Source organism: Micropterus salmoides, unplaced genomic scaffold, assembly GCF_014851395.1.
Source record: "Micropterus salmoides isolate LMB-PRFRI ecotype aquatic unplaced genomic scaffold, ASM1485139v1 Ms_hic_scaffold_14, whole genome shotgun sequence".
NCBI lineage: Eukaryota > Metazoa > Chordata > Actinopteri > Centrarchiformes > Centrarchidae > Micropterus > Micropterus salmoides.
This window is the reverse complement of record NW_024040485.1, coordinates 1,252,652-1,324,740: the sequence shown is the minus strand read 5'-3', so window position 1 is coordinate 1,324,740 and position 72,089 is coordinate 1,252,652. Positions and strand designations below refer to the sequence as shown.

General features: G+C 40.4%; 2 protein-coding genes and 1 long non-coding RNA gene across 3 annotated transcripts in view; 2 read left to right on the top strand and 1 right to left on the bottom strand.

Moving 5' to 3' along the window:
• The window catches only part of LOC119902939 (disks large-associated protein 1-like), a 219,384-nt gene extending 195,582 nt beyond the window's left edge, over positions 1–23,802 (top strand). The window contains exons 11-16 of the mRNA XM_038719344.1: positions 6–51; positions 3,417–3,698; positions 6,278–6,410; positions 13,261–13,352; positions 17,458–17,610; positions 20,584–23,802. Of these exons, the coding sequence (XP_038575272.1) occupies positions 6–51; positions 3,417–3,698; positions 6,278–6,410; positions 13,261–13,352; positions 17,458–17,610; positions 20,584–20,808 (931 nt within the window). The 3' untranslated portion in view covers positions 20,809–23,802. The remainder of the gene's footprint in view (positions 1–5; positions 52–3,416; positions 3,699–6,277; positions 6,411–13,260; positions 13,353–17,457; positions 17,611–20,583) is intronic.
• A 17,098-nt stretch (positions 23,803–40,900) lies between these two features.
• Positions 40,901–42,386, top strand: ptf1a (pancreas associated transcription factor 1a). Its single transcript, XM_038719414.1, has 2 exons — positions 40,901–41,602; positions 41,837–42,386. Exons 1-2 carry the CDS (start codon positions 40,996–40,998, stop codon positions 42,037–42,039), a joined length of 810 nt encoding a protein of 269 aa, XP_038575342.1. The 5' UTR covers positions 40,901–40,995; the 3' UTR covers positions 42,040–42,386.
• Positions 42,387–48,743: 6,357 nt separating this feature from the next.
• LOC119901601 lies at positions 48,744–49,198 on the bottom strand. Its single transcript, XR_005444222.1, has 2 exons — positions 49,122–49,198; positions 48,744–48,898 (listed from the first exon to the last, which is right to left on the bottom strand). It is a non-coding gene; the product is annotated as an uncharacterized LOC119901601 (long non-coding RNA).
• Positions 49,199–72,089: the final 22,891 nt, after the last annotated feature.

The following is a 72,089-nucleotide window of genomic DNA, read 5'->3' as shown; positions in this document are numbered from 1 at the left end:
CTCAGGTACCGTCGTTTTCAGCGCTCCAACAGTGTGACAACTGCTGTACAGGTAAGCTTCCACTATTACTGTGTTTTCGAGTACCTCATCTCCTTAAGTCTTCCAAGGCACATTTGTTTTTTTCCTGTCTGGTCAATGTTTAAATGTAAATGCTCTTTTACATCTGCATTCATACACTGAGCTTAAGTGCTCAAACGGAAACTAACATTCACACTCATTCATACACTGGAGGAACAGCCACCGGGGCAAATCGGGGTTCAGTATCTTGCACTTCGACACGCAACCAGGGGGAGCTAGGGATTGAACCGCCGACCTTCTGATTAACAACCAACCTGCTCTACCTCCTGAGCCACAGCCGCCCCTAACAATTTAACAATTAACAAAATATCTCAAAACATTTTTTTCAAATAAATGAAATTGTGTGGTGCTGATGGGTGGGTGCAGTGGATAAGACACATGCTGTTGGTGTGAGAGACCCAGGTTCAATCCCCACTGTGACACATCCACCAATGTGTCCCTGAGCAAGACACTTAACTAGTTTCTCCAGAGGCATGCGGCCTCTGACATATATAGCAATTGTAAGTCGCTTTGGATAAAAAGATATATATATATCTTCAGTGCTGTCCTTTAGTCCAGCCTTTAATCATGGCAGCACAAGAACAGACACTCAGTACAAGATCAATAGAGGCTGGGGTCTACCACACCAGGCAGGACCCCAGGTGCAGACTGCGCAAGGAAGCCCCTGAGACAGTACAGCACATAACAGCGGGGTGTAAGATGCAGGTAAGAAGTGCGTACATGAAATGCCATAACCAGGTATCTGGCATAGTGTACAGGAACATCTGCCATGAGTATGGGCTGGAAGTCCCAAGGTCAAAATGGAAGACACCTCCTAAGGTATTTGAGAATGACCAAGCGAAGATCCTGTGGGACTTCAAGATCCAGACTGACAAACTATTGATGACTAACCAACCAGACATCGTGTTGATCAACAAACAGCAGAAGAAGGCTGCAGTGATAGATGTGGCAATCCCAAGCGACAGCAACATCAAGAAGAAGGAACACGAGAAGCTTGAGAATTACCAAGGGCTGAAAGAGGAGCTAGAAAAGATGTGGAAAGTAAGAGCAACAGTGGTGCCAGTGGTAATCGGAGCACTGGGGGCTGTGACACCCAAACTGGGAGAGTGGCTACAGCAGACTCCAGGTAAAACATCAGAGGTCTCTGTCCAGAAGAGTGCAGTCCTAGGAACAGCTAAGATACTGCGCAGAACCCTCAAACTCCCAGGCCTCTGGTAGAGGACCCGAGCTTGAGGATGACACATGCCAGGAGGATACATACTCAAGTGCAGGACCACGCCTCTCTTACTTATTCTATCACCTGCGCTTCATTCAATTCCTCCATTCAACCACCTGTACTTCACTCATTCCATCCACCTGTGCTTCTCAAATCCAGTCACATGCACTCACGTATATAAGCTGTCTAACCCGTTTTCTCTCCCGTTTCTTGGTTCTCACATCCCTCCCACCCAAACCCTGCTTGTTCACCTCTTTTAATGGGCAGCATGGTGGCCCAATTGATGTAGTTATTAGATCAGCACTGCAGCCTCGCAGCAGAAGGTTCTGAGTTTAGACCTCGCTCAGCCCAGGCCCCGGCTTCCTCCCACCATGAAAGACATGCACGCTAAAATCCATAATTCTGCCTAGTAATTATTTCGTCTTCTTCTACAACAGGAACCACAGGGGGGTTCATAAGACCAAGCTGCTTATCGAGACAAGCCCCCACCCTGAATCTCGACCCCTCGGGTTCCTAGCTGCTACGGCCACCAAACCTTAAACAACCTCCTTGACCCCTTCATCCCTCTTCTCTCGACCCCTTCGTCCCTCCATCCTCGACTCCTTCATCCCTCCATCCTCAACCCCTTCATCCCTCTTCTGTCAACCCCTTCATCCCCCTCCCCTCTTGACCCCTCCTTTCATAACTATTCATCATAATAAACCACTATAAAATCTAACATTGGCGTGGTGAAATATATATATATAAATAGTTAAAAAAAAAATATTATATTTTTTTAAACTTATTTATTTATTTACTTATTTATTTATTTATTTATTTATCTGATTGGTTACACGCTGCAAATAATAGTTTATCAAAACCTTGTTCCAGTGAGCAGCGGACCTGTGTGCTGAAGAGAAGGCAGCCGATATTACTGAAGGTGCAATTAACATCAAAATCTGAAGATCTGTTTCTATGATGACAAGTAGCGCAGTGTGCCTGTTACACCAGTGTGAATACGCCTGAAGTCACAGCTGCTGGGTTTCACTCAATGACACTCTTGAAAGTGACAGCTTTTAAATCAGTCACTCTCCTCTTAAATACTGCACTTAAACAGAGCATGCATCTGTCTTCTCTGTCTATTTACTGCAACTCTGCATTTCAAAGTAATGTTATATATTTATTAATTTATTAAGTAACAGTGGTAGTAAAACCTTTTCTCAAACCCCCTTCTGTTTTCTCACAAATCGCACCCTGTGATGGCCTCATAAACAGATAACATGGACAAAAAGAGGATTTGTAAGTACAGCGCAGGTGGCCTGAGAGAGAGGGAGGGGAGAGAGAGGGCGGGAGAGGGAAAGAGGTGTGTGCGTAGCCATTCCCTGTGAGCTAACTATTAATAGTAACGTTTTTAATTCAGTTTTTTATTTCATGAAAAATTCCACCAAAAACTAATTGATGTAGTTATTAGATCACGATTTATATCAGCCATGGTCAAAGTTAATTAATTACTAAAAATTAATTACTTACACTATTCAGTTGGTGGAAAAAAGTATTCTTTGTAGTTTCTCTAACATGCAGATCAAAGAGAGGGCAGGTTCAAAAGTACAACCAAAATTCTTGGATGTACAATTTTGAGAGATTACGCAGTTGTTGACTTACTGATCTAACTGATGTCTATGGGGCCAATGACCAGCATCTGCATTTTTTTCTGAATTCGAAGTAGGAATTCATATGACATTCAGTTTGTCACAGTAGCCTAGCAAGTCTCTAACTGTATAATATCAACGTGATCATCTGCTTTTATGGGCAAAAAATATGTTCCTTGAATAGAGCCCTGAGGTACATCAAGGTTGGAATGATATATCTCCTGTGATGATTATGACACACCACATGATCAGAAATGCTAATTTAGTATTAGCTATGTATTATTAAAGTATAGTGTATAGTGAGTATTAAACACATTGACACACAGACCACGGCAATACAATGGAGTCCTACCCAAAACAACAATATAATTTGGAAGCAAAATTCCATGTCTGACCACTTCTATTATTCAGACATAGAATTATCAGATCTGAACCACTCAAACAACCATTTGTTCATTGACTCACTATTAAGATTTTCTCATTATTCCATCCAGGCAGATCTAGACATGCCAGACTTGCTGGACACCCCTCTTGACTACCCAGACACTGACACGGAAGTCCTGCCATCTGGTGCCATTTCTCGGCAATACTCCCGTGATGCCACCACCTCCACCGTCAGCATCCAGGGCTCAGGGAACCACTACCATGCCTGTGCCTCCGATGACTTTGAGGATGTGGGCTTTGACCCATCCATCCTCCCCCCTCCAGACCCCTGGATAGACAGTGTAACAGATGACCCACTTGATGTCAGCTTCAACAGCTCTACTATTTTAGAGGTAAAAACAGTAACTACAAATGCTGTTCTTACTCACTAATTAATTCCAGTCAGTTACTATTTTAATATCCTTTCATAATGCCACGCTGATTTTAAATCTGCACTAATTAATACTGTTATATTAAAAATGGAAGAAGCAATATGGGTAATGTGAAAAAGCTCTGATAAACCCACTGTACACTACCTACCCAGCACCACAATCTGTCAGATGTAAAGAGTAGCTGGTGAACATAATGGAACATTAGCAGCTAAAGAGCCAGATAGACATTTCTCGAGAGTTGATGGAGACTGAGCCAGAGCTAAAAGGAAAGTGAATGTTGGACTTACATTCATCAAGTGTCCTGACGCATGACACAAAATATATAGTTACTGTTTTTCTGTATTTGCTCAATGTGTAATTAAGCAACTATTTATTTATTTATTTTGTGGCTTTAAAAGTCTCAACACTAACTTGATGAAATTTGAAAAGTCTGACCCTTTTATTTGGATCTATGTACTTTTTTTTTTTTAAAACACAGGAAATAAAGAGATCAATTACAAAACAATGGCCTTACTATTTTCTCTACTAATTTTATAATAAGTCATGATTACATGTTAGTATAAAGTTAAACATATTTTAATAATTATTTACAGTTTGAATTATTTATACTTAGTCACTTCAGTTGAACTACTGAATGATCTGTGTGGGTCAGTATGTATATGATTCCATAGTTTAGTATTATGTATTCTATATCAGCTCAGAAAGAGCTAAATGATGTCAAGTAATAAAAACATAAAGAATCATAAAAAGCATCAAATTAACATCTCTGTGTGTAAGATATCACTCCAAGTTTTGTTAGTCACTTATTATATTATAATAGGGCAATATTTACTCTAAATGACTAATCAAATAATCAAGAAGGTCAAAGATAGATTAATGAATAAAAACCACAATCTTTACGCGTCTCACTTTCAGATTCAAGTATCTTATCTCTGCTCTCTAAAGCTGATGATACACGGAACAACTTTTAGAGCAATGGTGCTGGGCAATGTTCCCGTCAATGTTAATAAGTAAAGATTACTACCGTAATCTCCTTCTCCCACCATTCCGCCACTTGCCCCGCCCCGCCGCTATCTGTTCAAAACATAGTGGGACTTGCCTCCAGCAAGATTGCCTGGCAACATTGCTTAAAAAGTTCAGTTAGTCCCGTGTATCATCAGCTTAACAGTGATTAAACTATTTCAACAGAGCTTCCACTCTATGTTAATGAATTGCTTCTGCTGTGTGTACTTTTTATTTGCACCTATGCTTGTTAGAAAGCAGTTGACCCAATTTTAAGACCACTTCTTAGCACAGGGATCAGCAGCTCTGGTTGGTCCAAATGTTTCAGTAATTTATTGTTGTACAATGTCTTTCACAACACTTTTATTAATGTTCTATAATATGTGTACCAACAGTGGGTTTTTATCTGTGTCGCATTTATAGAAATTATTGTAAAATGCAGAAACATTTAAATATTACTGATGTAATTGAGTTCCCTTTTACATTTATAAAGATATTTTGTAACGTATAGAAGAAACTGAGGTAACCACAAAAAATTAATGACTACCATGACAAGATAACAAAATTATATTGATATGTGATTTAATTTGGGAATCATTCAATTAAATTAAATTGTATTTATATAGCGCCAATTCATATCAAAAGTCTCTCATTGCACTTTTCATAATAAGCAGGTCTAGACCGTACTCTTTGTGATATTCAGTCATTAAATAAAATGACCTACCAGTGGCATTGATGTTACATATTCAAAATCACATACACTTTACATCACATATGTGTTTTAGAAATTTAAATGTACTTTCTCTACTGCTCCTGGAACCCATTAGTTATGTTCATATATACTGCTTTTTGGACCTCATGTAAGAAATGGTGTGTTTTCTTATCCTAAACACCTCTACTGTGAGGTTTGCACGTCCTCAGTCAGACTCAGCAAACTTGCTTAGCTGCACAAACTTGTCATACCTTGCTTGTTTCAACATCATGAATGTTAAATGAGCAGGTAAGCATTTATCAGATTTGTGCATTTGCATAATTACTACCCACAAATTGTTATATAAGGCTACATGTTCCAGCCTGTTTTATTCTTAAAAATGTCTATAAAGGGTGCAAAGAAGAATTTCATACTGCAGAGTCATATTAAGGTATTTACGGCAATAATATAATAATAATAATAATATAATACGGTCATTAACATGTCATAAAAAGAGCGCTGTACTATGACAGAAATAAAGAGGGAATGCATGCCGGAAACAGTAGAAAAACATATCCAAACATTTAAGACTTTATATGGTGCATTTGAAAATGGTCAGCAAAAATGTATACATAGATAAACTAACTAAGTATATACTATAATAAAAGTATTATGAATGTATATTCTTTTAAAATTATATTTTATGATACTTAATTGATCAGCCCTTCCAGGAATTTTATCTTGTGAATGTAAAAATAAATATAATAAAGGAAAGGTAACAATTTTCACTCTTATATCTTGTATTGTCATGATGAGCTTTATGACAGTCTGAATGTTTGAATGGCAGGTGGTGCAGCGGTCAGTGTGTCAGAGAGATGGACGCTGGTTTCTGAAGCTGCTACAGGCAGAGACCGACCGCATGGAGGGCTGGTGTCAACAGATGGAGCTCGACCAGCGGGAGAATGACCTGCCTGAAGATAGTATGTCTATGTGTGCGTGTGTTCATAATGTATGTATGAAACTATGTTGGAAAAGCATAATTTCATTTATGCTCAAAACGTTATTAGTCGTATTAGTATGCCATGGGCCGGATTTACTAACATCTCCAATAAAGAGTACTAAATTGCGTGTGCAGTCTAAAATATTGCACTTGCAATAGTTTGTTTGCATATGATGTCATGTCACTGCGTTGCTATGGAGGGCAGGAAGTGATTTGCTACATTTAGGAAGCACTTTAACAAACTCAAAATGCCTACGCGTTGTTTATGGTTGCTCAAATTGATGAAACCGAGAAACCACGAGGAGCTTTTATCGTGTACCAAAAGTTGTTGTTCATAAGGGGAAAAATGCAAGAAATTGACTGAAAAATGCCGGAAAAAAATGGCTTGCAAACCTACGTCTGTGGTCGGGAGGAGCCGAATCGGAAAATGCTCATGTGTGCAGTGATCACTTTATCAAAGGTGAGTTAATACAATTTATGTGGCTCTGATTGTGTAACGTGCCAGTTTCCGAACTTTGTAAAGTCAAAGTAATTGTTTCTTATTTTCTCTGAGTTTTTATGTTATCCCTGTAACTAAAGACAAACACGTAACGTTAGCAAAGCCAACTACAAAGTGTTTTGAGGGTGCAGCCTTATTGCCACAAGCATTTAATTAATGTTGTTCTCTTTAGCCAGCGACCCTGTACGCAGGATAAGTGGTTGACGATGGATGGATGGATGGATGTTCTCTTTAGGCTGCCCTAGTTCTTTAAACGATGTTGAGTCTGTAGACTGGGCTCCTACAGTTAACCTTGGTTATCAGAAAGGGAACGACCAGGTACGATCAACATAGACACGCAGAAGGTGCAGAGGCCTTGCTGGATCTCCATGAGACAGAGGACAACACAGAGATGTTACATGATTGACAAGGTGAAGTAATTGTATTAATACATGTTGCCAGTATTCCAGTTGTATAAGGCAGATGTGATTCTGACAACAAATAATGCATGTAAACCTTCAATTAGGCTTGCACAATAGATTACTAAATTCTCTATGAACTACCCTGGTTAAACATCTGTATAAACATATGAATGCAAATAACTTTGGCCCTTTATAAGTATGTGGACAACTAAGCAACTAAACAATTCACATCATTAATGATTTGGAGAGTAATGTGAATAAATATTCCCTCTCCCTACTGCTATACATTGTATGCAGATGCAGGATGCTAGACGGACCTAACCATGGATGACATTGCGAGGATGGAAGATGTTCTGAAGCAAACCACAACAGAGCTGGGTGATCTCAGGACTAAAGCACTGGACACACAGTTTAGCCAAGAGTCTTTTCAGAAGAATGAAGACAAGACAAAGTTTTACACTGGACTCCCCAATGTCTTAGTTTTAATGCAGGTTTTTCAGCTGTGTGAGCCTTTTGTCTGTTTGGGCCATTTGTCTGTGCTTTCTAAATTTGAACAGGTCATTTTAGTTTTGCTGAGGTTGAGACTAAACCTTCCTCTGAAAGATTTGGCTTTCAGGTTCAATGTCTCTTGCTCCACAGTTTTTAATTGAGTGGCCAGAGTGAAATGTACTTTAAGCCATAATACCAATGGCATTCCAGCAAGAATTTGGATGTAGAGTTACTGCTTTGAAGTATTTATTGAACAACCTTCTAATTTTCTTGCTAGAGCACAAACCTGGTCAAACTATAAACATCACCACACTGGGAAGTTTCTGATCGGTGTTGATCCCCAAGGGTATGTCTCTTACATATCTCCTGGCTGGGGAGGAAGAGTTAGTGATAAGAAGATTACTGAAGAGAGTGACCTCCTAAAAAACCTTTTACCTGGAGAAATTGTTCTAGGAGACCGTGGGTTTAACATTGGGGATAGTGTAGGATTCTACTTTGCTTCACTGCAGATACCTGCATTCACAAAGGGGAAAAGACAGCTGTCAGCATACAAGGTGGAAGAAACAAATAGCTAATGTGCGTATTCATGTGGAAAGAGTTATTGGATTGGTTAGAAGGAAAATCAGATTTTGCAAAAAGTAGGGCCATGCCCATCAAACACATGGCAACAAAACCAGGCAAGTCACTGACATTGATTGATAGGTTTGGAGTTATTTGCTGTGCCTTGGTAAATTTTTCAGTCTGTGGTCCCACTGGAGTAAAAAATTACAAAAACTACCTGAACATGGCATATCAACGGGTCATTGTTGGTAAAAGTAATACTTTAACAAGTGCTTAATTTGTCATTTCAGTGTAAAAAGGAACAAAGCCAGTAGTAGAGCACACTAATGCAATAATTGACAAACTATGAAGTAAACTTCTGATCATTAGCAATGATATGACATTTTCTGTGTAACAAAACATGCTCAGCTGAGCGTTTGGCATTATTTCCTACGATATAAATAAACTGACAACTGTTAAAATGAAAACTTTGGATGTTAATGATAAATTATATATTAAATGTTGGTATACTAACAGGATAGCAGCATAACAATACATTGTGTTTTTAGTGAATTTTTCTGTGTAACCTAGGAGTTCAATCCAATCTAAAAGTACTGTGGAGTCCTGCAAAGATTCCCATGTAGAAATAACTACCAGATTAGATGCAGCTTTGTTTTTTTTTAAATTAAATTTAATAGAATTTACAAAGTGTACACTGTTTTAGGTCTTGTAAATAATACACCGTAATACCTTTCATTGTATAATTTTATCTTTTCATATAATCTTCTCAATAAACATCCGATTGTCAAAAAATATACATTTTAATCAGTGTTTTTCATTGGCAAAATGACTAACTGAAGGGCCTGAGCTGTGTGAGCAGTGGGCAGTAGCCCTTTAGTCAAATAACATGTCAAAATGTTATTTCGTAACTTGCTGTCCCAACACTTCTGGAAGGATACAGTTTCTGAAAAAATTCTCAGCTTTGGGAATCACATCATCCCAAAGTCCATATCAGGTACAATTCTTTCAACAAAAATGTCTTTAGGGTTCCACACAACAAAGTCACAATACTCAGCATCCACAATGTGAAGCTTTGCTAGGACTTGGAAGTAGGAAGCATGGCTCCTGTCCAGTGTAACATCATCCCCATATTTGATGAGGCAGAATCCCTTGTCTCCAGCACAGTACATTACCTTTATCTTCCTTGCAGTGTGGGCACTAACATTCACAGTGAAAACAACATGTAAACAACCAACATTAGTGATTTTATCTGACTATGTCATTGATTCTGAAATCAAGGCAGGTTTTTTACATGACTACAAAGCCTGCAGTCTTCATCAGATGAGTTGCTGAAGCTTCCTGTCAGCTGATTTACGTGGACATGGTCGCCCTACCTGTTACTATATAAATCAGCTAACATGAAGTTTCAGCAACATTTCTGATGAAGACTGCAGGCATTGAAGTAGGAAAATATCAGTTTATGTATATGTTTATCCATAAACAACAACATCTTATGGGCCTATTTTCCTATCCTAATTCAAGAGTAAGGTCCTTAAATTTGTGAGTGTGAGTCATTGATTTCACGTTCAGATTTTGTAATTTCTTTAGGGGCACTATGCACCTGCAACAGGGCAGAGATAATTGAATTTGTGAATTTATGATTTTACATGTCAAACATCTTTTTAGCACATTTTTAATGAACCGCCATATTAACTTTATCTTAAGCCACTGGACAAAAAAGAAATGTTACTCACTCGGGCGAAAACCAAACGACAGTCATTGTGGAGCATCTTGGCACTGAGATCGTGGACCCAACCACTTACAAAAAAGTTTAATACCTCCATACTTTTGTATGCTTTCATTTGTTGTCTTCAGTAGAAGGATGTCTGCAGGACAAGGTAGTTGCTGATAACAATCGCCTCGATGGCAGGCAAATCTTTCAATTCAGTTGAAAAATCGCTCCTCTTCAAAACGTAAGGATCACATCCAACATATGTTTGGATTTTTTGTTTATATCTTTCTCTTGTAATAGCGTCTAAAATGGTACAGTACAGACTTTCCTCCATCTTGTCCATTCCGCTCTTCACTTCCTGCCCGCCATCTGAATTTTGCACGTCATCACAATCACGTGACTGCAAGCCACCAATTGTAGTACCTGTTATCGGTGATCAGCTAAGAATTATTGCGTAGATGACAACAGGAGCAAACACAAAGGAGGTGGCCGTATTTAAATGAGGGGTTTGCATGTTTCAATGGTTTCCGCCATGGAGAGTTGGGAGGGAAAGCAGCCACTGCGTAAAAACCTTGGTTTGTTTCATTCAGTGCATCCCGAGTATGTGGAAATCGTATGTACCTGCCCATCCTGCCTGAGATTACACCAAGTACTTGGGACAGCACTCCTGAAAAACTGCTTTGGGAAACCCCAGCAGAAACAGCTACAGTATGCTGGAATGACCCAGACGTGACGAAATGCTAGCAAATCATGTTTCATCCAGCCAGAGGGAATGATCACCCACTGTGCCCGGTCGATCTGCGATCTCCTGTCCCTGGTCCTGTACACCCCAACGCCCCATTCCCTCTACGATACCTACAACTGCTTGTGTTGCTATTACCACCGGCACGCTGTGAACAGTTGGTGATCGTTCCCTCTGGCTGGATGAAGTTTACGCGTGATCCATGCACTACTGCAGCTGGGGGCTCTCCGCAGCGCCACACAACTTTCTAAATTCTTCCATCTCACGGAGAAATTTGCTTTATTGGCATGAATGTTAATACAGCAATATTGCCAAAGCTGAAGGAAAAAAAAAACACTATTCAATTCATATAGTTCATTGAATAAATAAAATAAAATAATTTTATTTCTATATATTGGATATAGAATAATGTTATCTAATATTGTTAATTTCTCTGCGTCATCTGTAGTTATGGCTGTGTCTCCTTCTCGCAAAGATAACGCAACACTTGGCGATTTGCACCTTCCTTTCAAACGTATTAAATACAGATGCTGTTGCACTCACATGAAATTGCTTGTAGGCTTGTTAGATCACATTGCGTGTAGTAACTTATTGTATTTGCATGTTACCCTCTCACTACTTTGCACAATAAAACTAAAAAGTCCCCAAACTGCATATTCATTGAGGCAAAAGTAGTAACAGTAGACAGGTGCTATCTTGCACTTTTGAAAGACGTCATTCTGCATGCACACCATTTTTTACTCACGCAAACCTTTAGTAAATCTGGCCCCATGTGTTTTGAGATAAAGTGCTCCCCCACATTGTATTGGAGTCAACTTCTATTCTGATAAAATGTTAAAAGTGAAATACTTACATACATGTGCTATACACATAGAGCACTGGTCCCCAACCTTTGTCTACCTGTGCATGTCTGTATTTTGAACACTTAAAGTGAAAAGTGTTTTTTGGAGGCCTGAAGATAGTAGATAAAAGTATACAGTACAAGCAAGAACAAGAACAAAACAAAGATTAGAGAAAAAAGTCACATCAAGAACAGAACTACAGGTACCAATATTTGGTCAGTTCTGATTTTCTATCCCAATAACTATCTCTTGACCTCTTGTGGGTGTCCTGATCCCCAGGTTGGGAACCACTGATATAGAGATTTAAAGTGCATTAAAAGAAAATTTTGCCACTTTTCATGTTGGATGTGCAATTCAATTAAACAAGAAATTCCTCAGTATGTGCTATATTGACAGAGAAAATTTAGTTTTCCTATCTGTATAACCATGCCAGCAGTTCCTACATGTACCAGGATACATTGCTTTGATGACTCAGAGCGTCTGATGCCTACGCCCACCCAGATGTTCCCAGAAATTCTGTGTCTGTTGGCATCAGAGGGTAATTTGAGCAAAGGCACCAGCAAGTGTTCTTGGCAGCTCAGGTTCTAGAGGGTCCCTACCAGGGCCATAATCCTTGTCCTCTCTCTGCTGCTTTTCTTAAAAAAAACAGTAAAATCACATCCTCTGCATATTTTGGATACCATTTTCGCTGTTTGAAACGCAGCTAGTTTGCAATACAAGCAAAAATAAGATTAAAGTAGTTGTTTTGAGGACTGTCTTTCATCAGATACATCCTAATGGTTCAGACTACTGTGAAATGCACTTGTGTGTGTGGGTGGGTGTATGTGTGTGTGCGCCTAGCATCTCTTCTATTCTATCTTAGAGGATTTATTTTTATATGAGTATGTATATATGTATATGTATGTGTGTATATACATATTTATAGGGAAGGAGAGGTGATGTTTGACTCCTTATGTGATTATTGCTGTCCTTTTGGTTTGCTGCTGATTGTTGCTGTTTGTTGTTGGTTATTGTGTAATGCTTTTATACTACATGTCTTGTTAAAGCAGAAAATCAATAAATAAATTGTTTTAAAAAATGAGGGCGCTGGTGCCGGAAGAAAAACAGATTTTGCAGCATGTGAATTCTGCTTTCTCTGTCAATATGGCACACGAGTAATAAGAACTACAGTAAGAACTTATTATATATTAAGGAGGAACATATTTTGCAAAGACTAACAACATAGTCCCAGCCATCAGAAAATTCATCTTCAGGAGCAGGTTTTTTTGTGGAAAAGGAATTAAAACCTACTGTATAGCCATATTCAGATAAAGTACCTCGGTACCTCAAAAGATTCCTGGGCACATAGAATGGCTCCTGATGGCTAAATGTGACATTTCATGACAAGCTTTTTGTCAGATGCCTAGCAGTCGTGTTGTCATGAGTTGCAACAAGAGAGTGCATAGTTCTCCAGTACATGGAGATGATGTGTCCTTGGTAAGCAGGAAAATAAATGTGTTTAGAACAGTATTTTTTACAATTTTTCAAGACCAGATGGATGTACTGTAAGTTAGTCTCTTCCTAAACACTGTGTCTATGCTTGTAGTCCTTGGGAAGATGAGGAGTGCTGTTGGAAGTGCTCAGCTTCTGATGTCCCAGAAGTTTCAACAGTTCAGGGAGCTGTGTGAGGAGAATCTGGTGAGTCTGAAACACCCTCACTCACACTAGGAACATGCAGTCAAAAATTACAATGATACAACAGTGTTTGGATTTACAAACATATTCCGTTTCTTGAAGTTACTTTTGATGTCCTTTAGCCACTAATTGTTTTGACAAATCATTTTTTTTATTTTGCTCCTTTCTCCTCAATCTTATCATGTATCTTCTTTGATTACTCAATGACCTGATCATTATTTATGTTTCGAAATCTATCTGATTTTGTGAAACAAGTTCCACTGAAAAATCAAACGCAGGGTTTAAAAATTATTTGATTTTGTTTTAAATTTTTTGGTATTCTGATGTGTTTTCCATTACAGTGTTTTGTGTCAGTTTTCTTCACGTCACTCTTCTTTCAGTGAAAGTTTCTTTTACACTGTCATTTTTTTAATTGTCACTGGTTTCCAGTTTGAACATCCTCAAAACCTTCTGCCAATGTTTTGAGAACGAGAGGACAGCTGGTTCAAGAAGAATGATGTTAACCCTCCCCTCAGACCCCTCCGCTCTTTGCCAAAACAGTGACAGAAGGTTCAAACTGAAAACCAGTGACACTGAAAAAAACTGAAAAACTGTCACTAACAAGAAGAAAAATCGGAAAATTGCCTTTGAAAAATTATTTTAATGGAACTTGTTTTACTGCCAATACAAATGTTTCAATGGTATTGTTTCCTTTTTCAATTCAGGTTTTGTTCTCAATGCCAAATGTTAAAGTCACTGTCCTGACACATAGCTACCCACAGTGGTGGGAAACCCCTGTCTTACACCTCAATAAATAACTATCTTCATTAACTGGAGACCACATACACCAGTCATTGGCTTAAATTGATTAAACCTATTTCCCAAACCCGTATAATCATTGATGGGCGAGTCCCATTTAGTTTCACTTTTGCTGCAGGACCGTATGTATCTCTTAGGATTAAACAAAGTCTGCCACTCTTATTATGGTATTACAACTTTAAATTTAAATTTTCATTACTTTCAAGCTGCTTTCAGTGCCACCCAACAACAGCTGCTCTATAACCCTCTATATATGGTGGCGCGCAAGGTGTTTTAAAAGCTCTAAAGTTATCTAAAGATGTATACATACCAGGTAGCAACGTGAACAACACTCTTCAGAATACAAGGGGGTAAATATAGTGTATAGTGTAGTAAATAGTGTAGCGCCTTTCACCAAGCAAGTTCACAAAGTGCTTTACAAGAGCAAAATTGTTAAAAATAAAACCATAACATTACAAAGAATCAAACAATAAATTATAATCAACAACAGATACAAACACTAGACAGCACGATCCGAAGCTAAGGCCAGTTTGAATAAGAGCCTTCAGCTGCTTTTTAAAGGCGCAGACCGAGACCTGAGAATCTCAGTCAATAGGAGTGTTCCAGTGTTGGAGCCACCACTTCAAAGACATGATCACCTTTTGTTTTCAGTCAAGAGCAAGGAACAAGGACAGTAAGCCCTGCTCAGACTTATGTTACCTACATGTGATATAAGGGTGGAATATGTCAGAGATGTTACCAGATGCTTGACCATGCAACATCTATATGTGATAACAAAGATCTTAAAATGTATGGGTCAATGATTTTCACATGTTGGTCAAAGTGCATGGTATCAAATACAACCCCCAAGGTTTCTAACAATGGATCATGGATTTCATCAAGAAGGCACAGCTATCTCAACAATAAGAGCAAAGAAAGAAAGACCTGGAAATTCCAAAACCTATAGTCCAGAGCGAGCAGCACTAACAAAACATGAGAATTGTCTTGGAGGAGAAAGGACAACAACCCCACAACACATGAAACAGACAACAGATGGGTGAAAAACCTGTCAGATACCCAACCAGAGAAAGATGTTCTGGCCAAAGGATTAAACTTTGCCATTACACCACAGCAGCTACCTATAGTGGACCTCAGCTCAGCCACAGAATTGGCCATTAAGAAAAACAGAAGTGGAACAGCTCAGACTAAAGGTATCTGCAGCCCTAACACAGCGGACTACCAGAACAAGGTCAACACACTACTAATGGACACAAACGCATATGAGACAGTGAAGCGGGACCCAACCAGCGGGTACAAGAAGAAGGCCATAGAATGTCTACAACAACTTCAGAAAGAAAACTCCATCACCCGGGAACAGTATCACTGTTACAGTACTACCCAAGATACACAAAGAAGGAGCCCCACTCAGGCCGATTATCAGCAGCATTAACTCGGCCACCTACAACATTGCCAAACACATTTCTACCATCCTAGCTCTCTTGGTGGGTAACACGCCAGACCACATCCAAAACTACATTGATTCTGTAAACAAAGTTTGAGGACTGAAACTGGACCCAGATGAAACCATGGTATCCTATGATGTGACTTCTTCGTTCACCTGCATCCCCACCATAGAAGCAGTAGAAACCGTAAGGAAACCGTTAACACAAGACCACACCCTGGACAACAGAACTAGCCTCAGCCCTGACCAGATCTGTAAATTACTCGACCTCTGTCTACACAACATCTATTTCCAGTACAACGGAGGATTCTACAGACAGAAGCATGGCTGTGCCATGGGTTCACCGGTATCCCCAATTGTGGCAAACATCTACATGGAAGAAGTGGAGAGCAAAGCCCTCAACTCCTACAGAAGAACAGCACCGAGCCACTGGTACAGATATGTGGGTCAAACACCTGGGTCAAAATAAAAAGCCAGGAAGTGCAAGCCTTCACAGAACACATCAACTCTGTGGACAGTAACATCAAGTTCACACGAGAAGATGTTCACAACAACACTTTGGCCTTCCTGGACTGCGCTGTACACATTGAAGAGGACAGGAGCCTGCAGATTGGTGTTTACAGAAAACCCACACACACAAACCAATAGCTACTCTTCGATTTACACCACCCACTGGAGCACAAGCTAGGGGTCATGAGAACACTGCACCACAGAGCAGAAAACATACCAACAAGCGCCCAAGCCAGAGAGAAGGAACAGAACCACCTGAAGGGGGCACTTACTGCCTGTGGAAACCCTAAATGGACCTTTGTGAAAACAGCCACAAGATCCAAGAAGAACAAAACTACAGGGGAGGAGGAAAAGAAGGTCAAACGCAACAACATTGTGATTCCATACGTGTCTGGAGTATCAGAGAAACTCAGGAGGATTTTCAACAAACACAACATCCCTGTGTTTTTTAAACCCGAGAACACGCTAAGACAGATACTGGTCCACCCCAAAGACCGCACCCCCAAATACAAGAAAAGCAATCTAGTGTATGCGGTCCAATGCAGTGAGGAATGTATTGGGGAGACTAAACAACCACTACACAAACGCATGGCTCAACACAGAAGGGCCAACTCCTCAGGTCAAGACTCTGCAGTCTACTTACATCTGAAGGACAGAGGACACTCGTTTGAGGACCACCAGGTGCACATTTTAGACAGAGAAGATGGATGGTTTGGAAGAGATGTCAAGGAAACCATCTACACCAGGGTTGAGAAGCAGTCATTAAACAGAGGAGGGGGTCTACGCCACCACTTATCCCCCACTTACAATGCTGTCCTTTGATCACTTCCCAGGAAACTCAACAAACGTGACCTATTGACCTCAGGTGAAGATAATAACGATGGTCGGTCAGTCTTGGCCACCGGTAGTCCTAACGACTGTAACGACTGTCGTTACAGCAACCAGGAACACTAATGAACCAGCAGTATCAACAATCCTGGCCAACGACCCCACTGAGGTTAAATAATTGGAATTTCCCTACCAGTCAGTCAGAACTGAAGAAGTCCCTTGGATGAGGGACGAAACGTCGTCTAGTATCTTTAACCAAGTCCAGTTGCCCTTGACTTTAACCTTCTTTGCAAGTCTTTACTCGTTGAGCTGTAAAATGTTGTTAGACATTAGTTGTTTTATTCAATCTATCTCACCATGACATACCAGTAATTAAATATATATTCATATTTAAAAAAAAAAATTATTTAATATTTTTTGCAACACATTTTGAGATGCTCTACAAACAAACTTGAAAATGACCTTAATTTTCCTCTTCCATGGCTTTCATCTTTGAAGCTATTTCTTTTCTTTTCTTTTCTCCTGTTATAGAACCCCAATGCCCATCCTCGTCCTGTGGCCTCAGACCTGGCAGGTTTTTGGGATATGCTTCAGCTGTCAATCGAGAACATAAGCCTCAAGTTTGATGAGCTTCACCAGCTCAGAGCCAACAACTGGAGACCCCTGGATCCCCCTGAGAGGAAGGTACGTACACTCTAGTACGCCACCAGACTGTAGACCGGAGATAACACCATTATCTGAATGGAGGGTTTAATGTTGTGCTAGTTCTTTCACTCCATGGCCATTATGAATGTGACTCATATGAATGTCTCATTTCATAACAAAAGACTGTCTGTGGTACCCAAATTAATATTTGATTCCCCCACTGTTACACTGTTATATCAGAGATTTTACCAAATCAAAGTTACTCTAAAACTGAACAGTCTTGTCTTTCTCCCAAATCCTTCTCAGGTACGATTCAGTTTAGGTATGGTGAACACCCAATGGTAATTCAGCAAGCTCAACTGACACCCACTGAGCCTGATCCGACTTTTAGCTAAAACTTATGGATTTTGGATGTTAGATAAAACAGGCAGCAGAATTTGCTCTGTAATAATGTTAAATGATGACAGCGATTTAAAAATGTTTAAGTGGTTTCACTTTGAGAAGTGAGAATGTGAAAGTGAATTTCATTTCATGGTCATTTGCAAAGAACTAAAATAGCTTTTATCTAGGTGAACTGATCAACTGTACATATATTATCATGACAAAAGCAAAGAAAGTCTTATGTTGAGCATTGCATTATCACTCAGCTTTTTTTTCTCATGGTCTAGAGTAAGTGCACGGTTGTCTGACTTTGTCTCTATGGTGATACAGATACCCTTCCTTTTGAATATGTTGGGTGTCTGTTAATCTTTTTCATTAGTCTTCTGCCTGGTCTCTTGCAGCAGTATCTGTTGTGGCTTGCATCATTATGAACATTTACTCTGCTGGCTTCCTCATTTGCTCTCATTGTTGTCTTTTTCTTTCTTGTGCTTTTTGTGTTGACAGTGAAGGCGCTTGCAAACAGCCACACATCAATCAGCATAACTGCAATGCCAACAACACCACAGGGCCTTGATACCACTGGGCCTTAGTAGATCCATTGTGTCTGTCTTTCCTTCCATCTGCCCATGCTTCCTTCTGCCCTTCCTTCCTTCTTTCCTTCCTTCTGATACTTACAGCCGCCTTACTATCTGTGGCTTTTTGTTGTATTCTAACTGCAGTGTCAAGACAGATGGACAGGAGAGAGTGTGGCTAATATTCTTTCACCACAAATACATTTTACAGTATGGAGCACACTGTTTACAAAGCAGTTTCAGAGGACATCCATTTAGAAAGATATGTATAAATTCCAACTCAAACACAAAAAGAACAGGGAATAAGGAAACAAATAAAACCAAATTCCAGTAAAACTACGGGTATGCTAACAAGAAACAAATGCAATATTACAAAGGATTTATTTCAAGATAGGTCTAACTTAGACTTTGTCTTTCCATATTGTGAAGGTCAGGATGGTTACCACTTGTGAGGATGTAGTCCAGTACAGCAGAGCTAATATATGCCGTACTGGACTATGAAAATGCAGCATTAGTCTTCAGGCTGGTTTGAAGATGGACACATAGATCCTGAGAGTCCATTTTAATATAAGCTCAGACTCATGTGGACAAAAGCTCAGCTAAGTTGATTGTGATTTAAAAAATTGGGAATAAATAAGTATATAAAATAAATAAGTGAATACAGAATTCAACATGGAGCTATGGTACAGAAGCAAAAATCAGAGCACCTGGGCTCTCATGAGGAACCTGCCTGCTGCGTTTTGAACTAGCTGCAATCTGCAGACACTCTACCAGTTTAAACTGGCAAACAGAAACTACAGGAACTGAGAGAGAACTTGCTCGTCAAAGCTCAGTTAACTGAAAACAACGCTGTATAGTACTCTGAGACTTTGAATTGTTTCCGGACCATTAATTATTTCATCAGACTTGTCATTATTTAAATCTTCAAATAGTTTTTAGGTCCTGTAAAACTGAGCATGCTCACCTGGTTAAAGGATATATCTGGTTTATTACAACTAAATAATAAGTCTGAAAGGTCAAAAAACATGGGACACAACTGTTTATTCAGAATATCAAAACCACATTATATGGACGTCAAGCTGATAGTGAGCACAGCTGAAACAATAAGTTCAGTAAGTACAGTGGTTAAGTTTGTAACAGGAAGTGGGTCTGTAAATTGTGGTTTTCAACAGACAGGTTCAGTAATAATTTTATAGTTCACATTTGTTTTTGCTTCTAAATAAGTTTAACAAACCTGCCTGATCGTCTGACCTGTCAGACTGCAGCAATGCATTCCCAGATCTCAGCAATTACTTTACTGACAAATGTTTGCTTACAATGTTGTCATAACTGATAGAAATGATGGCCAAAACTATGCAAGTAAGACCCAATAAGCCATTATCTTTTAAGGACATTTGTGGTCTCAGTAGAAAGATGGAGCGTTGTGTAGGAACAGTCCCTGGCCCAAGATAGACTTGCACACAATAAATTAAATCAAGGTTCAAGGTTCAGTTTTATTGTCATTTTGCAACACAGGATTGTACAATGAAATGCAGATGTAAATGTATGTATTATAATACTAAAATACCTACCTTGCATGCATATGACATACACAAACACATATTTGACAGAAGTGTACTGTAGGAACAATTTTAGCTGTCCCCACGCAGATAGTGTTGAGTGTTGTATAGCAAAAAAAGATTTATATAATAGAAGACGTGGAAACACTTCTGTTAATCAACAAATGTGTGGATCAGCACATGTAGGGAACAAGTTAAGGTTCCAAAGTAACAACATGTTAAGTAGCTGCAATGTTACTGAAACAGTGTGTGATGCATCATGTTGTGATGCAAAATGTGGAGGACGATCACAAAAGTATTATACAGAATGTCTAATTAATCTTACCTCTTCTTTACGTCATACAGGTGTACAGGCATATGTTAAACCAAAAGCCACCTGCACTGAAGGTGGCAGTTAAAATGGGCATCACAGGCACATACACACACATTTAACACACACACAAATACATGTCTTTTTCCTGAAATGTTCTCCCCTCCCCACTACCGTCCTCTCCCACCAGGAGAGGCGGCTCCCACCTCCAGTGCCAAAAAAGCCACCCAAGGGCCCCCACCACCATCCCCCTCTGGCCAGAGACCGCTCACTGGAGAGCTCAGAGAAACAGCGGCAGGAGGCCAGGAAGCGCCTGATGGCTGCCAAAAGAGCCGCATCCGTACGGCAGAACTCCGCTACGGAGAGCGCTGACAGCATTGAGATCTACATCCCTGAGGCTCAAACAAGACTATGAGGACACTACCAGGGACACACACAGGGTAGAAATGCAGTACAAACACACACCATACATAACACTAACACAAAACTGTATGGTTGTCCACACCAAAGTATAGGGGTGTAACCAAATATGAAGGCATTATTTGGATATGCACAGATCATGCACTCGGAGTAACTTCAACAATCTAAATTGTTGCAGTAATATTCTTCTGAGTCATAACTTATAAACACACAGATAATCAGATCCTGAAGATCCTGAGGATACCGAAGAGCTGTATTTAGAAAGCCTTTTTCCCCAAATAATCAAATAATAATACTAATAATTATTATTATCAAATATTATTATCAATAATAATAATTATTGTTTTTATCAAGGCTTCCTTCCATTGCATGCACAATTTCCTTTTTAAATATGCAATAAAATCAAATGCAAAAAAATGTCATTATATACACAACCTTCCACTTTTACAGAAAACCAATGCAATTCTGACTTAAGTAAGTCAATACTTGTGACTCAATATTGACTTACTTTTCTTCTTTTCCAAATACAAATCACATTTTATCATTTGATTAATTTAGGCTGGTGAGAAATGTGCTCAGTTACACCAGAATAATTATAATGAAATTAAGGCTGAAAATGAACCAGACTAGACAATTCCTAGAAACTTACGGTATACAGTACCAAGCTTACTTCTGGAATGTTCCGAATAAAGATAGAAATACAAATAGTGTTGTGACATAACCAGATAATGATACAGATAAAAACTAACTGTAATGAAAACAGAGAAGGGTGGTAGAAACGGAGGGTAGCGCAGTCTAGAACAGCTAGACATGTTTCCGTTGGCTGCTCCGATGCTCAGTTGTTGTGTATTAAAGAACAAATATCTGTAATAATTGAGTATTTATTAAAATAAAAATATCTATTGATAAGAAAAAGCACAAACCACAAGCACATTACAAATTAACATTCATTAGTCGAGCCCTCCCCAGATACAGACAGTAGATTTGCATTACACCCCTACCAAGCTGTGTGTATTTCAATTTCCAAAACCCTCACATCATAGATATTGTACCCCTCAGTGGGTAGCATCAGTTAACTATGACCTGTAAGAGCTGTCCAAACCTCTAATATATATTTTACAGTGTAGACCCATGATTTAGACACATGCAGCATACCTGTACAGTTGGAACACTGCCTTTGAATATGTGTCCAACTTCCATTAATTAAGGCCAATTATCATCATCTGTTTATTACCTGCAACTATGTTACAGTGGTTCTCAATAACATGTGTACAGAATAAATCACCCCCTAAATTAAACTGGAGGTTCAGCCATCCTAAACTGACCCTTTTAGTCCATCTGCTAAGGAAGATCACATCATATGATCGGAAGCACTGAAACAACTACTGAATGGAGGTTGAACTGAGGCTGTTTTGTCACCTACTTGGTTAATGTTAGAGAAAAAATGTGGTCATTGGTTAAAGTTAAGGCATCAGTATGATTAAAGCAAGGTGCTTGTTGGATCATCTAACAGCGCCAAAGATAAGGGATGCAGTGGGATGTACTAAGGAGGGGGCTAAGATGGCAGGCCTTTCACCCCACCTTCCAGTCTGGAACAACTTAGAAGCACATCCACTTTGGACATGGTCAGATAAGCTAGTTCATTTGAAGCATACTCAACTCTTTAGGGTTAAAAGAAACCATCTATTGGTAGGTGATAGGTCGGAGTCAGACATTTTGTACACCCAACAATCCACCTTTACATGTTCGGAGGGACATGCTGCTGAGCGGTGGCAGTGTGTTTTCAACCTTGTGGGTTTGGTCAGATCATACAGGACTTGGTTTTACTTTTGATAGATGCTGAAGGTTTTGTCTGTGGGTCTGTGTTATTACACAAAGGTACAGTATTTGTACAAAGGTGATGGACAATCTTACACAAACACACACACACACACACAAATAAACACACAATCATTAACTTGTGTCATATGAAATGACTTCACATACACACTGGTTTACACTCACAGGTAATTCTTTCAGGTCTGTATGAACAGTGCAGGCTGTTGTAATATAAAAACAGTGTCTCTTTTCCCTCTGGAGAAGAGAACGCCATGATCACTGTTTTATCTTTCATCTTCCTCTCCGTTTACATGCTACATCAGTTCTTCATTGAATTTGGGAACTTCAAGTAATGATTAATTGGTATTTTCTTCCTCTGTAGTGAACCCTCTTAAAATGAGGACAATATTTTAAAGGAAAATTCTGTTATTTTATAAATCTTGATGTATTTTCATAGTTTTGGAAATCATTCTTTTTTGTTGTGATCATTTTTTACTCACCAGTTTCACAGCTGTATTCTTGGGTCACAGTGACTGCACTGAGCACCGCAAACACAAGCCATTGGAATGTTTTTAACCAAGTTTTCTAAAACACTAAGGCCCCGATTAGACAGAGCTCAGCTTTTGCAGTAAGAGGTGTCTTTTTCAGCGTCTTTTTCAGCGTCTTTTTTGGCGCGCCACAGGATTTTGCAGGAGCACTCCTCAACACCTCAAGTTTTTATTTTTCCCTATTGTCTAATGGGATTAGATTTGTGAATCACAGTTAGGCTAAGGACAGGTCATTTGGTGGTTGTCTAGCAACATTTAAAAAACACAGCAAGCTGATCTTTTTTAAAATCCAGTCTTTAATAAAACGGGCAGTGCGCTCTGTCTGATCAGGGCATTATCAGAATAAAAATGGGGATACGTTTCAAAACGGTCTGATGGCTCGTGTGGTTGCCCTGTCTGTATTTTAGCTTTTGATGGCCAAAAACTACAAAAATAAAAGTTAGGTTGTTAATTTTATTTGAATTCTGCTTGTGTAACATAAAGCCATCAAGTGAATTATAAAGTGGTGATACTGTCACTATGTTGAGGGGGGAAAATTGCCTGATAATGTTGGGCAGTGAATTGATTTGGGTGTTTGTATGATCACCTGTGCACAGGTTACACGTTTTTCTCCCTCTTTAGATTATCTTTAGATTATCTTCACATCTTTTCGCCTTCTTGGATTTCAAGGTGTTTTGTCTTTTACAGGGTACATTTACACTTAAGCAATACTCATTGGAAATAGTGACTTTTATGGAAGTGCTCAGAGATTTATGTGTAACACAAGACCCCATAATTAATAAGATGGAATAAGACTAATATTCATTGTAGTACTAACTGAACAAAATGACAAATACTACTTTCAGAAGGACTACAGATTGTCCCAATTACCCTGGACTCACACAGTTGGCGTGTGCGCTGCGTTACGGCTGCCGGAGCTAATCTCCCAGTTAACCATGGTAGAAGCTCAAAAATCAATGACAACTGACCAAATCACCAATATCTGAACATGTCGGCAAAATCAGGCAGGGAAAACATTTATTCTGCAATGCTCCATGTAGGACATAAAACCCTGCAGCGAACAGAAAAAAACTGGTTTACCGTGAGCTGTTATCTTTAGTATTAAGCACAATAAACAAGAGGACAACAAAGGACAAATAAACAACAAGCCAACAAGTGGGGCAGGCTAAATGCTCCGATGCTGAAACACTTCCATTGAGAGCTGACGCCGAGCAAAGGACGGAATAAAACCGCGTTGCAGCCATAACGCAGTGCACACACTGCCGGTGTGTGTCCATGGGTTAGACAACACATATTAATGACAGTTAGCCTTCATACATAGCTTTTTGTCAACCAATGAGCTGTACAGAGATGAGAAAAATTTTAATCTACACTGCATCTTTGACGAATTTTGAAATCGTATTCATTATTGATGATATGATTATGTCTGAGGTGGCCTGACATTATTATGTGCTGTATATTATATCACTTTTTCTACATTGCTGTAATGGTTTAAGTTTCAGGAGGCAGTTTTGAGGATAGATTTTACTTCCAAATGTTATTGAGAGGTAGCTGACCTCTACTGACGGAGGACCTGGTCACAGCAAACATTGGCAAGGTAACATTCCTTCACATGTCATTGTGATTACAGACAGTTGCAGATTACTATGACACTAAAATTGCTTAAGATAGCAAGCTAGCTATCTAACCAAACTAAAATGCCAGCCATGAACTGCATAGGACAGGCTGAGCTAAAGAAAAAAATCATCTTTGCTGCTGGTTTACAGAGCTATATCATATATCAGAATTCAACTAAGAAAACCGTGAACAAGTATATTTTGTGGCCATGACTACATCCACTGCTCATAATAATAATAATTCAACAGATTCAACTGATAATGCCCTTCTGCTCAATCCAATTAAATTGAAAATATCAAATGTCATAAATGTTAGTGTGACCATGCTCTCTTTATATGTCCTATTTTTCCTGCTTATCCAGAGTTTTTCCTTTGCATGCTATTTAAAAGAATGGGAACTGATCCATCCAGAGATGGTATATTGACCTTCTCCAAGATGAGAGGTTTGTTATTGGAATGAATTAGCGGTTGAAAATTCTGTTTTCTTTGTGTAAAAGTGTTTGTGTGACTCTGGCTAAGTAGGAAGAATAATTAACACCACCAAAACTTTCCATGTACTGTTTAATTGTCTTGTGCATTAGAATGACATGAACAGAAATAACAATATGGCTGGATGACAAAAATACAATGTGAAATATTCTTGTTTTGTTTATAGTCAAACTATATATAATATAACTTTGTTTTTTGAGTTTTGGAGAGCGTTAAGCCGACCAGATCAGCAAATATGAAAATGCGACTTTTGAAATAACCTTAAAAATGACACTTATATTTCATATATTACTAATACAGTACATTTAGCAGCAAAATGCTCTTTGATCCCACCAATGAATTTCACTGCGTTTTGAGCAACATTTTGGACATTCACCTCCCCTCTGAAAGGAAATCACAGAAAGGAAATACATGTTCTTGAACACTGCAACCAAAGATACCACTGCTTTATATATCAATTTTAAATACTATAAAGTATGGTATTTATTAATTAATTTCCTCAACTGTGCAGATCTATAATATATGTCTCTACAGATAAACACATGATCATGATGACACACAGTCTATTTTATTGGGAATCTTTCACAAGTATTAAGTATTCATTAGCTCTCTTATATAACAGTAACCAATACAAAAAATGGTTTTGATGGTTAGATAATCAAGCCAGACAAGTTTATATTGCCATGGACAGCTTAACTAGCTTTACAAGTCTTAATGACAGAGCATTGGCTTTGTTATTATAAATCAAGCAAAATTATAAATCCTTTTCTGGATTCTGCATCTGATCTTATCGCCACACGCATGAAATGTTTTGGGTCCCACTCAGGCTGTGAAAACAGTTGTATAATGTCATCTGTGTCTGTGGAGCAACTTTGTCAATTCTCAAAACGTAACTCTGATGATGTCACAGTGATGTCATTTGGTTAGCTCAGCTTGGGCTTGGAGACTATATGTTTATAACAGAAAGCCTGTGTTAAAAACTGGAGATGCAGAGTTTGAAAGATGTGGGTGTTTAGCAGGCAGGAAGGGTTGCATAAGTTGCGTTATGGGAAATTGCCCCTCACTAAAGACTTAAAGTCAGCTGCTTTGATTCTGACCATTCTTTTGGTCAGTCTCCTGTGAGTTTCCCACCTTTATGCAAGTGCAATACTAAATTGCTACAGTACCCATTGAATGCATGAATGTTAAGTTTGGATTCATCACTTTCTGTACAAAGATATCTCCAACACTAAACACACCAACAGCATGACTGAATTTAGTCACAGATGTCACTACTACACTTTTCACTACACTCTTCTGAAGTGCCATAAGAAGACATTCAAAAAACATAAGTATTTCATGTTCCACAGCTGGACCAGACCCAGGTTTCAACAGTGAAAAAGAAAACATCTTTGGAGCCAAGACGGTTTTCATGTTTATCTGTGATAATGCCATTTATACAACTACTACTATAATGCCAACATTTATGGTGACTATACTATACTAACACTACTACTACTGCCAGTCTATTTATTTTCTTCTTTTGTAAAGATTATGTGCCTGTGTGTGTGTGTGTGTGTGTGTGTGTGTGTGTGTGTGTGTGTGTGTGTGTGGAGGGGTGGTGTAATTTTGTACAGGATCTGATTACCTCTGTCCTTAAATGATGATGACAGTGAGCCATATTCAATGTGAAATACCCTTCTTATCAAGAGGAAAGGGCCATGCAGATGCTGAACATCTTTTTCTTTTACCACTTACTGAATCATTTCTTTAGTGTTCTAGTAGCAAGCTTACTGTCTGTGTGTTTGGGAGGAGCAGTAAAGCAGGAACATCATGAAATTAATGTGAACTGGGGGAATTGGAAAGATTAGTGTTCTATATCATATCTCTGACCTTTTAATCCCATACTCGCCAGGACGTACATTGAGATCCTTGGACAGAGGTCTTTTCTCTGTTCCAGAGTCTTGACTGAAAACTAAAGGGGACAGAGCATTTGCAGTCAGGGCCCCGAAGCTCTGGAACAGCCTGCCTGAGGAAATCAGGGCGGCTGAGTCAGTCAACACTTTTAAGTCCCTTCTTAAAACATACTTTTATAGGAGAGACTTTCCAGATTTTTGTTGATTTTAATTAATTATCTATTTTTCTTTTAACTGAATTTTAATTTCATAACTTTCTTCCTGCTTTTACCATTTATCTTATTTTGTTTGCTGTGTTTTGTTTTCTTTGCTCTTGGAATAGCACTTTGTAACATTGTTTAGAAAGTGCTCTATAAATAATATTATTATTGTCTGAAGAGTCATCAAAGCCATTTAAATGAAAACCTTGATGGCTCACATTAGAACAGAGCCACTGGCTTCCCAGTTGGAGATCCAAAATGGCTACCAGACAATGGCCAACCTTTGAAACGGTGGTGTCAAAAGTGACAAATGTGAGAGATAAACAAAATGGTAGAAAACTATGGAAGATCAGGGCTGCCAATATTGAAACAAAATTTTCATCAAACTGAAATTTAATATTCTATTTGTTTGCATTTGATCTGTGACAAAGAAAAAAAATATTTTAAAATGCATACTGCCAGAATAGAAACAAAAACTCTTGTACTCCAAAGGCTAACACGACTGTAATGAAAATGAAATAAAATGTGAAATGGACTTTATATTTTTGAATTGGCAAAAACACCAACAATTGAAAATGAAATTGCTGTTAAAGGATAATTATGTATTTTTATAACTGTTCCCTATTTTCACATATTTTGATTGATAGATTCTTTTTGGAGTTAAAATTTAACACTTCTTAAACCGACCACTCTTAGTTTTTATTAACACCTTATGTAGTGTTAGACTTTAAATCTCTGAGAGGATCATTTGTTATACAAAAGCCCCATAACATTTTAAAGGTGTAAATATAGCCCTTCCATATTCCTAAAAAAACTTGGAAAATAAAGTTTGCAAAATAAATATGGTCATTTTTGGTGTTTTATAACATTTATTTTAGCACTTGCACCTCAAATAATTTGATTACATTACATTAAAAAATTTAACCAAACGAACTAGGGCTGACCTGGAATAGTAAAGATTCGATGCTTTGATCAGCGGAGCCTGATTCAACTGCTAATCTCACAGTGGAATCTTTGCGTTATGTAATGAGGCTCATAGCATTTTGGCCATATGGGGGTGCTCAATGTCTGATTTTACATAGAACTACCGTTTTTCTCCCAATAAGTTAATACACTGCCTGTTACAATTTCAGCAAATAATGCTGTAAATAAAAATATGAAAAGAAAGAAACTTTTAATAATTATTTTTAAAGAACATACATAAATCCAAAATTGTAACCCTAACACTTAAGGAAGTGGGGCTCACTGTGCATATGTGTGTGGCAGAAGTGGAAGAGAGACAGCGCACCTGCTACGCCGGTGTTGTGCCAGTTGTCCGCACCTCACGGGACATTCCTATCATTTATCACCATTGATGAACCACACAAAGAATATTATATAATTTTTTAACAGTGCTTGGAATAGACCCGCGTGGAACCACAACGTTCATGCAGTTATTGGCCACACGGCATGCATGCAAAACTCTGCACAAGACCGGTGAATGGCAGGCGAGCAGAACAGAGAGAAAAGGGTCAACAACAAACCTTACTTTAGCTGTAAATGTACAGTCTAAGTTACAGTGATTAATGCATACAAACTGCAGCTCTGCAGCTTCTCAAGATTAAAGTGGAAATGTGTAACCTCCTGGTACCAATGGAAAATTTTATTTCAATTTTACGCAATGATTTAATTTTTTTTTAATTGGCAGTACTGGACTTTCATAAAGGACAACTTTGGATATAATACTGCTAAAAACCCTTGTAATTCTAACCAGTGGTGTGCTTGGGCTGGCTCTGTGTGCTGTTACTACTCAGGAAGAGATGGGAAATGTAGTCTATAAAATCAGGGTCTCCCAGACATGTTGGTCTGTTACTCAAGTGTGTGGGTGTGAGAGTCAATGTGTTATAAAGTTTGTATGCATTTCATATGTATATATTACCATAATCGAAGATTAACTGTGTGTGTTAGGTCTCTTATAAAGTGCTTCCTGAGTCCCTTGTTTTCTATGTCAGGCCTTTCCTCAGTACGGTCTAGTAGCCTCATAGAATCATTCTGTATATTAACTCTCCACTCATACCTGCCACAAATGTCTTGTGTTTGTACAGAAAATGGTTGAGGGTGTTTCATGATGCATGCAGACACAATATCAGTACTATACTATATCTTAGTTGAAAACATGTATTTGGTTTATTTATGCTCTCATTGATTTATTTTTTAAACTATTAGATTCTGTTGAAGTGGTCTGTCATGCTCTTCTGATCTTATGTTGTATTGTAAAGAGATAATTATATAGATATGTCCAAACTATTGATGAACCCATAATAAAATTAAATAATCAACTCTCCATACATGCCTGATCTCTGTACCTCTTTGCAACATGTCACAGTCATCAAATCTTTGTTTGCATGTATACCAACAGAATATGCCAATAGCGTGGGTCAGAAAGACAGAGGTCTGATTCAGCCAGATGTTTATGAGAAGGCCTTTCTGGACATCTCTATTAGAAACATTAGTGTCAGGTCAGCTGATAAAGTTGCATTACTAAAACAATTTTAAATTAATTTCATAATGTGAAATTTGTATAGGCCTATTCTGTAAATAGCTTTTTAATTTTTATCTTAATTTTATTGTTTATTTTAATTTTTGTCCTATCTTTCTAAATTATGTTTAATTTTTTCACTGTTTCTGAAACTGCTGCAATATTCAAATATCCCCAGTGCAGGATCAGTAAAGTTCATAAACAATGTCCATCTTACCATTTACCCCCTGTTTTAGGTGCACACATTTGCATATTTATATTATATATTTATAATATATCCTTAATATAATATGAAATATTCTAAACAAGTCAAGTTTGGGCTGTCAGGTTACTTTTGAAATCGAATATTTAAAATAAAAATGTAATTTAAATTATTTTTTAAAGATAAAGGACAAAAGATGTTTGCAGTTACATATTAACAAGGTCACAGACATGTTTATTGATTAAATACAAGGGTTGTAACACAAAAAATCTACCTTGTATTGTTGTTATGCTGTCGCCTTTCTGTTTGCATGTTCTCCCCGTGTCCATGTGGGTTCTCTCCGGGTGCTCCGGCTTCCTCCCACCATCCAAAGACATGCAGGCTAGATTAATTGGTGTCTCTAAAGATTGTCCTTAGGTGTGGATGTGAGTGTGAGTGGTTGTCTGTCTATGTGTGCCCCTGCAATGGACTGGCGACCTGTCGCCTTTCGCCCAATGTCAGCTGGGATTGGCTCCAGCCCCCCGCGACCCTGTACACAGGATAAGCAGTTGACGATGGATGGATGGATGATGGAACCCAGGGATTGAAATGTACTGACTTGATGTACTGATTAAATAATGTTTTGAATACTATAGAAAGTGTGCAAGATATTTTGAGCTCCTCCACCTGCATAACACATAATGTCATTGATCATTCCCAACCAAATGGATAGATAGAACATTAAAAAACTAGTTTGGTCAGTCTGTTCTCTTGAACACAAAATCTCAACAATGTGTCTTCAGATTCGTACACAGTAATTCTCCTAGCTTTAAAAGTTGGCTGAAATGTTAGTCCACTGTTTCTGATCACAGTCATAAGTCTCAAATGTAAGGGAATTTGGACTAGTTCACTAGTGCCATCATCTGATTGCTGGTTAGTCCTGTTTTACATGTATATGCTATCTTTGGGCTTGTTTGTGTCTCTTTGAACACAAAGAAATATGAAACATGATAGATATCAGGACAGTCAACCATCAAGATAATGTTTTGTATAATTAATTGGACAGTAAAATGGAGACAGTAAAATGGTTGCAAGGCATAACCCAAAATTCAAATGAAAAAGCACAGTAGGCATTTTATTTTTTAATGCATAGTCTGCCATTGTAAAAGAAAATGCACTGCAAAATGCAATGTCCATTTCAAAATTTGATTATAAGATAATTATCTGTCAAAATGTTGGCTTTTAAAGAAAATTGGATATTTTATATGAAACAAATGGAAACAACTGAAATTTCTATTTGATAGAATAATTTCCTTTTACAGTAATATTGACAACCTTGAATTTACATACCCTCTACTGCCACCTCAGGCCAATGACCCCAACATGCTTGTCCTCTACTAAGAATGTCAATACAAAGTTTACATTTTTAGGTCTAGAAACAGCAAAATCTTGTTAGTTCCTCCAACTCTTTGGGGTGTCATGATCATTGCAGCCTCTAGGGGCTGCTGTGGGGGCTGTAGACTTTCTTAACTGCAAGGTTGACCAAAAACATTTGGTCATAACAATGATAACTGACATTTACAGTGGGGGCGGGGTTAGCTTTTGCTTGTGTCTGATTTACTTCAAATGTTACTTGTAATAACAGTTTGGTCAGAGCAGTGGGCCGAGATGCAGCCATCAGTATGTCTCCTGAATCTGAATGTGTTTTCCCTGGTAACCACATGATGGCGCTAGTAGATTGAGGATTACATAACCCACGTCTGCTGCAAGATTATACTGTCTCTAAAAAAGCAGTCTCTATTTTTATTCCCATCGGTTAGTGTGCATAAAAACATGAAACACACATATACACAACCAATACTGACATATACAGTATTTTTGCCCAGTCCATTGGTTATAAAGTCATACACACGGATTCATAATTATCATGATGTCATCTTTCTCAGCCAGATTTAATTTATAGCATTACTTTTTTGTTTTTTCACAGCAGATTACGGAGATATTGCTGGTTTCCTATTGTTCATGAAATTCCGAAACAATTAGTTTTATTGCAGAAACAATTAAAAGAGTATTAAGATATCCTACCCTAAAACCAGTGTTTGCTGTCTCAGCACACACACATTGAAGGCATCATTACCATCCATGTTACGCCTCATAGATATGAGTTTGCTATTTCAGGAGGATTTGAGTGATTAAACATTATGCTTCTCTATAACAGTGGTGGTCTTTTTTAGGGGGCTTCTAAGCAAGGGGTTTGCCTTTGAGCTAGTGATAGGTATTATTATGTGAAGGTAGCTGGATCGATCAAACACAAAGATATAGTTTAATGAGATATCCCATGAGCAGACTGAAAAGCAGTTGAATTTGGTTCCCATGAGCAGACTGAAAAGCAGTTGAATTTGGTTCACTTTTCTGTTGAATAACTCTTTTCATGTCATCTTACAGTAGGTGGCTTGAAGACAAATAATTACGTTGAATCAGTCTCTCTGTCTTTTGTCATCGCTGACCTAGAAAACCTCTTTAGTTTTATTTTTTTTAAGGACAGAAAAGAAAACTCAAATATTAGCTTGACATAAGATTAAAATATATACTGCATGTAACAATAACATCACCCAGCTGCCAAAGAGAAAATGTTATCTTTGCATTAACACTGGTGTAGTTTGCTGTTATTATTCCTTCTGTTCATACTGGCCATTAAGAGTGTTCCTAATGGAAGACACAAAATCCACAAACTTTGATGAGTAAAACTGGTCTATCTAAGTAATTATGTGTATTTGAAATCACCAATTTTAAAGCCCCCAGTGATAATATTAAAAACAAAGTGTGGCAAACATCTGAGATGAATGGACTGAAAGCAACACATGGACTGGATAATACTGCAAACAATAACTCACAGCATCAGATACAATTTGAAAGAGGCTGAAATAGACAAAGAGCAGAAGCAGAACAAAGTGTAGAAAATATTGGTCCTGATAAATCCCTATACCTGTCTGACAGGCAGAGGCGCAGATCAGGCACATCAGTTGTTCCTGCAGGAAGCTAGAATATCTCTTTTAAACACTGTCAAATCAGGGACCATCCAGAACATAGTCACAGAGCCCAATACTGGACCCTCTAGAACCTAGACAAGATCCCATATTCCAGTTCAAAAACTATAAGAACCCATTCAAGAAACCACACATCCCAGGACTCCCAGAACCCAGCAATGTAACTCCAACATATGGTCAAAGACCATAGTTCCCAGTCAATGTCACCTTCAACCCTGTCAAGGACTTTTAGATCCCCTTTGTACCCAGTCCAGGATCTAAAGAGTACTACTCTGGCAAAGACACCTAGAACTAACTAAAAGACCCCAATGGAACCTCCGAACCTTCTCACTGACTCCTGGTAGCTCTTGAAGAGCCCCACAGTTTTTCAACACTCGTTACATAATTAATGTATCACACATTTGCATAGAGGACTTATCCCAGACCCTGACCCCGTCTTGTTACTTTGACAGACAAGCAGACAAGCAGTTCCTGCAGGACGCGCAGAAGTCTCTGTTAATCTTTTACAATCCTCCCTGCAGCCATCAACAGCCCCCGGGCAGAGCTGGACTCTCTCCAGCCTCCTCACATATTAGCCTGGCTCTTAGTCATCAGATTAACGCCCAAATCAATTAGAGCCAGCAACAGATGAGTCAATTACCCCACCTCCCAACCCCAGCTAGCACCCTCATGGACTTTTGAGGATTATAGACTTCAGGGGTGTTTATGTTTCTCATCTTGTAGGGGAAAGGAAATGGGAGGGGTTTTTTGGCATCTTCATGATAGGGGTGTTTGTTCAGAGTTTAAAGAGGCAGAATAGTCACTCTGAATCACAAGATTGCCTGGGAATATCTGTGTGGGGAAGTAAGGTTAAATGAACCCCCTTCCTCCAACATCTACTGTCAAGGTGTCCTTGAGCAATGAACGTCCGACTGAGATTGCCTTTTAGCCAATACAGTTTAATTTATAACAGAACAATTATAATTGAGTTCATGATATTATTGTCTTAGTCCTCTCAGTTCGAGACTGAAATAGATTCTCAGCTAGGAAACAGTGTGTATAGAATTGTACATCATATTTATTTCCCCTACATTTGTTTTTGCCATTTTGACACCTCATCATTTGTAATCCTTTAATCGAGACAGCTGAGCACATTAATAATTATACATATTCTTGTTCTGATATGACTAAGTAAAGCAAATGTTTTTTGTTCTTTATGTATGTTTCCTTTAGCTTGTATTGTCCATTTGGCTCCAAAATTAGAAAAAAACTCTTCTAAACAATTTGCACAGAAACCGAACACGAAGGTAGGGTTCATTACTGGGTTAATGGGTTACTTTTAGCTAAATGTACCTAAAAAACTGGAACTGTGTGTGTGTGTGTGTGTGCAGTTTGTATTGTGTCTTCTACTTCTGTCTACTTGCATATGTCTTTCCAGCCCAGCCTCATTTGTTGCTATTCCTGAGTTTCGTCAACTTTTTCCCTTGATAAAGTTTTTATTTGGATTTTTTTCTAGCAGGCTTGATGTTAGTAAAGTTAACCTGGAACACCGATGTCATGCCCTTGACGTGAACGAGCACTGCCCCACTCATTATCCTCCACAGAGAGTTCTTTAATTTGTCTGTCAGTCTGCAGAGTGGGCGCCCTCCTGACGTCTGTCCATGCGCTGTCCGCGTCCAGCCTGCATGTGGTGGGATTCCCAGGCATCCCCAGCTCTAATGCAGCAGCTCACGCACTGACACCCTATGACCTGCTTTCATCAGTGTTTAGATGAGTGTGTCTCTCTTTGAGTGTGTGACAGAGACACAGAGAGAGAGAGTGGAGGTTTATGCAGTGCACTTATGTTCAGGTGTGTAAAAATGATGGTGGTTTCTGCTTCAGACAGTGTTTCATTGTTCTTTGCATTTTGCTTTTGTAGAAAAAAAAGACAAGCAGTTATGAGTTTCAAGATTAAATGCAACCCCCTTTCATTGCTATATTAGCGTTCTGAGGAAACAGAATCCATAGTAGACTGTTCTCTCGTGACAGGAGACGATCTCTGCACTTCTGATCATTGGACTCCCTTACTCTTCACTTTGTTAGAAGGCCACACTGCTTCCTTTGGTACAGTACATTGACACTGAAATTAAGTTGTGTACAGCAGATCTATACATAATGGACAGAATTCCTGAGGATTCTGAGCTGGCTGCCTAACAGGACCTCAAAGATGGGGGCAGCCAGACAAAAGATGCTAAATGATAGATGACTTGTCTTGTCATTTAGGAGGAGGACTTTATTGGGACCCAAAATGATTTACTTGTTATACTTGATACAGTCTGGTCAGGACCATTGACAGACTGATGACCGCAGTCAACAAACCCTAAAACCAAAGATTCCTACCAAGTCAAAGAACCCAGGACCTCTAGTTCCTCCTCACTGACACCTGGGATCCAGTGATAGATCGCCTTACATTCAGAACTGTTGCCGCAAATTAAAAAATACAGTTTTCCTGATTCCAATTTCCCCCTAGCACAACCCCAGCCAGCTAAAAAACTTTCAGCCAGCCACAAACCAAATGCACAACATATGAAATGATTGGCTGTGCTTATTTCAGTCCTGTGACAGCCACGTAAAAATATTTTTTTAATTTTTGTGTCAGAGCATTTGATTTATTGATTGCTATTATATTGCAAAGAAATTGACAAGATAAAGAGAATTTCGGAAAATAGAACAAAAATTGCTCCTTAAATAAATTGCCTACACCAGCTTTAACTGTTCAATGAATTGTCTGGCAAATTCAATTCAACATTATAGCTAAACCCCACATGTGCAATATATAATGGAAGAATAAAAACTCTTTAAAATACCCGGAAATATAACAGATGATCTGCCACAGATACACCTTTGATACAGCCTCAGAAAACTAAACTTTACATGTGATAGGAGAGACCGGGTATGGTTGTAACACTTTTTGCTCCAGCAATTTTAGCTAACTAATTTTAACTTTTTTAGCTAGAGTTCTCAAATTTTTATACAAAGTACCCACATTTATTTACTACAAATGGCGCCAATTCAATACTCAACAACAATATCACAGACTTTGTGAGTTGATGTCAAATACATGGTGTTCCTTTGTTACAACCTACCCCACTACCAGGGTAGGTTGTAACACATGCTGGGGTAAATTGTAAAATAAAGTAAAATAAAATAAAATAAAATACTCAAGTAAAATAAAAGAATAATGTTCTCTCTCTGTGTCTGATGACGTGTGTGTGTGTGTGTGTGTGTGTGTGTGTGTGTCTATGTCAATGTGTCTACTAGAACAAACTTACTTAACAGTATACTTAATAAACACTACTACAATGTACCTAATACCTAAAATCTTTTTACATCTTTAGGTCTAACAAAAATACGTGTATGTGTGCGTCAATGTAGGTATATTCTTAATCAGAGTTACAGTCAATGCTTGAAGTGGCCTGATATTTACCGGTAAGCAGCAGATTTTACTCTTTGGACTACTGGGACTTTTTTTGCGCACAGGCACTTCTCGTAAACTGCTACTCGTCTTCCCTCTCCACCGGTGGAAACTGACTAAGGAAAAGATCGGGTACCGTTACACTGGCCAACATGTGAACAACATGTGAATAGGAAGTGGCTTCAAGCACAGGACACAGTGCTGACAAATGAGTGCTGGTAACCCTGGAGTGCAGGCTTGGTGGGCACAGAGACTGCATAGACTGCATACAGCAACAAATGACCTCTATGATGTTTTGAGTATTAAAAGAAAGGTTTCTAAAACGCGTTAGCCCATAATCAGCTAAATGCAAGCAAAGTGGCCAGCAAGCAAAGGTTATGGTGAGTGTTGAAGATGCATCAAATTAAGTTGTTAAATTAGTGTTCAGTAAATCCCTTTAATTTTTTTTAGTCATCCAGATGGATAATCCCCCATAGCCAGAGATTACAGGGATTACCACTGAATCAGTGTGTGGGAGGATTAGCTCCAGCTCTAATTCCACACATTTGTCTCCTATAGCTCACTTTCTGGTTTTCCTCTTCGAGTCACCGACAGGCACGGTGCTCACAGGCACTGTGGCAGCACCCTCGTGGAAAACTAAAAACCCACAGGTTCAAAATAACAAACTACTCCTTAAGGTGCTGTGGATCACAATAATACTTTATTTTATGAGTCATCTTCTCATATTCACGACCTGACGTTTTAATTTCCTGAACTATGAAAATTAGTAGAAAATGAATTCCTTTTGCACAGCTGAATGACATTTCTGTATAGGCAAACAATTCAACATACACTGTATGTGAAGTTCATATGAAGTTTCAAATAATAAATTAATAATGAAGGAAGGAAATTACTATTTACTATTACTTAAAGGAAATTGTTTGGAAATTATGGACACTTACAAAAAAGTTAAAGTTTTGCCAAGAATAGTAGCAAAGCCTTCCATCTGGATATGAATAAATAAATAAGAAGTCAGGAAAGATTAAGTATTAGTGGAGTACTTCAAAAGATGAATTAATAAAATATTCTATTATTTGTATTTTTATATGATATACATATTCGTATTTCTATTTTAAGCATAGACTATTTATTCATTTATTAATGTTTTTAATAATTGTTAAAAAGTATTTCCTTTTTTGAGTGGAGGGTGACTTAAAGGCAGCACAAGATAATGTTAGGACTGCTATTTGCAATTAATTAATTTTATTCATGTATTTGTTCCTTTCATTTCATTTCTTTGAGGTACTGTTAAGAACAACAATTTAATCCCACCAGCAGGCGACTCTGTGCAAGTGTGCGTGTTGTTATTTTTTCAGCTACTAATTTATTTATTTATTTATTTATTTTTTGTGTGTGTGTGTGTGTGTGTGTGTGTGTGTGTGTGTGTGTCTACACACCAGCCACCACCTTCCCTGGCGTGCCCCGTGACCGGTGAGGCCGGTTTTAATGCACTGTCCAGCCTTCTGCATGCTGCAGACCGAGGGACTGCATGGGAACCGAAACACTTGCTCCGCTCGCGCAGGTCGGCCCGCTCAGAAGGACAGCACGTTCATCAATGAGACGGCGTGGAGCGCGCGGTCACGGTAGGTTAAAAACCTGCACGGTTCGAATTATCAACTGTTTTTCAGCAAAGGGAGGGAGGGGTGGGATACACACGTTTCTAACATGTTCGTGCAAAACGCACACGCATACACACACAGTTGCCTTAGTGATACGGCTGGAATAAAGGAGGGCCCCTAAAACAGCGAACAGACCTGCAAAGAACAAACTCTCAAATCATTGCAAATCGTTCCCAGTTTCACCACTTTGACATGTTTGGTTCCCAATACATCAGACAAAATCCAGTTTTCTATTTCCACCCATACATTTCAATGAACGGAGTTTGTGTATTTATTAACCAAAGGAACTCATTTAAAAAATAGTGAAGCCTTATATTCTGTCTGCATACAAAACTAGATGATTGAAAATCAGTATCAGAAATACTTTATTGATCCATAACATAAAGGTGTCATCAAATCCATTCTGAGATTTCACTGTAGTAACAATAGACCTAAAGGCCTACTACTTACCTTAGCCTACTACTTGGTATAGGTTCGGGGCACTGTGTTTGTAAGTAGGAGAAAAGTGTGTTCGTTCCTCAGGTATGAAAATTAATGTTTAAAAAGAAGTCTGTATGATCAATATGGTACATGTATAAACCACGCCATTATCAGAATTATTTGGCCGAGTATTTGGACACAGGCTACAAGGAATCTGACCCTTGTTTTAAGTTGCTCTCATAGTTACAGGGTTCCTAGAAGAATTTACGGGAAGAAATAAATAGACACAGGCCTACATCTACAAACAAGCACAACAAAGCAAGAGATTTCATAGGCTCAGTCAAAATAACTGCTGAACGGTGGCTGAATCGGTTCCCACACTGCCTCAGTCAGCTGAGCTAAACACGCTGCAGTGTGTGGGGCCAGCTCTCTTCGTCTGGTGAGAGATCTCTGACACTTCATTGGAATAAATGGCTCCGTGTAGGCCAGTGCTTTTCGTCAACGGACGAAGAGGTGGATGCGTGGCTGTGCTGAAGGAGGATGGGGTTTTTTTCTCATGTTGGATGCAGTGCGGGTTTTAAAGTGCAGTCTTGCGGGGTCCTGTGTTCAGCACCTGGTTGCTACCGGGGAGTGCGTGTATTGTGTGAGGCATGCCGGCTCTCAGCAGCTTCATCATGTAGACAGCAGGCCCCATTTATAACGCGACATGTTGCATTGACTGGCGATAGGGACGCAAATGGCCTTCTTCCCACGGCCACGGCCCGTGTTGCAGCTTTCTGTCACACCACCAACGCGGTGCGCGCGCAGGCAGCCTGGCAGTGTAAATGGTCCATTTCTCTGCTCAACAAAGTGAACACTTTCACTGAATTGGTTGAATAGATATGCACTTAGGCCGGTGGGCAGTCTCTTTTCGGTAGACTGGGGAGAGTTAATAACGCCAAGAGGCGCGCGCTCCGGGGACCACCACTGTGTTATTTGTCAACCAGTTCTCCCAATAAAACCCCACTGGCTGGCACAAGTCGCGCATCGACCACTCTACTGGTGCATGTATTTATAGCAGCGCTGCCCATTTACTGCGAAATAAATGAGCGAGTTAAGGGCTCGTACAGATCACCAGGTGGTGTTTCACTTCCTTCAGGCTTGAGAGGAGCCACATGTTGATAGTCTGCAGTGCTTCATGTTTGGGAATATTTCTTTCCATTTAATAATAAGCTATACAATCTGTATCTCTCTTTGCATCACTGTTTTCCTAGGCCTATTGCATGGGAAAGCTAGAGATCACAAACTGGTTGCCAGTGCAAAGGCTAAAATATTATTTAGGCTATTATGTAATTTCCTTTTAGATTAGATTCCTTACATTTTTTAGATTGGCAATATTGCAGGCTAGCTCTAAATAGCCCTATGGCCATTTAACGATAATAATAATAATCGTATCGATAATCAGCATCATCATCATCATCATCATCATCATTATCTTACGTCCACATCCCCGTGAAATTGTCGTGCTTGACCTAAAAGCGTCACTGCTGCTGGGTGGATGCACTTGTTGCACAGTACCACAGCGATGAGGGAGTCCACTGACATCACCTCGTCCTCTATCATAATATTTCCTGGCCAACATGAACGTTTGTTTTGTTAGCGACACCTGCTGCTTTAATCAGAGGAAATACGAGCTTTATTCCCATTAGACTATTATGGTCGTCTTCTGTTACGGCTATTCACCAAAATAGCCAAGCTATATAGAAATATTATCAATTAAGATAGGCCAATACAAAGCTATAGCCTTAACATGTCTTAATTTAGGCAATTTCTTGGGTAACAGACAATTGCGAGGTCACGTTGACTCGTTTTTATCTAATAGGCAAGGTCATCCGCAAATTTCTGTGAAAACCATTTTTTTTTTTTTGCAATATAGGCCTATGTGACTACATTGTATGACTATTCAGTCAAGACGCTAGTGCCATGTAGTGTAAGGAATATAGTTTAAACATTCTAGGGTATGCTAAACAACTGGATATCTAAATTGGCTGATTTGTGAATAGAGTCTGGTATAGGAGAACAGCCGGAGTCAGTGCAGAGCTCAGCTGTTTGTTCAAGTCCTGACAGTGGAGGGCAGGAGGCGTGGCGTTCTGGGGGATTATCTCGAGGTGCGCTTCACGGACCGAGCTGTGATTGGTTGGCGCTCCTGGTAAACGGCACGCGACTATGGATGTCGCTATAAAGAACACTCGCGTGCCGTTTCTTCAACTAAAACAACTGTTGACCGTGAGCAGCTAAGAAAGAGCAACAAGTTCATAAAAGGAGAAACAACGTGTCATTGTTCCCGCAACAACAGAAAGACGCAGCAGCGCAGACAAAGATGGACAGTGTGCTGGACCCTTTCTCCGGACTCGACTCTTTCTCGTCCCCTCCTTATTTCGACGATGACGACTTTTTCACCGACCAGTCCTCCAAAGACGGACACTTGGACACAGATGACTTTTTGGATGACGATGTGGACTTCCTCACCACTCATTTCCAAGACTATTACAGCAAAGACGGCGGCAGCAGAGTAGCTCCTCACGATGGAGACTACGATATGGGAAACTTGTCCTTCTCCTCCTCGTCCTCCACCTTCTCGTATGGCTGCGCCGACAGCACCCCGGACCTGTCCCCTCACGGCGGGCCCTTCCTGAAGCGCAGGAGGCGGATGAGATCTGAGATGGAGATGCAGCAACTGAGGCAGGCGGCCAACGTCAGGGAGCGGCGGAGGATGCAGTCCATCAATGACGCGTTCGAGGGGCTCCGTTCCCACATCCCGACCTTGCCCTACGAGAAAAGACTCTCCAAGGTGGACACTCTGCGGCTCGCCATAGGCTACATTAACTTCCTCGCCGAGCTCGTGCAGTCTGATCTGCCCATTAGAAACTCCAGTTGCGAGACGCACACGCAGCCGAAGAAAGTCATTATCTGTCACAGAGGAACAAGTAGGTCCATTTAAATATCATATCTCTAATCCAACTTGTTTTTTTCTTTTTCGAGACGGTGCATTAGTCATGGTGAAAAAGATGCGTAGATGTTTTCTCTCTAAACACCTGTCTTCCTCCTATCCAGAAACTTCACGCATTTGGATTTATGCGAGCCGAGTCCTAGTGTTTTGATGAAGGTGATGAAAACAAAATATCTGATAGTAATGTTCTTGTTCTACTTTCTTTTTCCAGGATCTCCGTCTCCCAGCGACCCGGACTACGGCTTGCCTCCTCTGGCAGGTCACTCTCTGTCCTGGTCGGATGAAAAGCAACTCCGGGAGCAGAACATCATCCGTACCGCCAAGATCTGGACACCAGAAGACCCCCGAAAACTGCACAACAAACCAGGCCTCACAGACATTGAAAACGAGCCTCCTTTCGGCCTTGTGACCTAAACAGAAACACCAGAGTCGTCCTGACTCGTCCTGTAAGACGCACATTATAAATGTGAAGACCGTTGAGTGGATTAAGTTAATACTCTTAATGTGCACTCGAAGGCGCATTATAAACACATGAGCACCATGTGAGTTTACTGTACACTTTCCGATATTGTATTCAATGTTGTACATAGTTTTATCACGTTGATAATTTTATTTTTGTAATTCAGTCAACTGGCAATCATGTATTTATTTTATTTTATTTTATTTTACAAGTGATAATATATGTTTTAATTTAATTGCAATGAATGTGAGGAAAAAGTATATTGTTGTACAATGATTTATATTTATTTTTACTCTGCAAATAAAAGCACTTAACAAACTATTTATTTATTATTGTTGTTGTCTGGTCAAAGATGAAAAAAGATGTTCAGCATCGACATGTCAGCAGCCTGTACGCCTCTGCCTCAGTGTGTGAATGATGTGATGTAAGAAGTAGAAGATTATACTTTATTAATCTAACAAGGGGAAATTCAGTACAGACTTAGGCCTACTATTTACCTTATAACAAACAAGTGGAAGATTTAAGTAGTACTGAGCAAAACGCTGATGAAATCCACGCGATGTGGCTGAAAGCTCAAGGACCTTTTGTCAGACTAACAACAAATGTTTTTATGAATCTAGGCTCTGGAGAAACTTTTTTTTCCATTCTAAAACTGAGCATAAATGAACCACACAAATGGTTTTGTTATAGTTCATCGCCAGCCATCAGCTCAAAGACGGATTTTATGTCAGCATATGTTGGACCTTCAAATAACGGATGTCTATAAAACATATGATTTCTGTCAGATGTAACAGATATAGCCTAATATTGACATATTATTATTATTATTGTTGTTGTTGTTGTTTTTGTATGATGCTTAATGTAAGGTGCAACCTCGTCAGTAAACAAATACTAATACAGCCCAATACTGTAACTTAAATATGTAAATGGTATGCTAATCAGAAAACACTGTATACCCACAACAGCTGATGGTGCTTAAAGCGCACGCGGGCGTGCACCAGTATGGTGGGGGCTTTTGAAAGTTGCTCTGTGCTGCCAGGTGCTGCCGGGACAGATTTTCCCGTAGTAGCGGCATCCTTCCAACATGTGTTCCTCGGCCTCCTCTGCGGCCGCCCCCCACACCACCAACACGCTGCCGCATATATGAACCATGCGGGCCCAAGAGCTGCAAACACCAGGCTGAGGCGACCTGCGAAGTACTGCCGAGAGGCCGCTCTCAGGATTTAAAAACCTTTGGCACCACAGGTGGGTTAGCTCCTATTGCTATTTATCAGAACTATTATTAGATTTTGTCATGTTTGAACCGCTTTACAGCCAGATTTCAGGTAGGCCTATAGCCTTTTGTTGGGATGCCACATTCTTCTGCAGTTTCACATCACTTATTTATATTCGGGGAGCTCCAGTATCTCTTTCTCTCTCTCTCTCTCTCTCTCTCTCCAGCAGACAGTCCGGGTCCTCTGTGAGTCCGTCCGATCCTCATTACTAGCGCGACAGGACCATGTAATCCTATTACAGCCATTAGAAAGTCAAATGTTAGCGAGTCAATGCTGGGCAACTTCATCTCTTTGGCAGGAGGGCCGGGTCCACTTCGACTGTGCGGCAGCAGAGCCGGGGGTTAAAACAGTGGTTTCATTGTAGTTTCTCGCACCTTAACGCCGTATTTGAGCAGTTGATGGTTTTTAGTGTGCGGAGCGCAGAACGCCTCCCAGCACCCTTTGGTACGGTCGCAGCCAAGCGGAAAGGACAGGCTGAAATACACCCGGCTATCTTGTCACTCCGGCTACGGGCTTGGCAAGGCTTAAAAGGACGCGGCCATTTAACTGTCTGACAGGTTTTAGCTCCTTTAGTTCTCAGTAGGCCTGGACATTGGAGGACCACGCCAAGCGGTAATTTGGTTGAAAAAGGCTCGGCGCTGAGCCCAAAGGCCGCGGATCACACACACGCAGCGCATTACAGTAGGCCGGGGCAGAGCTGTACAGTGCCGCAGGGAATGGAAATGATTCATCCCAGAATTCTAACGAAAATATGCTGACAATACATTCTGATTTCTAAATGTAGTCGGAACGCTGAGGGGAAAAAAATCTGATTTTAGCCTGATTTCTGTCAAATTTCAGAGAGAGGAAAAACATTCCAGATATTAAGTTGTGTGTTTGATATTCAGGCATTCAAATCACAATTCTAAGGAAATTGGATATACTTATATATTGTTATAAAATAGAACTGATATAGCCACATTGATATAAAGACGGAAAATCCATGGGAACAGCTACAGCAGAATCATTGTTAGGCCTATACACCAACTGAGAGCTGCTTTCTTTAAAATGAACGTATTTACTTTGAATACGTTTGTACATTTCGTTGCTGATATACATTTGCTCACATGTAAGTCAAATATTGGACTTAATATGCTGCCTAAATATGTTGATACTGCGTCACTGACACCTTTCCTTGATATATGCACTAGTTGAAGCACTTTAAAAGTGCTCTCACTTTCAAAAGTGCTTCAACCTATGACAACAACAACAACAACAATTCCATAACGTCTTACTATTCTATTACATCTACAATGTTTCTAGCTCAGATGCTACTTAAAACATACCATCATTTAACTTTTACACCATATTGTGCTCTATGCTGCTTTAACCCTTAAATTCACTTCATTTCACCTGAACATGAAAGGTTTTAAGTGTTTCAAACATTATAATGAATATTTTCCATGACGTTTCAGGTGTTACATGGGATTACTATAATAAATTTCAAAAATTATACAAGCCACTTTTGAACCAACAGTTGAAGGACATTTGATGTCTCAATGTAGGAAGATGCAATAAGGGAGCCCTTTTACGCACCAGCGGATGTGAGTGTGTTTGCATACATTGATGAAAAAAGAATGAAGGCAATAAAGGGAAAAGGCTATTAGGTCTGAAATTTCTGCGGTGATTAAAAGCAGTGTATGTGTGAAGCTTTAGTTAATCAGCCTTGACTGATGCCCTACGAGGTTGTATCGCCTCTAATGCTGTAAAATCCGCTTTAAACCCTTATGTTAGCGCACTGGAAGAGCCACAAATCGGCTTGTTCTTTTCTTTCCAACATGGCATCAGGGTGCCAGCTTTGAGGCTGACCTGGCCAGACTCACAGGTCCTGATCTGTGGGCGCGGTGAGCCGTTGGTAACCAACAGGTGTCTGCTGGGTTCGCAGTGACAGAGGAGGCTGCAGGAGGAGCTGAGTGGCAGGGAGGGGATGTAGCCGGGGCCATTCTCCCTTCCGGTGCGCTCTTTTCTTTCAGACTTTACCTTCAAATCTAAATTACATCTTTATGAGCGCGTCCTTGTCCCGCTGAGACAGATCGGTCTCCGCCGTCTTCTCCGGGGATGCACCTGGTAGTTCAAACTTTGTCTCTTTTCATTACCTTGCGCCTGAGTCCCGGGACAGCAGCTGCCTAAAAGCAAGCAAAGAGAGAGGCCCTTGCAGTGTCTTCGAGACGGGTTGGCACCGTTATCCACGTCTTTAATGTTCCATCAGCCTTTGTCCAGGACACAATATGGCAACTGTAAAGCATGACGTTTTGCAATAATAAAACACATTTTCAATGATGTGACACCGGGATGAAAGCTCAGCCAGGCTAAATGTGTCCCCGCGTTTGTTTTGTGCGCCCTCAGCCAATTAACAGCGAGATCTTTTCGCTGCGCCTTGATAAGCCAATTAAATTTATGTCTTCTATTTTTTTCAAGGAGAGAAAGGAGGTGGATTTGGTGTGTTCTCCTCCTCTGAACGGCAATTTTCTTGCCATCACCTGGTGTTTTCTCCACAAGAGAGCAAACTGTCCCGGGTGCCCCCGGAACCATACGGCTCTCACCATCCTGCACCATTGTTTCCCGCGTTGATCACTCATTACAGGGATTCAACAAATCCTCTATTAGCTATGTTTTGTGTCATATTTTCATCCGCAAGATTAAGCAGATGCTGCGATTGTAAAATCTAAACTGTAGGGCTACTCAGGCTGAAAGAGAGACGGGCACTCTCTTGTTGAGAACGAGGGAAAGAAAAAAGCTTTGGGCACATCTTCAGAGGAATAAAACATTTAGGAGCCATAAACAGACTTCAACCTGCTCTATTTCAGCCTTTGTGTTGTTTGTGAATAATTAATGTTAATAGGGACAGGTTTGTATACTTTGAATGCGGGACCACAGGTGCGGAGTGACAGGATGAATAACCGGCCTTGATTTTTGCCAAACCTCGAGGGCTCTTGTGCACGGTCTCCAAGCTGATGGAAAATATTGTCATCTCTTTGATTCGCAGCATTACTTTCACCGAGAACAAAGCCGGGTGATGAAAAGCTTATGTTGGAGTGAAACGGGCAATGACGGTGGCCGCTTCAGACTCCTGAAAGAAAGAGAAAGGGGCGAGTCAATGCCAATGCGCGCTTCTGGTTTTGTGCGCAAGTGCTCCATCTAACTCAAATAAAGGAGCCTTTCCAACTTTAAAGGACCACTTTTTGCCTTTAATAAAGGCTGGACGGCTGTAGCCATTAAGCATATGGTGCTAAGGAGCTGGTCTTTTGTCACAGTGAAGCCCTTGAGATACGAACTTGTGTTCTTTCCGGGATATTTAACTTCTTTAAAGCGCCAACTTTATGCGCCGGCAACAAGTGGCTCTGGGGCGCACAAGCAGCTTTATCGGGTGGCTAAGACAGAATAATTAGAGGGAAAATAATTAGAAGAGGATTTTAGTTCTTTCTGACACGCACTGTCGTACATTTTAAGGAATTTATTTATTTTTTGACCACGGAGAGAAATGCGTTACTTTGGATTTGTTCCAAAGGACTGTTTTTTTTTGTGGCGCTTTTGGCGCACGAAAATCCATGGCAACGCATGGACGGACTGGGAGTAAAATGAGTGCGCATGGAGAAAATTTTACCTCTCTTAGAATACCGGATTAAAATAAGCCCAATTTCACAGAAATGTAATCTTATGATAAAATGATATACTGTAGTTTACGATTTAAACGTACATTTCAGTCAGAGGCGACATCTAAGAACGCGTCATATTCAAATATACTTAGGAGCTTTCTATAAAAACAAAAATATCCATATAAACTTTGATTTTGGGTGCAGTGTATTCGTGCGTAAAAGCTGAACCAGTGTTTCCAGTTTTGCCTTACTGCGTAATGATAAGTCTGCTGCGCGCTGGTTTAATGCAACTACACTTGGCTGCATCTCACTCCCCTATGAGACCCCCAGAGAGATGTGATGTACCGCATTGACCAGTTCTTTGTCTTATGTATGACTTTAAGGACAATCTAATGTGTTACAACACATAACAAGTTAAATATATTTTTCAACATTACAATAAACCTTACCTAGCAAAGCCTAAATAACTGAATAGGTTTTATATTATTTTGAGAATATACATTCTTTGAAAGGTCTGGTCTGGTTAGAATTATTTTTTGAGTTTTTCCTTCCTCTGTTATCTCCACCTTCTTACATTCTGGCCTTAGAAATAACTGAATGCTCATACCGGTAAATTGTGTGTGTGTGTGTGTGTGTGAGAGAGAGAGAGAGAGAGAGAGTGTGTGTGTGTGTGTGTGTGTGTGTGTGTGTGTGTGTGTGTGTGTGTGTGTGTGTGAGAGAGAGAGAGAGAGAGAGAGAGAGGTGTGTGACGGAGCCAGCTGGCCACTTCTGGCCCCTGAAAAACCCCCCTGGTGGACGGAACACGGCGGGCTGACCTCCGCGCCAGAGGACGGGAGATGTGCCTTTGACTGAATTAGCCATAAAGACGTCTTGCTATGATCTTTGTTGCGGCTGAAAGCAGGGTGGATATGAGAGGCAATGTGCACAGCTTTTGCGTGCCCCATCATGAAATATTACAGTCTATTCAAGAGGAAGCTCATTTGAAAAGATATGGAAATGAATCAGTCTGACTTGGCTCTCAGAGCAGACCAAAAAAAGCAATAAATGAACAATTACATATAATAAATAAGTAGATAAGAACTTCCATTCTCAGGGAAACATTATCTCAGGATTTTAGCAGTGATTCATGCAGCGCGTAACCCGCACGTGTTGACAAATGATGCATTTTCTTTTTGACTCTTCCTGGAAAAAAATCCCTGAATAACTCAACAAAAAAGTGATGAATTACAGATATGCTAATTTCAGTCACGGCCGTTTGTACGTGTGCTTCTTCATCAATCTCCTACATTCTGCGCTGCTGATCCCCGTCGTGCGCTAGAGGACACTCAACCCGTTTAGACCGGGGCTCTTTTGTTCGCCTCCAACACTGACTTCAGCCTCCAGAGAAGGGAAAGGTTTTTTTAAGTTTTATACCCCCACCCCCACGCCCATCCCTTGCTCTGTCAGTTGCCAGGATTCAGAGGTGTAAAAGCATGCATCATTTTTCACCAGCTCTCCGTTTTGATATCGACAAAAGCTGCTGCTATGGAACAGCCTCTCCGCTTGTTCGCTGGCTTGAACTTCACTGATGTCCGACTGCTCTCTTTTCCTCATCTGAACGCGGCGCAGCAGGGATGGATTTGCAAGACAAATGCAGCTGTGTGTGTGTGAGGGAGTCAAGTGGCACAAAAAGGCCGTTTCAGTCAGCCGACGGCATGGAGAAAGTCAGCATTATGCGCACGTCAAATCAATCAAAAACAAAAGCCCGCATGCAGAAAATTCGGAGTTTATGGTGTTGTAATGTCAGCTTATTTTTGTTAAATTGCGAATACCGCAAAGCAAACTTGTTGGTGTAGTCCAGGAAGTTGGTCAAAAAACTCGAAGGACCTGCTGGCCTTGTGGGTGTTTTTCATCCAGAATACAATCTAAATAGAAAGAGTACAGTCAAGACCTGCTCTATATGAAAAGTGCAATGAGATAACTTTTGTTGTGAATTGGAGCTATATAAGTAAATTTATAGCAAATTTATAGCAAATTTCTCTGCGTTAAAATGATCCTCCAGTGATCTACATGAAGCAGGGACAATTATACTTAAGTTGTGCTTTTGTGTTTTCTAAAAACAGAAAACCACTTAGTGTTGACAATCACCTCCATGAGCAGAGAAGAGAGAGGAGTCAGCGTTGGGATGTTGACGTTTCTCCATCCAAGCGATCTCCTCGTCCTTGGATCGGGCAGCTAGGAGGGGAACCCTGCACCAAACCTCATTCAGAAGGGCCAATGGAGGTGGAGCTGATGCAACTGGGCAGCCACTATTTGGAACCGGAGGAGCGGCAGCGTTAGATCTCCAAACGCAGCTGTCTCTCCTGTGGCCGTACCGGTTACTTCCTAGCCGCCTGCCCCAGACATCCGTTAAACTGGCAGATTCACTAGGAGAGAGGACTTTCATGCCATTCTCTCCTTGCTCCCGTTCCCAAATCCAAGCACAACTCACCAGTCAAGGTCAGTCATGCCCTCTCTGGATTCAGGTGCAGATGAGAGCTTTTTAGATTATGAGGTAAGCAGCTAAATTTCCCCTTGAGTAAGTTAAACAAACCGTACTTAATAATTGTCAACATGAAAGCACGTATTTAAGTTGATCCAAAATAATGTTTTAAGTTAGATGAAGAAGCTTTTTGGCCACAATAAAACACATTTCTAAGTAACATGAACTTAATATTTAAGTTGATCTCTGCAAGTGGCTAACTGGCTAACATAGCTACTTGTAGTTTATAAACGTAGCTATCCTACATGCTAACCAAAGTGGTGGCCAATGGGTAATCCCATATTAAGTTAGCTTGCCAAGACGTTTTCCCTGGCTGCCTGGCCACCTATTATGCCCGCATTTAAGCTTACTCAATCAGTGACAGGCTACAGCTACTAGCTAACTTTACCTCGGCACTCAGACTGTACTATCAACACTGCTCAAATTTCAGAGTAAGGACTTCCAGATTTCGGTATTTGGTTACAGTAGGCTTTCACCAACAGAATCATGAGCGAATGCAAATATGTGTAATTAACCATAAAATTACTTACCATTCACCACATTATGCTTCAATGAGTTTCAGCTGTGGCCCTGTGGTCACTTGTCTGGCCTTGAACATGCCCGCACATGCAGGAGAGGGAAACTGTGGGCTGTTTACACGTCATCAAATTGTATTTTACTTTAACAGAACTTAAAATTAAATTATCTTTTGATTAACTTAAAATGTTAATTAATACACAACAATATATATGTTTAAAGGTCCCCTGAATCAGTTTTTAGAGTGCAGTTTGTTATTAAAATTGTAACAAACTTTATCATGTGTCTCTTCATTATACTCCCACACAAAAATGCTGGTTTTAATGGTCAAGTATAGCCTATAGTTTTTCATTAGATTCCAGTCAAATCTGATGTTCATTTTTAAATGTTGCTCATGGATCGTGGTTACTAAATAATGATGCCAGTCCATCGCTTGTATGGCGTATATGTCAGCTGGTTAATTTGCCTAATCTTCTCAGGTTTGGGTACTTTTGGTGTAAACTCAGCTCAGATTGATCTATTGACTTACTGCATGGCTCAGCCTTTCCCAGCAGCCACCTGTATAGTTTGTCACGTCCTGGGGTGTGTTTCCCAAAAGCATCGTTGCTAACTCCCTTGGTTGGAACTATACAGTTGCGACGCAACCGTTCCCCAAAACCCTAGTTCAAACAATGGCGATAACTAAGTTGGTAACTTACATGGTACAAACCATCGTTAAGCAAGGTGTTCCCCAAAACCATAGTTCCGACGAACGTTCGCAAACATTGTCATTAAGTTGCATAGTTCAAACTACAGCTTCCAACCAGTGGTTAGAAGCTCAGTTCATGGTGACTACATCACAGATATATAATATTGGGCTATAATTGGGATGGTGATGGCACGTAGATAAGATGCTTGCCTTTGGTCTGGGAGACTGGGGTTTGATTCCCACTGTGACCCCTGAGCAAGACACTTAACCCCTAGTTGCTCCAGAGGCGTGCGACCTCTGACATGTATAGCAATTGTAAGTCGCTTTGGATAAAGGCGTCAGCTAAATGAATAAATGTAAATATGATAAAATTGGTGGCCACCCCAGTGGCACATGCATGAAATACTATACCCTGTCTATATTATGTAACTCTTGGTTTTGAGTTAAAAGGTGCTTAGCAGCATATAAGTGTTGTCATATTAGGCTCTGGACTGTGATTTTTATTTAAAGAGAGGCCTCTGATTTGTTTATTTAGATGCCTATCACATTTCTAAAACGGTTCAGCCTGCTGCTGCCAGTGTGTTTTTTTCTGGAGGTAATTTAGCGACAAGCTGCAGAAGACAGAAAAGTCTAATTTATTTAATATACAGACAGTCAGTAGCCTGGCTAGTTTATGATACTTTTGTCAAGTTTTGTGTATTGTACTGTGTGTAAGAGCTATATGCGTCTGCAGACAGCAACAGGTTAGCACCATCGCTAACAGCAAGCTAACGTCAAACAGACACAGTCCCACTGGCAGAGCCGTGCCGGACCTGATAAGCACCTTTGGCTTCGAGGAAGACCATCCTGTGCCTGTCTTCATCTTTCTTTGAGGATTGCAAAACGAGAACAGTGGGAGTCATCTGGACGATGCTGTGAAACTGGGCTTAAAATTACTTTAAAGAGTAAACTTCACTGCCCAACACAGGCGATCCATTGAGCAGCAAACAGGGGGAGGAAAACAGCTACGAGCTCAGTGACAGTCAGATCGTAACGTTTACTCTATCTGTGGAAAATGTTCAAACAGCACAGGGCCGCAACGAGTCAACAGACTCTGAGAAACCCAGAAGTATAGTAAGGTAAAGTAAGCTGTGTTGAGTGAAAGCATCTTAAAGCATAAAATGCATCGAATCAATCCCTGAGAGCTTTCGTTGCCATTATGTCAAAGATAAATAAGAGAACTCACTGGTGTCGAACCCGTGTCTGTCTCAATTGAATGCTTTCCCAAGCACAGCCACTTATCGCACTCTGAGCTATTCTCAAGACTTTAAAATTTGAAAAAGAGACTTCGAAAAATTTATGTTGGCTGAGCAATTCATAATAGTGTTAAAATATTGAAATGAAGATACTTGAAGATTAAACCTATTTTACTAAATGTTTTGTAATCGCTAGTTCTCAGTTTTTTCTTCTAAAATGTTGCTATTGCTTTACACTATATATTTAGGTGAAATAAAATTATTAGGTTATATATTATTGTTGTTGATTTTCTTGTTATTTCCAGTATAAACTACAATATGAAAAGCCTAAATAATAAGTCAGCATAATAATGTCACTTAATATCGGTCAAAACTGACATATTTAAGCATAATATGACAATGTTTTGTGAGTTTCCCGCTGTGAAAGTCAGACGAACATATGGAAACATGTTAGTTCAAACTATGATGCGTTTTATGGTGGCGCCTCTGATGTGAGATTTGGGGCTGTACTCTCTTAACGCTCGGTTCATGATGACAGAATGCATCCCTGTGCCTTTTTCCCTCACCATCTTTCTCCCGCAAAGACAAATTACGACACTGGGGACAGGGAGCTTCTGGTGGTGAAGATGGCTTTGGAGGAGTGGCCATTGGCTGGATGGAGCTGAACAACTGTTTGAGGTATGGACTGATCATAAAAACTTTGAGTATATTCGTTCCACCAGATGATTGAATTCATGCCAGGCAAGGTGGGCTCTGCTCTTTGGTCGTTTCCACTTCACCATTACCTACAGGCCAGGGTCCCGCAATGCCTGACACATTTTCATGCTTGTTCAGCAAGAGAGGATTCCTCTTCTCCCCTGGACACGTTGGTTCCCAGTTGTTGTGTCGTCGGGCCAGTAACCTAGAGGATCAAGGAGGACGTCCAAGGTGGCCTGTCGCTATCCACCTGCCCTCTTGGAGACCTGCTTCCCCTTTGCCTGAGCCTAAGACTGTTCTAAACTGTCGCATTGGGTTCTGGCTGCTTTTGGTTTCTGCCACCATTCCTGACAGTAATATACTTCCCACAATAGTGATGGAGTTAGTTGTAGGCATAATAGGAGGAATAACACATGTTGTCATTTTCAATAGGTTAAGTAATAATTGTCTAACAGTTGCTTCTTGTCTCTCTGCAGCTGAACCCCAGCCGGCTGTGCTGTAAGTCAGAACTCCCAGTGGCTGGTGGCCAGTGTTGACTGGGAAAGCTTCCAGTCTCCAAGGGACTGTGATTAACCCAGGAGCGTTCAAACACGGCAGGAAGCCCTCCACAACCAGCCACAGCTATTTATTCACTTTCCAATGAAACCAATTACTTTTAGAGCGAGCCTTGGGGCTGACACTATATGTGTTGTTCTTGCAGACCAATAGAGTATGGCTGTGAAAGGAGAGGCAGACGTGAAGTAGGAAACCCTCCTGAGCTGCTTTAACAGGCTGTAAAATATACCTAAAGTCAGTATCCATGGGAACTCACTAATGTCGGAGAGAAGCCTGACTGACACACACAGCCTTTTATAAAACTATAAAGTATATTTTACTATGTTTTATGACTCATCTTCTAATATCAAAGCTGTTTTAGAGTTGTCAAGGCATTGTCTTTTTGTAGCCAAGGATGAATAAACATTTATACATAAACCCAGTGTACACACCTTTTATTTTACGCATTGTGCTTTTAAGACTGCAGAGCATTAAAATGAGCATTGAATCCAGATGGTAGTGTGTTTTACTTAGTTAAAGCATCTTAACATCAAAAGTCATATATAAGGGGAAACTGGGGATGGTTATAACATCAGTCAGTTGTAACACGTCAAATTTCTCCAATCAGAAACAAGTACCAAATCTGCTGATTCACTCTACCCATGCTCAGTTTAGCCCTTACTCCACATGGGAAAAAGTAGCATCCTGTGGCAGGCACAGCCAAATTTAGAAGGAACTTCATTTATTTTGTTATAGCATTGCCTGTCTTGTAGTTAATCTCATCATGTTTATTATGCGTAACGTACGTGTAAGACCTGTAAGCTTCTCTGTGGGCCCATGAGGCCTGCACTCCAGGAGAGCCATATCTTTGTCACCACTGTGCACTCACACACAAATATTCAGTTGGTGAACATTTTGTTAAATTTTATTATTATACTCACTACTATTACTGACAGTAACTGAGATCATCCCAACACAAACACAAACACACATACACACGCAAATTATATTAGAAAATAATTTATGTGTTCAATAAGAAACTTGCAACATCATATTTTTCTCACATTCCTTATTACAAAATGTTACATTTCAGTATGTTACTAACCCAGACTGTGGGGTGAATTGTGACGTTTCCCTCCTTGTGTTTGAGACTAAGCCATGCATTTTCTGTCTGTGTTTCAGAGATAACAGTTTTTCCATTTAACAGAAGAAACTAGCTTGTATCACATTTGGAATGGACTGGCTTAAAAGAGTTCTGAGATACAAACAGAAATGTAAAAAATGTTACAACCATTGCCGATCCCCCATTTCCTTTTTTTGAGGAAAGGTAAGCAACGCCCCTGGTTCTAACAAAACACCAAGTGAAAGTGTCAAAAGTCAAATGAGTGCTGGTTTCATTGAGGGGCCATCATGTGCTGCGTGTTGGAGCAGGACGCATCTGTCTAATAAATGTCAAGTAAATGTGTTGTTATTAGGTTACTGGTTGTAAGTGATGTCACAAGCAGGGGAGGAGGGCAGCTGGCTCAGCAGTCATATCCCTAATCAGTGGCCAGCCTAATTGACAGCAACTTGAACAGAGACCAGCTAATTGATTATAGGCTTGTCCTAGTCTAACACACCGGGTCATAAATAAACCAAGCTGTTACTTTTATGTCTCGACAATTTGTCTTGGAAAAGTCCTACTACAGTCTAGGGGGCCCTCAGACTTCCAAATACAATTCCACAGAGGCTGCATCCAATAAAAGAAGTGAGGGATTGTCTACTTTAAGCTTCCCCTGTTCTAAACTGCCTTTAAAGGCAGCAGTGTTTATTATAGTCCACAATACAACAGTGCTGGATGTAACAAACATGCTGATGATTTAGCTTTTAAATGGATGACCTCCACACATTTACCTTTTGGTTTGCTGCATAAGCTGCATTAGCACTGAGCATTAGCACTGGACAGAAATTGCAGTCATCTAATAATAACATAACTCCTACAGATAGGAGGTTGGTTGTGCACAGAGTTGATATTTTAAACCTCATATTAAAGGTTGATTGAGTTTTTTGTGTCCGGTGGAAGGCATGAGTATACTCTACACATTTCTCGGCTAACTGCCCATTATATTGATTTACAATATATGGATATATATATATTAATATTATGGATAATCTTGTGAAAAAGCAGAAAAAATTTACCTGATGTTTGCAAACAGTCTGGCCTTGGCTGACCTGTTTAGAAGCAGCCGGGGAATGTCATGTCACCCCTCCCATGGGCTGGACCAGACATTCACTTTGATAGGTAACAAAAAAATTACCAGTTGTTTGGGCAATAAAGCCGGATAAAAACAAATGAAAAACAAAAGTTGGAAGGAGCTACCAGCTGTGTCTTCTACCAGCGCTGCCAGTTGCCATAGCAACATCACACTATGATTTGTGCTGTACTCCTGGCAAATAACAAACAACTTGTTTGTGAAATTCATTCAATAACAAACTCTGCTACTTCTTGAATTCACCTCAATGCTCTACGCTATTTCAGCATGGTCCATGACAGTGATACAGTAGCTACGTAAAAAGCATAATTCTCTAACATCAGCTTTATGTTGAACAAAGAACATTCTTTGGCTTGTTCCTCTATATATAGTAAATATAAGTCTTAACACAATTTCTACAGACTTACACTGAGAAATGATTTGCAGCACAGGCCAAGACCCTAACCGTATTATGTTTACTCTTTACAAAATCTTCTATTTGTGCTATAAAACTTTTCTCTTGAAGAAACTGTTTCTGTTTTAGATGATATCTAACTTTCCACCAATGCCCATCACTGGTCACGCTGGTCACATATACATACATAAAGACGTGAATCACCGCATCCTGCACTTCAAAGACTTCCATCAACACGTTATGTTTCACCATGGAATGGCAGTTCATTGTGGATAAAAAAGATCCATCCCAAGTAATTTTTTTGTTACCTATCAAAGTGAATGTCGGGTCCAACCCATGGGAGGGGCGACATGACATTTCCACGGCTGCTTCTAAACAGGTCAGCCAAGGGAACCATGGAGTCCAAAGCAGTGGGAGGGGGACACTTTCAACCAAAACCGTGTAACTGAATCTAAACCAGTGGTTAAACCCATTCAGCAGTGCAGGAATGGGGAGAGCCCCAACAATACAATACCATTCATAGGCTAACAGCCCCAATGGAATGAGCAGGGAGGGGTTTTAATCAGACAGAAAGGCTCTCAGCCAGCCAGTCAGTGTCAGTCAGTCAGTCAGTCAGTCAGACTACAGAAGTCCTTGCTTCACATAAAGCCCCACATCTCCACACCTACATCTATCTCTCTGTGTTTGTTTTGGAGTGTGTGATGCTTGTCCCCCATTCTTTCAGAGTGCTCAAGGAATAAGAAAAATGTAAAGGCGCTTCAGTTGGCAGTGGCTGAGAGATGTGATAAAGTGAAAGGGGAATGAGGGGATGGAGAATGGGGAACTGAGAGTCAGTCTGCCCTCAGCCTGACCTGCAGCTTTCAGGGGGCTTGAACACATCAGAAATCCCATTGTGGGAGGTGATTAATTGAGAGTGATAACTTACCATGAACAGAGATTGTTATAGGCTTTAATGTGGTAGGCCTGGCTTTTTAAACGCTGCTTTCACATAGCTTTGTAGTCCAGCATATGGGCCCAGACGTATTCACTGACAAAAGACGAACAGAAATTTATCACGCTTGTATGTCCTGCTAACAACGTGTTCTCTCTGTTTTTATTTAAACACAGATCTCTTTTAGCCTTACTGGCTTTTGAACTTTAAACACTGATGGGAAAAATTGTTCCAACAGTTAACAATAACATAACATGTTTTTGTTAAATGTATAGCTCTAACTAATGATTTTTACATAATTATTATTAATATAGGTTACTTAGTCTATTGATTCATGTTTAAATTAAGTGTTCAGTCTACAAAATGTCAAGCATAATGACTAATACCAGTCTCAGGTTGCAAGAGCCTTCAAACCAAAAATCAGAAAACCCAAACATATTACATTTACAGTTGTGTGAAACATACAAAAGCTAATACATACACATAACATTTGAGAAGCTGGAAGCAGGGAAAACCCACCTAACCATAGTCTTAAAAACAGGAAGGCCAATACACCCACTTTTATAGAAAAGGTGAGCTAACCTTACCCTAACATCATAAATTTTACATCATAAAGCTCTTTTGTGTTTATAAAGTATCAGCAGGAATGAGTCCAGTTAAAGGGGCTATATGTTGTTTTCAGAGGCCACATTGTGTGCTCAAACTCGTGAGCGAGCAGAATCCTACAAACAGAGACACAACATGCTGGAAACAACGTGAGGTTGAACTAACTAAGTAAACCATCCTCATTGCATGACAACGTTACATTGACTGTATTTAGTTAGCAGTTAGCTTGTGTGCCAGCTTTTCAGTAATTATTTGTGTATCTTGGCGTTAGCCGGTAAGCTAACGTTATCTAACTTGAGCCAACTAAAGCACAAAATCACAATATATTTCACATGCTTCCCAGTAATGTTAGTTTACCTGTCCAAGGATGAAAGCCAACTCTATGTCAGTTTTGTCAGTTCCGAAACAAAGTGGAGGTCTCTCCGTGACTCAAGCCTTTCTGGTGAACTGAGTAAATAGTTAGGCTCAAACAGCCAGAGTACGGGAATGACAACTGCATTTACTACATAGATTAAGTCTCTCATATTACTTTCTGTCACAACAGGTAAACTGTGTCTTTTCCACCAGAACACCTGTTGTTCTAACTGTGCACATCAAAGATGATGACAGCTCAGAATGATTAGAATAAGAATATCAAGATAAGAGAAAAATAAGATGGTTAATTATATATATATATATAATACTTTTTGTTTATTAAAACAAACAGTAAACAAATGACAAAAAATTGAGTTAAACTAACATAAATTTTAAAGTAAAACAAAATGAAAATTACTTGCCAAAATAAACATTGCAATCAATTTATAAATTCTAATCAACATTTTTCATATAAACATAGAAAAAGAAGAACAAGGGGTTAAACTGTGGGAAAAAGTAGCGCAGTAATGAACAAACACAGTGACATCGCAACAGACAGCTGTGAAACTGGTGAAGCATTTGGTCTTGAAGAAATGCAGCTCAGACCAAAGTCATGTAACAGGCAGACTGAGTGAGAGAAAAACAGAAAACAAGAGGCAGCAGAGCTAAGCAGGTCTTATGTGGTGACACAGAGTGTTTGTTCTTAGCTTTTCAGCAGTGTCAGGACCCCGTAGCCTTGTCTGCTGGCCCTTATCTAGCCCAGTTCAATTACTGATGTGTCAGCAGTGATCTATGAGCTGAGAAGGGCAGGCTGTGGGGGTTGGGGAGGGTGGGTGCAAGTGACCTGGGACCACACGGTGGGTTGTGCGTGTGCACGGACAGGGGTAATATAAATTTACGCACAACTGGTGAACTGGTGTGTATAAGAGGGTCATGTTGTATCTTTCAGAGTGTAGGCCAGTTGCTTTTTTTCAAGGGCCTTCCAGCACGCTCTCTGACAGCCCTGTTGACTTCTACTTGACTGCAGCACTCAGTACAGAGTGGACTGAGCACACAGAGAGAGTCACACAGCTCTGCTCACAGGCAGAATGAACACAGTGATAGGTAGTTAGACATATACTAAGCTATTGATAGTTCTTCAGTGTCTGTGGATGTGGTGGGAGGTGCTCTTTGATGACCAACAGAGGACCCTAGGGTCACTGCCATATCAATCAGAGTTCTAGGAAACATCACAGTTCTTGCTCTCTAATACTTATACAATATTATACAATCATTCTTAGAGAGAATTTTTTCGGTATGCAAAGTTGTCAGAATGAGAGTTTTCTTGTAATAATAGTTCATATTTCAAGAATTTAGTAAGTTTAAGAAAAATGATGATTACATTTTTCAGGTATATTCTTTAAAAAAGGTCAATTTTCATAAAAAGGAGGAGTTGACCAGTTCACTGAAATAATAATACATGATAATTTCAGTTACAACACTATTTTTGACTTGGCTTAAGTGCAGTGGACCTCAAAGACTATCTTCCGACTACCCAGCCAGACAAAACGCCACTGCAGCTACCATGATGCTTGGTGCTTAAACGCAGTCACAGTGGATGTGTTCCCCAGATGTTGAGCTTTTAATGGGCGGCTGTGAGGAGAAAAGCTTCCTCCTTTTTCACAATAATGGTATGATCTATTCAGATTATTAAAATGACTTCTGTGCATCAGCTAGCTCAGTCTGTGGTGTGAGCTACCCCCCCTTATCTGTGCCAGTCATGTAAACTAAGACCATTAAGCCCACAGACCAATTACCACTAAGTCAATATCAGGCCTGCAGATTATTGCAGTGAGCTCGGCTGTCCAGGTCAGTCCCAGCTTCCTCATCAGGAGCTTAAGGAGGAAACCCACTCGTGATCTTTGCTCTTTTCTCACTTCATCACAACTCAGGGAAAACACTGCCGTTATCAAGGTGGCAGGCATTGGAGCCAAATGTGATATGAGGTATACAGTATTTTACACTGAAGCTTCGGCTCATGAAAATGGATTTGTGATGTCAGTATTGATTTCTCATTAGGCATCAAACTAAGTACTAGATTCTTAAACCTAAGATCTAAAAGCTCGAGTTCCCCCTTTTCAAAGGCCAGTGTGATTAACTCTCAGAGTCACTTTTCTTCATTCTTCACACAAATTCATATCAGCCACACGTCCCAACTCCTCTTCTTCGCTCTCGTATTCTTCATGGCTCTCGCGTTGCACACCTGAACTGAGACCAGGCAACAGCTTGTCGAGCTTGCTACGCTCGCTAACGCTGCCATGCCATATGATAAATCATTACAAACTACTCCATCCATCCACTTACCTCTTCCAGAAGTGTCGAACGCCACTCGCGCCACTGTTAAAGGGACAGTTCACATATTTCCTCCAGCTCAAGACAGTAAACGTCTGTACTATAGGAAGCGGGATTCCCTCAACTGAATTCCGGAGCCTTCACCTCGCATCAGTGCTTACAGCAACAGCACCAGCAGCTTACATTATACAGCAGCCAGTCACAATAGGGGTTCCCGGCACCGAGATGCCATCACCTCCAGTCATACACCTCTAGGAACCACAGCAGTGATTTCAGCAACCGGCTCCAGCCTGGGTACCAGGATGCCAGCGTCTACCATCAACCGGCTTCAGTCGGGGCACTGGGATGCCAGCGCCCCCAGTCGCTTACCTTCAACTGACTTCAGCCGGGGATCTGGGCACCGGGATGCCAGCACCCCTGGCCGCCTACCATCAACTGGCTTTAGCCAGGGCACCGGAATGCCGCCCACCCAAGCAACCCAAACAACCCCAGCAGCTGCCTGCAGTAGGGGTTTGGCACCGAGATGCCAGCACCCTACCTCTAACCTCAGCAGAGGGCGTCAATAGGGACTTCAGGTACCAAGATGCCAATAGTCGTTTTGAGCTAACATCTCGGTCATTTTGAGCTAACATTGAGCTCACAGTCGTTTCGAGGTAAACATCCAGCTCTCAGTCGTTTCGCACAAAAGTCCGGCTCTCAGTTGTTTTGCGCTAACATCAGGCTCTTAGTCGTTTCACGCTAACGTCAGGCTCTTAGTCGTTTCGCGCTAACGTTCGGCTCTCAGTCGTTCGAGGTCGTCTCTAACTAACATCCAGCTAACAGTCATCTCGAGCTAACATCCGGCTAACAGTCGTCTCGAGCTAACATCCAGCTAACAGTCGTCTCGAGCTAACATCCGGCTAACAGTCGTCTGGAGCTAACATCTAGCTAACAGTCGTCTCGATCTCACAGTCACTTCAAGATCAGTTGGTTTGAGCTAACATCCGGCTCTCAGTCGTTTCGCGCTAAAGTCTGGCTCTCAGTCATTTTGAGCTCACAGTCGTCTCTAACTAACATCCAGCTCCCAGTTGTTTCGAGCTGAGCTAACACTTGTTTAAAACAAACAGTCGTTTAGAGCAAACAGTTGTTTTAAACCAAGTCACCTTTAGTTAATGTCACTACGAGCTCAGCCGCATAAATCCTACGTCAAGTCAGTCGTTTCGCGTTAAAGTCGTTTCGTGTTACAGCCTTTTGCATTAAAGTTTCAAGTTATCAACCGCTTGAGCTCCCAGTCACTTCGATCTATCAGTCGGTTCAAGCTCACATCAAGCTAGGTCAAGTCGTCCTTAACCGAAGTCAATCCAAGCTAAGTCACTCATGTCGCGTTAAGTCGTTTTGCGGTAATTTGTTTTGCGCTAAAGCTGTTTCATGCTAAATTCGCTTCGCGCTAAAGTCTCTTCAAACGCTCAGTCGCTTTGAGCTCACGTCGAGCATAGTCGTTTCGAGCAAACTAACAGCTTTTTTAGTTATGACCGAACACCAAAATCATTCGAGCGAACAGTCTTTGAAGCTAACAAGTGTTTCGAACTAAGCGTTCGAGCTAAGTCATTTCAAGCTAAAGCCATTTCGACCTTCAAAAGTTGTTCAAGCAAATAGACCTTCGACAGTCGTTTTGAGCTAAAATCCTTTTGAGTCAACAGTTGTTCAAACTATAAAGGCCTTTTGGCACCGGGATGTCGGAGCCCAGTGCGGCTCAGTCATTGTCAACCCGACTGTGCCACTGGTCAGGTGAACAGAAGTTCAAACTAAATTCGTTTCGAGGGAACAGTTGTTACAATTAGAAGGGGCTTCCGGCACCGGGATGCCAAAGTCTACTGCTGCTCGCTCCCAGGCCAGGGTTTGGGGGCTTCTATAGGGATAGATGGTTTGCAGCGGAATGGTCGTCAGCAGGATGTACGTCCCCTACATAGCCGTCCCCGGCATCTCCTGTGCAGCCAGGAAAGGGGGGGGGGGCTGGGTGACTGTCCAAAGGAGGAATAGTCGTAAGCATTCAAAGTCCATGGGGCACCATCAACCTGTTCACGTTTCTAACAGATTTTCCCCACTCAGCGACACACCCGCTGAGAAACCAACTCTGATCATTGGCAGCTCCATTTTGAGAAACGTGAAGTTAGCGAAGCCAGCGGCCATAGTTAAGTGCATCCCTGGGGCCAGAGCGGGCGACATTGAGTCTTATTTGAAACTGCTGGCTAAGGATAAACGTAAATACAGTAAGATTGTTATTCACGTCGGCGGTAATGACTCCCGGTTACGCCAATCGGAGGTCACTAAGATTAATGTTGAGTCGGTGTGTACATATGTAAAAACAATGTCGGACACCGTAGTTTTCTCTGGACCCCTGCCAAATCTGACCAGTGATGACATGTATAGCCGCATGTCGTCATTCCGCCGCTGGTTGTCGAGGTGGTGTCCAGCAAACGATGTGGGCTTTGTTGATCATTGGCAGATTTTCTGGGGAAGACCTGGTCTGATCCGGAGAGACGGGCATCCATCCCACTTGGGAAGGAGCAGCTCTCATTTCTAGAAATCTGGCCAATTTTATTAGTGGACCAAATCCATGACAACCCAGAGTTCAGACCAGGAGGCAGAGTCGCAGTTTAACACACTTCTCTGCCCTTCTTTTTCAGCAGTTACCCACCTAAAACCCTACGCAGAGTCGCAGTCTAACACACTTCTCTGCTCCTCCATTTCAGGAGTTACTTAGTGAAAATCCTATAGTAACGGTGTCTGTCCCCCGACCATTGAAATTATTTAAAAAGGTAAACAGAAGAGGAGCTGTGCATAAAAACCCTCATAAAAATTAAAACCACAAGAGCAATAGTGCAAACGAATAGGAGAGTTAAATGTGGACTCTTAAACATCAGATCTCTCTCTTCTAAAGGTGTACTAGTAAATGAACTAATATCAGATTATGATATTGATTTATTTTGTCTTACTGAAACCTGGCTGGGTGATGGAGAATATGTTAGCCTAAATGAATCCACCCCTCCCAGTCATATTAATACTCACATTCCTCGAGGCACAGGCCGAGGAGGTGGAGTTGCAGCCATCTTCGACTCTAGCCTATTAATCAGCTCTAAACCTAAACCAAACTATAACTCATTTGAAAGTCTTGTTCTTAGTCTTTCGCACCCAAGTTGGAAATCACTGCAACCAATTCTCTTCGTTATAGTGTACCGAGAACCTGGCCCATACTCTGAATTTGCAGAGTTTTTGTCAACTTTAGTCCTTAAAACGGACAAAGTTATTATTGTAGGGGATTTTAATATTCATGTGGACGTTGAGAATGACAGCTTTAGTACTGCGTTTATATCTCTGGTAGATTCCATTGGCTTCTCTCAGAGTGTTCATGAACCGACTCACTGTTTTAACCACACCCTCGACCTTGTTTTGATGTATGGTATTGAAATTGAACATTTAGTGGTGTTCCCACAGAATCCCTCTTTATCCGACCACTGTTTGATAACTTTTGAGATTGTATTGCTGAACTACACGCCATTGGGCAAAAATTTCTATACAAGATGTCCGTCTGATAGTGCTGTAGCTAAATTTAAGGATGCGATTCCATCAGCTCTAAATACATTATCTAGTCACAAAGTAATGGAGGACTCCTATGCTAATTTCAGTCCCTCCCAAATCGATCATCTTGTTGATAGTGCTGCAGGCTCGCTGCGAATGACACTGGACTCTGTAGCCCCTCTAAAAAAGAAAATACTAAAACAAAGACGGTTAGCTCCATGGTATAATAGTGAAACTCGCAAATTAAAGCAAATATCGCGGAAACTTGAGAGGAATTGGCGTTCCACCAACGTGGAAAATTCTCGTTTAATTTGGCAAGATAGTCTTAAAACTTATAGGAAGTCCCTCCGTAATGCTAGAGCAGCGTACTACTCGTCATTAATAGAGGAAAATAGGAACAACCCCAAGTTTCTTTTCAGCACTGTAGCCAGGCTGACAGAGAGTCACAGCTCTATTGAGCCAAGTATTCCCATAGCTCTCAGTAGTTACGACTTCATGAGCTTCTTTAATGATAAAATTCTAGCTATTAGAGACAAAATTCACCAAGACCTGCCCTCAACTGGCACCGACTTATCTCTTAACTCAGGAACCTTAGAAACAGCTGTAGAACTAGATATATGTTTAGACTGTTTTGCTTCACTCAATCTTTACCAACTAACTTCAATAATTTCTTCATCTAAACCATCAACCTGCCTCTTAGACCCCATCCCGACTAGGTTGCTTAAAGATGTTTTACCCTTAGTCAGCACTTCTATACTAGATATGATCAATCTATCTCTATCAACAGGCTATGTACCACAGTACTTTAAAGTAGCTGTAATTAAACCTCTTCTGAAAAAGCCCAAACTTGATCCGGATGTTTTAGCCAACTTTAGACCTATATCTAACCTTCCATTTCTCTCTAAGGTTCTGGAGAAAGCAGTTGCTAAACAGCTGTGTGACTTTCTACAGAGCAATAGTTTATTTGAGGATTTTCAGTCAGGATTTAGAGCTCATCATAGCACAGAGACAGCACTGGTGAAAATTACTAACGACCTCCTTATTGCATCAGACAAAGGACTTGTCTCTGTACTGGTTTTATTAGATCTTAGTGCTGCATTTGATACCATTGACCATCAGATCCTATTGCAGAGACTGGAATATTTCATTGGCATTAAAGGAACCGCTCTAAGCTGGTTTAAGTCCTATTTATCAGATCGATTTCAGTTTGTACATGTTAACGATGAGTCCTCCATGCATGCCAAAGTTAGTCATGGAGTTCCTCAAGGATCTGTCCTCGGACCAATCCTCTTCACTTTATATATGCTTCCCTTAGGCAGTATTATCAGGAAACATTCCATAAGCTTTCATTGTTATGCAGATGATACTCAGTTATATCTATCGATCAAGCCAGATGAAACTCATCAGTTAGCTAAACTTCAAATGTGCCTTCAGGATGTTAAAACCTGGATGACCAGTAAAGTTATTGCTCTGGGGCCTAAGCACCTCCGTGACGCATTATCTAAAGATATAGTTTCCCTGGATGGCATCGCCCTGGCCTCCAGCACCACTGTGAGGAATCTTGGAGTTATCTTTGATCAGGACATGTTGTATAAGTCTCACATTAAGCAAATTTCAAGGACCATCTTTTTCCACCTACGTAATATTGCAAAAATCAGGAACATCCTGTCTAAAAATGATGCAGAAAAACTAGTCCATGCATTTGTTACTTCCAGGCTGGATTACTGCAATTCCTTATTATCAGGCTGCTTGAAAAAGTCCATTAAGACTCTTCAGCTGATCCAGAATGCTGCTGCACGTGTTCTGACTGGAACCAGGAAAAGAGATCACATTTCTCCTGTTTTAGCTTCTTTGCATTGGCTTCCAGTAAAATCCAGAATAGAATTTAAAATCATTCTTCTTACCTACAAAGCTCTTAATGGTCAGGCACCATCTTATCTTAAAGAGGTCATAGTACCTTACTACCCCACCAGAGCACTGCGCTCCCAGAATGCAGGGTTACTTGTGGTTCCTAGAGTCTCCAAAAGTAGACTTGGAGCCAGAGCATTCAGCTATCAAGCTCCTCTCCTGTGGAACCAGGTTCCAGTTTGGGTTCAGGAGGCAGACACCATCTCCACATTTAAGAGTAGGCTTAAGACTTTCCTCTGATAAAGCTTATAGTTAGGGCTGGCTCAGGTTAGTCCTGAACCATCCCTTAGTTATGCTGCTATAGGCCTAGACTGCCGGGGGATTTCCTATGATGCACTGAGCTCCTCTCTCCTCTTCTTTCTCTCCCTCTGTATGCAACCTCATCCCATTATTGCATGTTACTAACACAACTTCTCCCCTTTCTGGTAGTCTTGTGCTTTCTCGTCCCTCTCCTCTCTCCTCCTATCACTTCCTGCAGGTTTTCTGGCTCTGGAGCTGTGGAGTCTGGATCTGTGGCTGCGGGTCACCTGCTGCCCCCGTGTTCCTGCTCGACACCCTCTGCTGCAACGACTATTGTTACTAGTCCTATTGTTATTATAATCATTAACATTACGACTGTTACCATTAACACTACTATAAATATCTGTACCTTTTTTCATTTAGTCCATAGCAACATCACCTTTACTGTCTGTACTTCTGTGTGTATATTGTGTAGGCTGCCTCCTCTCTCTCTCTCTCTCTCTCTCTCTCTCTCTCACCCCAACAGGTCGAGGCAGATGGCCGCCCACCCTGAGCCATGGTTCTGCTTGAGGTTTCTGCCTCTTAAAAGTTTTTCCTTGCCTCTGTCGCCTAGTGCTTGCTCTTGGTGGGAACTGTTGGGCTTCTGTAAATAGCATCATAGAGTACGGTCTAGACCTGCTCTTTTATGAAAAGCGCTGTGAGATAACTGTTGTTGTGATTTGGCGCTATATAAAAAAAATTTAATTTAATTGAATTGAAAACCTTAACATTAACAGCATAGCTCTCTCTCGTGCTAGAGGCCAGCTTAAAGAGCTCCTAGTACTACGTACGTCTGTCCTGCCTCCTGATCTCCTTCTTACTCTCCATAGGGTTATAAGGGGGTCTGTCGTGCCCGGAAGCTACGGTGGATTTCCCTATCGTAGCTTCCCCACAACGCTTCAAATGTCTATTCAGCAACTGCAAGGCTCGTACATCTTCTGTTTTGATCATCAATAAATCATTTAATCGTACCTGGTGATTGTGTGGTCCCTGCTAGTGAAACAGAAACTACAATCTTTCCAAAACATTAACAAAAGTGCTTTGTTAACTAAACCACACATGAGAGACTGGATGTGAACCCCAGATTTTGTACGGACAACATCCATCCCGACAACCTCCCTGCGAAACAATTTAGTTATCTACAATAGACAAATCATGTACGCTTCATCCAAAGTTATAGCCTTTTAGTACAAAATTCCCTCGACTACAGCTCAGCACAGAAACACTGTGACAACACAAAAGTGTAATTCTATAGGCTTACTAGATTTCATAACTGCAAATTTTAATATTTTGGACTTTTTCAGTTATGACTTCATTCAGACATTGCAGGACCTTTACAGATACAGCCACAATGAAAGAAATCAGTGTTACCACTGTAGACGCAAGTTGTAAGGTGTGGACATGAGGGAACAAGAGTGTTTCATATTTTCTCACAGGCCACATCATTGCTAGATTTTTAAACCTATTATGCCAAATAAGTGTGAGAGATGCTCGATCCCTCAGTGAATCGAATAATACACTTTCCCATCATTTTGATCCTTAATTAGAGAATGATGGTCCCTAGTTTATAATGTTACAATGTTATAATTTCTGTTTGCTCACATGCCACTTTTTACATACTGGATATTCATATTGTCATATCCATCCATCCATCCATCGTCAACCGCTTATCCTGCGTACAGGGTCGCGGGGGGCTGGAGCCAATCCCAGCTGACATCGGGCAAAAGGCGGGGTACACCCTGGACAGGTCGCCAGCAGCATATTGTCATATCTCAATACCTTATTCAGACATTTATGAAACAAGCTGCATGTCGGCTGTGAAAATGATTCTTTCCTAATAATAGTCCCAAAGAAAAGTACAAACTTAAATGTTGTGAGAGCCTCAAGTGAAATTCCATTTACCTCCATTACATTGGAGTACAGGCAGAAAACACAGTAGCAGATAAATCAAACCTATGTGCATGGCTGGAAGCCACTAGGACTAATTTGGAATATGGCTCTATTTGTGAGCATTTTCCATTTTTTATTAATCTCTGGTCCATTTTGTAGTCAGAGGTAGTAGAATAAACCTTGATGGATGTTTGTCAGTGTATCTGCATGTGTGTCTTTGCATTGAATGCATTAGTTTGCCCGTGGCTGAAAAGACAAATTAAAGTCTCAGTGAATCAGTGTGGAACCACCAGTATGAATATTCATTGGCTGAGTGAAAAGCTGGATGAGATGAGTAGGGCTTAACAGGATCTGCACCTGGTGAACCTTGATCTACTTACTAAAAACAAGTGGAAGAAAGCAATTAAATTAAATTTTCAATTCAATTCAGTTCGATTCAATTAAATTTTATTTATAACAGTTATCTCATAGCGCTTTTCATAAAAGAGCAGGTCTAGACAGTACTCTGTAATATTATTTACAGAAACACAACAATTCCCACTAGGGTGACCAGATGAGAATGGGCGAAATTCGGGACGGGTGGGTGGGGGGGTGGCGTGGCTACCGGAGTGTCAATGAACATTAACACACGTGAAAATCAAAACACAATGTTAAAATTAATTATTTTTGTTCATGAAGTCACCTGTCTGTTATTAGGAAAAACAACTGTGGATATGTAGGTAAGTCATGATCTTTTACCTAATTTTTATATTTATTTTATTCATGTCATCAGTGCAGTGTCACATCTGTCTGCGCAACGCGCATGTCAGATCTATCCACCATGCCATGGCTGCCTGAAGCTACACTTTCCCTGTCCTTGCGACTGTAAATTCCACTAACCACAAGAAAACAAAAAGGGGAAAAAACACGACGACTATAACAACGCTGTTGACACAATGTACAGATAACCTGCAACCCCTGCTGGAGCAAGAGAACTCCACAACGATCAGTATTTAATGTTTAATTAGGCTATAATCAAAACTCATGTTAGGTCTAATTTTCGTGACAAACCAGGAAAAGGGGTCAGGACAACTGCTCGTAATGTCCCGGATTTTTCGGGACATCTGGTCACCCTAATTCCCACCACGAGCAAGCACTAGGCAACAGAGGCAAGAAAAACTTCCTTTTAAGAGGCAGAAACCTCGAGCAGAACCATGGCTTGGGGTGGGCGGCCATCTGCCTCGACCGGTTGGGGGTGAAGGAGAGAGAGAAACAGAATAATAGCAATAATAATAACAAAAGGACTAGTAATAATAATTGTAGCAGAGGGTGTCAAGCAGGAACACGGGGGCAGCAGGTGACCCGCAACGACAAGATCCAGACTCCACAGCTCCAGAGCCAGAAACACCTGCAGGAAGTGATAGGAGGAGAGAGGAGAGGGACGAGCCTACTCTTAAATGTGGATGGTGTCTGCCTCCAGAACCCAAACTGGAACCTGGTTCCACAGGAGAGGAGCTTGATAGCTGAACGCTCTGGCTCCTAGTCTACTTTTGGAGACTCTAGGAACCACAAGTAACCCTGCATTCTGGGAGCACAGTGCTCTGGTGGGGTAGTAAGGTACTATGAGCTCTTTAAGATAAGATGGTGCCTGACCATTAAGAGCTTTGTAGGTAAGAAGAATGATTTTAAATTCTATTCTGGATTTTACTGGAAGCCAATGCGGAGAAGCTAAAACAAGAGAAATATAATCTCTTTTCCTGGTTCCTGTCAGCACACGTGCTGTAGCATTCTGGATAAACTGAAGAGTCTGAGACCTGAGACCTTCTAACACTAATGAGTCACATGACAACGGGGAGGGAAAATGGCGATTTGGGCCGAATTTGGACATTTTCACTTCGAGGTGTACTCACTTTCAGGGCCGTGCAGAGACCTTTGGAAGGGCAGGTGCTCAAAGTATAAAAGGGGCACATGGAACAAGGATTTAAATAGGGCTGTTCTCAAAATATCGATAAAGAAATATATTGTTGTGTAATCCTTGATTATATGTGTATACAGATGCTTCTGTATCGATACATCAACAAATGCTGTGACACAGTTTTGAAAAAGAAACACAGGGAATACCCAGATCTAGCTTTAAAACATGGTGGGCTGACATAATTTACAGGGAACAGTTGCTGTTGAGGGGTTGCTGGGGATGTTGCTGCTGCTGCTTTGGTTGCTGCTGATACTACTGGAGGTGATCTGTGACTAGAGATATTATAACAAACATAGAAGATATATAAGCTGATGAAACAAATATGTGACCATGACAAGATGTAAAGATTGCTGACAGTATTTGGGACCGGCTCACTATGACTGACCTGCTGTAGCTGCAGCCGCTGCCAAGGCTGACTGCTACGAGAAAATAAGAGGGAGACGCTCACAGAGACTGCTGCACACCGAGAGCTGCAGGGAGAGGAAATAAGATTCCAGGTTCAAAAAAGTGTGGGAAATAATCTGGGAAGGAAACAGTACTGGGAGAAAGGACAAAGGTTAGCCAAGGCAGGGGTAAGAGTGAGACAAATCTATAGACAGGTGTTTGTGTGTGTGTGTGTGTGTGTGTGTGTGTGTGTGTGTGTGTGTGTGTGTAGGCAATATTGTGATAATGATTTTATAAATTGCATTGTGAATCTGAGATATATATTGTATTTTGATTGACTATATGTATAATCATTAATCTGAAAAGATGTGTGTGTGTTCTTTCTGTTGGCCCATAATAACCATGACAGAGCAGCATTTACCTTTCACATTAACATTTCATATCTTTTTCTGAAATCTAATACGGCCATTTCTTCTTCACTCTTTACTTTGATGTCAAGAATATTATTTATTTTACATTGGCACTGACATTATTACATGTACTTCCAGTTATTTAGTTCATATAGTAGGTTTGCTGTTAAATCTATTCAAATACTGTTCTGATTTAAATGATCGTTTTAAAACGGGCTGATAAGTAGGCTATAATTTGGAGGAATAAGTAATAAACCTGTTTTACCAAAGTTGTTATAATTATTTTAAGGCACACTTCGTTTTTTATTAAGTTACTGTAATAATCCTAGTTGAAGTGAAAGGTTTTTAGTCAAATTTTATAAAAAAATACCAGACCTCACGACGCCCGTGAAACTTTTCTCCCTCAAACAGCAAGAACGAAGTGAATAGAGCAACTTTTGTTTATCTGTTTGTAGAATCAACGTTAGCTGTCGACACAGTGTTAGTCGGCAGCTAAAGTTACTTCTACTGGCGACACGCAGCAATATGTAACTACTGTGCTGCTCTCTTTGCGTCTTTCTTGTAAAATACATCCAACAACCCACAACAAGCACGTTGAGGCAAACCCCTCTTACCGGCGGGATCGCAGGTGTCCTGTAGTCAGAGCTGCTGAATCACTAACGTTGTGTGAATGGGAGGGCTCGTCACGGATGAGGTCATCAGGTGAAAGGTCATAATGTGGGTCATTTTATTTACTACAAAATTATTTTTACTACTAGTTTGATTCGGCAGGCCTTCACAAAAGGACCTTTACAAATTAAAAAATTAATTAATTAATTAAATTTGTCATTGACAAAAGGGCACTTTGGGCATCAAAGGGCAAAAGGGCAGGTGCTCAAGCACCCATAGCACCCCCCTCTGCACGTGCATGCTCACCTTTGTTGGCTGTGTGATGTATTTTGAGGGACAGCATACAAGCTATAGACTCACTACTTTACATTGTAAAAAAGAGTCATTTCTTCAGTGTTGTCACATGAAAAGATACAATCAAATATTTACAGAAATGTGAGGGGTGTACTCACTTTTGTTAGATATTGTATATATATATATATATATATATAGTATGCCTACCACACAGGTTTTGAGGGTGGGTGGAAATTTGAGCTCAAAACTGTATAGTCAACTACAATAAGTAAATATTTATAGTGAAAGTTTGTTTTCCTGTAAAATTCAGTTTATGATCAATACAATTGCTTGCAACCTTTTTTGGAAAGTGACCCTTTACATGAAGCCATTTTCACTTGTGGCCCCTTGTCACAGGTAGCATGCATTTCACCAAAAAAGCAAACATCAGAGAAATGTCATAGACATTTTCCTACCCCATTAATTATGTTTCAGTTCTACCCCCATCTGGGGAGAACCAGTGGGTTAGAACACACTATGCATTGTGTGCCCAATGAACACTTGTGTGGAGTGTTTCTGTTGGTTTTGATTCACACACAAACATCTAACACTGCTGTGGTTTGAATATTAGGCATATTAATTTGGTGTTAATGGGTGTTTTTCTCCAGTCACCAAAACCCAATGAACAGGTTAAATTTGATCTTAAGCAAAGCCTAATGATCCCTGTGTATTTGACTACAAATCAATAGATCACATGTGCCTGAGTGAAGAC

Excerpts from the sequence above, each read along its gene's own strand:
- ptf1a (XM_038719414.1), top strand. The coding sequence starts at position 40,996 with ATGGACAGTGTGCTGGACCCTTTCTCCGGACTCGACTCTTTCTCGTCC. Across the intron at positions 41,603-41,836 it reads TATCTGTCACAGAGGAACAA|GATCTCCGTCTCCCAGCGAC; the intron begins GTAGGTCCATTT and ends TTCTTTTTCCAG.